This window comes from Oryx dammah, unplaced genomic scaffold, assembly GCF_014754425.2.
Source record: "Oryx dammah isolate SB20612 unplaced genomic scaffold, SCBI_Odam_1.1 HiC_scaffold_6, whole genome shotgun sequence".
In the NCBI taxonomy this organism is placed as follows: Eukaryota; Metazoa; Chordata; class Mammalia; order Artiodactyla; family Bovidae; genus Oryx; species Oryx dammah.
Window position 1 is genome coordinate 14,760,634 of NW_024070190.1, and position 50,870 is coordinate 14,811,503.

The 50,870-nt window shown below is 43.3% G+C and overlaps 2 protein-coding genes across 6 annotated transcripts; one reads left to right on the forward strand and one right to left on the reverse strand.

Annotated features, from left to right (window-relative positions):
* The first annotated feature begins 8,550 nt into the window (after nt 1-8,550).
* TFAM (transcription factor A, mitochondrial) lies at nt 8,551-24,082 on the forward strand. Its single transcript, XM_040242796.1, has 7 exons — nt 8,551-8,811; nt 9,338-9,456; nt 10,938-11,008; nt 11,417-11,566; nt 15,737-15,832; nt 20,228-20,284; nt 20,767-24,082. Exons 1-7 carry the CDS (start codon nt 8,711-8,713, stop codon nt 20,911-20,913), a joined length of 741 nt encoding a protein of 246 aa, XP_040098730.1. The 5' UTR covers nt 8,551-8,710; the 3' UTR covers nt 20,914-24,082.
* Nucleotides 24,083-30,452: 6,370 nt separating this feature from the next.
* Nucleotides 30,453-48,637, reverse strand: ZNF239 (zinc finger protein 239). Of its 5 annotated transcripts, none has more exons than XM_040242800.1 (4): nt 47,910-48,637; nt 43,659-43,784; nt 38,535-38,670; nt 30,453-36,291 (listed from the first exon to the last, which is right to left on the reverse strand). In XM_040242800.1, exon 4 carries the CDS (start codon nt 36,023-36,025, stop codon nt 34,811-34,813), a length of 1,215 nt encoding a protein of 404 aa, XP_040098734.1. In that variant the 5' UTR covers nt 36,026-36,291; nt 38,535-38,670; nt 43,659-43,784; nt 47,910-48,637; the 3' UTR covers nt 30,453-34,810. The 5 variants fall into 5 exon arrangements, with proteins under 5 accessions (XP_040098734.1, XP_040098731.1, XP_040098732.1 ...); XM_040242797.1 differs by lacking the exon at nt 47,910-48,637 and adding an exon at nt 44,159-44,302; XM_040242798.1 differs by lacking the exon at nt 43,659-43,784 and having other exon boundaries at nt 47,910-48,284.
* Nucleotides 48,638-50,870: the final 2,233 nt, after the last annotated feature.

Consider the following 50,870-nt stretch of genomic DNA (forward strand, 5'->3'; position numbering starts at 1 on the left):
GGGCGGAGGAGCCTGGTGGGCTTCAGTCCATGGACAGAGGAGCCTGGCGGGCTGCGGGCCACGGGGCTGCAAAGAGTTGGACACGACTGAGCAACTTTCACTCAGTCACTCAAGGACTTCATTATTTTTTTCTGTTGTCGGCTGTGTGTGTGTGTGTGTGCGTGTACACGCACGCACACACATCTACATGCCATGCTGTGCTGGTTCAGGCGTAAGTTGCTTCTGATTGTGTAGTGTTTTCCTAAGTCTGATGAGGCTGTCACAGAAAGGGTAGGCCTTTCTTCTGAGAAATTCCAGTAGCTTCCTCTCTGCCTACCTGGTCTCCCTGCCACCCCTTGCTCAGCCCCCTTAGAGGGCTCAGGATTATCCTGGAACGAGGCCCAGGCTCCCGCACAGTCCCTGTCCTCCGTGCAGCCTCCCTCGATCCCAGAGGGCCCTGCACCCTGAGCTCCTCCACATGGTCGGACTCTCCCAGGCCTCCCTGCCTGCTCCCGTTGGCATCTTCCATCCATCTGAGAGGCCCTCCTCTGCTCAGGGAATGTGGGCTTTTGCTCAGGGGCCTGGCCCACGAAGCCTTCTACGTTGCCCAGGAACTGCTGGCTGTCCTACTTCAGCATTTATGCTATTTTGATGTAATGACCTGCCTGTGTCCCTTCTTGGCACTCAAGTTTTCTGAGAGGCAGGCCCTCGTTTATTCTACCCACTATGCTCTGAGCTTCCAACATTATCTGGCATCTTCTAAACAATGAGAGCAGCCGACAGTTGCTATGTCCAAGGCCACCTCTATTGTTTCAGGGTCACCTCACTTAATCCCAAACAGTCCTAAAATTTGGGATTATTATTATCCCCATTCTACCACAGGAGAAGCTAGAGTCTGGTGGTTAATGGCACACAGCCAGTACCTGACTGAACCAAGCGCCTACCCAGGTGCTGCCCCAGAGCACTGGCCACTGGTGTGACTGGAGTGCCGGGTCCAGCAGGGGACCCAACCTTCAGCCTACATGGCCATCTCCTGGCTTCACGTGTCCCTCTGGGGCCTACAGCTCGCCATCTCTTTGCCAGAGTTGAAGTTTCTCCAAGATAAGAGAAAGACGTTCGCAGGCTAGGCTGGAGAGCGTCTTTGTCCCCTCCTGGAATGAGGGCCAGAGACTCTGGGGCTCAGGCTCTGCTTGCATCTCTCCTGAGCACTGACGCCTGCGGCGCGGCAGCAAGTGCCTGGCCACCCGCTGGGAGCCTGGGCGCGCTCCGCCAGCACCACCTTCTTGTCGAGCACAGCTGTGCTTGGGGGTGGGGAGTGGTGCCCGCGAGAACCAGAACCAGGAAGCTCGGGGGCACCAGAGGGGCCGGGTGGCCACTTCGCCCGCCGGAGAGCCCGGGGCAAGAAAGCACTCGGCGGGACCTGGACCTTGACTGGGGTGAGACGGGGGTCACCCAGCGGTGGGCGGCTGCACCCGGCCTCGTGGGGAGGGCTGTGCATCTGAGTGAGGAGGGGCTCCCTCAGGGAACACAGCCGGGTGCGGCCCGCCGAGGGCCTGCGGCCTGGCAGCCACGCCTCTGCCTGGTGGGGCTCGCTCTGCGGCGCCCCCAGCCCATGCCCCCTCTGCCTCCACTGCCCTGGGCACGCGTCTGGGGTCAGCACAGGTTCTCCGGCCTTGTTGGAAATGTGGTTTTCCCGTTTTAAATTAAGAACTTTATAGAAAAATGTCTTTTTGCCTGAGCCCCTAATGTGAGTGCGAGGTGAGCCTCACGGGCCCTGGAAACAAGCATCCCTGGACGCCCGGCCCCACGTCTCCTCGGAGAGCCGCCTGCTGGTGCCCCAGGCTGGCCCCTCCTCAGGCCCCCAAGCTGTGCTCTGGGCTCACCTCAGGTCTGTGGAGACCCTCTGATCTTCCATCACAGAGGGTAACCCTCGTCCTCAAGGCTCCAGACAGCATTTCTCACAAACCAACACAGCCCTAGGCCCCACAGACATAAGCAGGACTCCCAGGCATAAGCGCCACACACCAGGGCAGACGGGCGGGCACACGCGCCCCACGAGGCTGCACGCACTGCACGTTCAGCAGAGGAGGCAGCCATACATGCCAGTGATGACACACGGACAGCACACGCTCCTCACGGCGCCCCTGCACACACAGGTGCAGGGGACCCTGCGGCCGGCACAGGGACGCACGGACTTACAGCCACACTGGGCCGGCACAGGCACCAGGCGCAGGTGAGTGTCTGGCCAGTTTATACCTGAGGGCTCATCTGCACTGGCTGGATGAGAATTTCTGAGTTTTCTCTTTTTGCATTTTTCTCTATTAATCCACAGTTTGAGACAATTTGATAAAATTCTCCTGGACAAAAAAAAGAAAAAAACAATTGAAAGACAGGAGTTAGGAGGCAAAGGCAGCTTAAGACACAGTTGATGCAGCTGACTGGGGGGCAAGCCAGCAGAAGGCAGGGAGGGGAGAGGCCCAGCAGCTGGCCCGGGCTGGGCAGGTGTCTGCCAACCTCCAGACTCCATCCCACAGGTACTGCTACTTGTTCGTGCCCTCTGAGAGGGGCTGGGAGTCATGCGGCAAGGTTACAGGAGCTCCTTGGGTGAGAACACAGCCTGGAGAAGTTAGACGGCCTGTCAGAGTCCTCTGCTGATCGGGGTGGACTTCTGGGAGCACTCTCACAGTCCTGGTTTGCAGCTTCTCACACACAAACGCCCTTGGAAGCTGAGGTCAAGGGAGACCGAGCCTGGAAGGGGGGGCGATCTTCATGGCAGGGCAGGGTGCAGGCACGGGGAGATGCCTCTCACTTGAAGTCACCTTCCTGCCGGCATCTAACACCAAGATTCCCAAGGCAACTCGGAAAGAAGCAAGACTTTCTAGGATGTCAGTCAACTTTCTGCCAGGCCTGGGTTTGTGGCGCATCAACAGCACAGGGCTCTTCAGAAAGTCCCCTGGCTGGGTTTGCTGGGATATTCTGAAAACTAAGAAACCCCTGGGCTGGCACATCCTGGAGGCTGCAAAGAGAGCCCCATCATTCTACATTTTAGCCTGGGAACTCCTCCTTCCTTCACAGGAATCACTACCTTCCTCTGGCCCTTCAGGACACAGACCAGGAGAGAGGCAGGTCCCAGGAAGGTTGTAGACAACCGTTCAGGACAAAGGGATTCCCCAGGCTTCCACCTAGTGGGGGTGGCTATGTCCAGCCCTGGTGTCTGGAAATAGGTGACGACGGTCCCTACCTCACCCTGCATTTGAAACCAGTTAGAATGATAGTGTGACCGCCATGTGCATAGATGAAGCAAGATAATTCCACAAAAATATCTACTTCTGCTTCATTGACTATGCTAAAGCCTTTGACTGCGTGGATCACGACAAACTGGGAAATTCTTAAAGAGATAGGAATACCAGACCACCTTATGTGCCTCCTAAGAAATCTGAATGCAGGTCAAGAAGCGACAGTTAGAACTGGACATGGAGCAACAGACTGTATAAATATATAAATTTGCATACAATTACACCTGTCCTTTTTACTTGTCCTTCCTCCTGCTGAGTAACAGAATCAGCTTTAAAATAGAAAAGCTATATTTATTTTGCATAATACTGCTACAGCAATGGCTAAAAATAACTCTGATATGCTGTTAATAATCAAGGCTGAATACCTTGTTCTAATTGAGGAGTAATTCATAAGCTAATTTGGATATCTGGGAACCAGTAACATGCAATAGATCCTTTCTTATTTTTCTCTCCCTTTCATCCTTTTGTATACTGTTTTAAAAGGCAAAACCCTGTAAAGTGATAACAGACCCTAAGTAAATGAAAATGGTTTGAAGAAAAAATTACACATGTAGCTTTCCTCATATATAATTCATTAAAATCTTGATTTACAGGAAAGCTAAGCTAGGAGATATTCAGACTATAATTTCTTTCTTACAGTGCTCAATTGTTATACTTCTATAATTTGTGTGTATTTAGGAGTCCAGAATTACATCTATTCCTTGTGCTAAACCTATCTGATGATTGCTCCTGTTGTAGCTGTATTATTTATCCAGTATAATTAGAAAAGCAACACTGCTTTCTCTTAGGAATATTTTTTTCTCCAGGTGATATTGTTACTCACCAGGGAATTAGCCTGGTCTCGGACTGCTGTTTATCGGTGCTGCCTTCAGCTTTACCACTGTGCAAGTATCAGTAAACCATGATCCCTGCATGAGGACCATCATATCTATGTTCTCAAATTTTACATGGTTCTCATGTAACTGTCCCTTCTACACATAACTGTCCCTTCTATTGGCAAATGACATTTTAACAGGTAGTTGATTTTTCCTATGGGGTCAAATTTGCATATAAATAATTTGTGCAGAACTAATCTTTTCACATTTTTTGTCTCCTTCTTTTTCTCCCTCCCTCCATCTGTCCATCAGTCATGTTCAGTGTTTCAGTACTATGCTAAATACCATAGGGACAGAAGGAAGCATAAGGCTCAATCTTGTCCTCAAGTATAGTTCACCATCGGGACTTCCTTGGTGGTGCAGTGGTCAGGACTCCACGCTCGCAATGCAGCGGTCCCAGGTTCCACCTCTCTTTAGGGAACTAGACCCTGCGTGGCACAACTGAAAGAAAAAAACAAACAAAACCCCTATATTCTGCAACTAAAAAGATCCTACATGCTGCAACTAAGCTCTGCAGCCAAAACGAATAAACAATTTTTAAAAGTATGGCTTACCATCTATTGAGGGAAAAAATGCGTATGTGCACATAAAAGATCAACAACCACAATGCTGTATGATATATCACGAGTAACAGCACAAATGCACGGAGTCTGGAAGATCCAAGGAAGGTACCTGGGGCTGGATGATGCGGTGTGCTGACTGAGTCTGAGGACTGGTCTGATGTAAGGGGAGAAGCACAGGCGCTGAATTGGAAGACCAGGGGTTCACTTCCACCCCTGACCACTGGGACCTGGACCTGACTTCCCTCATCTGTAAGTTGGGAACCATGATTACAATAATATTTCTCTTCTATTTCAATTTGTGAATCATACAATCATAAAATCAAATGCGGTTATATAAAGATGTTCTGAAAACGTTAAAAAAATTCCAACCTAAGGGTGTGTTGTTTTAATTTTTCATCACACACCATAGTGTGTATGTTCAAACATCACTAATAATGAAGAAATGTTAAAAGTTCAATAGGAAGAGGGGAGCACTACTGATATATATGTTATTTAATCGGGAGAGAAAATGACAAAATAAAAGACAGGGCTGTGATACAAATATGACTTTTTCAGGTACAACCCATACTCTATTCTACCTCTACTTAATTAAAAGGTAATAACTGTTATGAATAATGTGGGGATAATGATAGGCAATACTTACTGAAATGTGCTAAGAACTTTTTATGTATTGTCTAATTTAATCTTCATAACAATCCTAAGAATCTATCATCATTGATCCCATTTCAGAGGGGGAAACCCTGGGTCAGAGATATTTTCATTTGGCAAAGTCACACAGCTAGTAACAAGCACAGGGTTTGAATCTATCTGCCCAACGTCTAAGCCTCTATTTGTTTTATTTATTTATTGTTGGCTGTGCTGGGTCTTTCTTGCTGCACGGGCTTCTCTCTAGCTGTGGCTGGGGTGTCTCTTGTTGCTCGAGGGTGCGGGTTCACCGGCTGCAGAAGGTGGGCACAGGAGCTGCAGCTCCCTGGCTCTACAGCACAGGCTCAGCAGCTCCGTGGAACGGGGGATCTCCCTAGACCAGGGCCTGAACCCGGGACTCCTGCGTTGGCAGGCAGATTCTGTATCACTGAGCCACCGAGGAAGCCCTTGGCCTGTATTCTTATTCAGTAATTTCCATAACTTTGGCATGTCACACAAAAGGCAGTGATGTATTTATTAAACCAGTTAAGAAATGGATATTTAAATAATAAGTTATTACAAACAAAGGTGAAGTGAGGAATGAAGCTTTAGAAGGAAGAGAAAGGCCAGTGCATAGATGACCTAACTTGCCATGTATGACAATTTACATTTGATTCTGTGGGTAATAAGGAGCCACAGAAGGTTTTAAGTACAGAAATGTGATCACTGCCTGCCTGGCATAGTGTTGGTGCTCCATACACACTTCATGAACAAGTGAATGAATGGGATTTGCCTTTTAGAAAGACTGACCTCATGACATTGTGAAATGTGGTTTGGAGGGAACTGAGACTGAAAGTAGAAAAGCTCCTGTAAAAGCTTGGGGAAAGACAGCAGAGCTGTACTGGAGCTGGCCAGCACTGATTTGAAGAGGCAATCATGTATACTTCTTCCCAACTTCAGGTTCAGTGACATTCAGTGGATGGTTTGAAACCAGCCCTGGTGGGGTTATCTACACACAGATCTCAGCAAACACTACAAATCAGGGCTCTCTTTGGGGAGAGCAGATTTACCAACACACTACTGGCCTGAACAAAAGCTACAGCAATGGGACAGAAGAGGAAAAAATACTTACTAGAAGGGTTAATGAAGTAGAATCAGCAATACTTATCATTAGTTGGTTGATGGGTGAGGAGGGTCAGTGAGAGAGATTACACAATGGTTTATCAGGTTATTGGGTTGCATGATTCCAATAGGATACCGGTGCATCTTACCAAGAAGAGGAGTTCAAGATAGGCAAAAGATGGTGAATTCTATTCAGGAAAAACTGAGGTATTTGTGAAACATGATGGTAAAGATGTCCAGAAGACAGTGGCTACATAGACGTGAGAGTAAAGGGAGCGGCATGGATTCAACATGAAATAGGGGAGCCACGAGGATGTACCTGGTCGAGGAAGTCAGTTGGGACTGAAACACTGGGAGGAGATGAACTTTTAAAGCAAAATAAAGGGACAGAGCCCTGAAAACACTGTGGCAAGTCTTCAAGTTTTATAGAGTAAATATACATAAGGCCACATGCTCTTTTGTACAAAGACAGTTTGGGTAAGTAGGTAGAATTATATTTTCTGTGTAAATACTGAATTTGGAATAAAATGATCACAGTAATGTATATGAGTCTTAAAGAATATTCACATCTGATGAAAACAGATTTATAGATTTATAAGAACTTTATAGCAAGATTTATCAAAATATCACTTTAAAACAACAAAAAGACTAAATATTCAAAAAAGTTTAACTTTATATCTATCAGAATAAAAACACTCTAGAAAAATGTAAAGTTGTTGCAGAAATCAACTAAAATGTAATTATAAGGAATTCTATCCTATACTTTTAGCTTGACATTGTAATGTTAACTGTTCATTTCTTGGCCTCTCCCATTACAGTTCACTGGCGGTGAGAAGGCTGTGTTTTTTTATCTAAGTTTGTGGCCTTGTACATAATGTGTACTCAGAAAAGAAACAAACAAACAAAATCCAACCCTGTTTCTTCCATGACAGAATAAGAGATTTGAACAGATGACCTAAAAGGTCCCTTTCAATCCTGAGAATTTTTGAAAAGGAAGTGGTGGTAGTTGCTTACCACTTAAAAGTGGGCTTGGTGGTAGCACCGAAGGGTCAGTGCAAGACTCTCAGCTCAATATGACACGAGTAAGCATTTTCCTACAAAACTATCCAACGGAGAAAAAGCTGTTTCAGGAAGTGGCTCTTTGAAATGAATGGAACCTGAGAGCTAGAAGCGTCCTTAGATAGCTTCAGATTAGGTTTCCCCATCTTTTTTCATGCCATTGTTCGCATGGAAAATGGCGGCACTGCACAGCCATCAATATCTCAAGGCATAATTGTCACACGTTCTCAGAGCTCTGGTTGGGAAGACTGATCTGGCCCAACATCCTCGTCTGCAGAGAGGGAAATTAAATCTTACAGCGGGGAAGTGACATTCCCAGATCAAGACGTTAACGTAAACGATGGGGCCAGGACTCTGGCCTCCGGACAGGTAACCAGTCTCCTCCCCACAAAGCAAGCAGGGTTAATTAGGTCAGCAATAGTCGCAGGGGATGGGGCCGTGGTCTGGAGCGGTGTTGCTTTAAATGTGGTCCCATAACCCCTGGCATCAGAGCTTGTTAACCCTTGAGGAACCTGTTTAAAAAGCTGAGACATGGGGCCCGCACACTGAATCAGGCCCTGCGGCAAGGCCCGGGAACCTGCATTTGAAGCTTAGAGACCGTGGTCCACCCCGCCTCCTCTACGGTAATTTTGGACTAGGCGCTCCTGCTCGGGCTGAGACCTCTGCGGGGCGCGTACCCCTGACCGCAGAGCGGCGTGGGCACAGCTGCCTGCGTCCTGGCGGTTAGCCGTCTGTTGCGTCCTAGCCCTTCGCGTCGTCACAGACCAGCCGGTGCCCCACCCGCGGGAGGCCCCGCCGCGCGTCCACCAGCCTCCGGCCGGGCTGCTGAGCAGGCTGCGCGGGGCTCGGGGGGGAGGGTGGGGTTGGGACAGAGGCGGCTCAGCTTCGCCCCCTGGAGGCCAGGTCCCTCCGCAGGCTAGCCGGCTCGGGGCTCCCCTCCTCCGCCGCGCGCTCCTACTTCCTCGTAGTCCCGCCCCCCCCGGAAGCCACTACGGCGCCTGCGCCCTCTACCTGGCCCCGCCTCCCAGCGCGAGCGGAAGCTGGCCGATCTCCCATAGTGCCTCGCGAGTGCGGGCATGACAGAGACCTGGGTAGGCTCCCTCGCGGCTTTACGTCGGCTTTGTTGCGGGTTCTCTCGCGCCAGGGCGCTGTAGGGAACCGGGGCCTGGTCAGTGCTTTGTCTGCGGATGCGATGGCGCTTCTCCGGGGCGTTTGGGGCGTGCTGAATGCACTGGGAAAGTCAGGAGCGGATCTCTGCGCGGGCTGTGGCAGTCGACTGCGCTCTCCCTTTAGGTAAGCCTGCTTGCCTGCACTTTCGGAGGCTGAAGGGGCTGTTCTCCGCTTTCTGTCCCCCCTAAAATGGTCAAAACTGACGTGGCCCTGTGATTCCGACCTCGACCTTGCCAAGGGGATGATAGCTCTGAGACCAGGCCTTACTGCATCAGTACCCCTTGCCTTCCTTCCGGCCTCTTTTCCCCTCCTCCCGTCCCTCCTCACTCTCCTACCTTGGAGCACCGGGTTCGGCGTCCCCTGCGAAGTCGCCCCAAGAGTCCTGCCTTCATCTAGCCATCGAGGCAAGGCCCAGGAGCTGGAGATACATGCTTTCCCTCACTCTCTGCCCTTGCTGGGAGACTTCAGTTTTGCACACTCTTTCCCCTGGGTAGGACAGGATTTTAAATATCATTACTGTTCTTGCCGAAGGTGTTAGGTGTCAGATATATAGCATCTTGATATCTTGCTTGGCATCTATGTTCACATAATTATGAATACGGGTACTTAAATGTTTAACACTGGTTATTTTCGTTTTATTTACATGTAGTTTTGCGTATGTTCCAAAATGGTTTTCATCCAGCTTGAGTGGTTATCCAAAGAAACCTATGACTTCGTACGTTCGATTTTCTAAAGAACAGCTGCCCATATTTAAAGCTCAAAACCCAGGTAAGGAGTTTGGGTTATATACTCTTCTCTGATGTAGTAAAGATGCCACTAAGCAGTTAAATTGCGGACTTGATTTTCAGTATCAAGGCATCTGTTGAATGCAGAAACATAACCATTCTGTTTGATGGCCTGTAAAATAGATATACCTGGGCTTGTATGAAAGCCACCTGCCAGTGCAGGAGACATAGGAGTCGCGGGTTCAGTCCCTGGGTGGGGAAGATCCCCTGGAAAAGGGGGTGGTGACCTGCTCCTTTATTCTGGCCTGGAAAACTATGGGCAGAGGATCCTGGCAGGCCACAGTCCATGGATTTGCAGAATCAGACACAGACTGAAGCGACCTAGCAGGCGTGCGTAAGAAATCAGTGTAAGCACAGCAGGAAGGTAATTTTACGAAATAAAAATGCTGTAAATGTAATTGAGAACTGGTGAAAGGTATTTTAAAAATAGCATGTAGAATGGAAAGTACTCAGGAAAGAGGATGAAAAAGCTGAATTTGGGGCCTTGTGGCCATTGGCCTAGAGGACCATTGACGAATCATCTTAAACCTCTTAGCTCCTGCTTCTGCCACTGCGAATTATTAATAAAGTTGCAGTGAAGTAATCTATGTGGATGTGTTGCATAAATTTTAAAGCTGAATACAGGTTATTATTAATTTTAAGAGCTTTTTGACTGAAAACCAGTTCTTGAATTTCTGAAAGATTTCCAGTTAGGTTTGTTGACTCCCTAGAAAGACTGGTTCCTTATTGGGGCTGTAGTGTAAAGATAGTGACCAAATTAGTAAGTGCTGAGCTTTTCTTATAATTTCTAAAGCTTTTTCATATGCATTACATCACAGGGCACTTATGAAAATCATGTGAGCTGTAATAGTCACATAAAGAACTGGTTTAAGAGACATGCTTCAGTACTCACATCTTTTGAAATGTAGGACTTGAAATTAACAAGTGGTTTGTTAAATCATTTATACCTTGTCATTCCAGTTAAGATGGGAAGGAAATAGAGAAAAATGATTTAGTTCTAGAATAATTTAGCTTGTTTGCAAACAATATTTCTGTAATTGAAATGGTGGTGTTATATGAATCAAGACTATATTTTGTTGTTTAGTCAGGTTTTATGAACTTGGTCATTCCTGAAAGACTTGAAAAAAATGTTTTTGATTGAAATATGAAGTAGAAAACTTGTAAACACTGATTCCCCAATTGCTTTAACTTAGTTATCAATTCCTGAGGACCATTTTGGTGGTAAGTGATACTATTCCTTAATTTAATTATTAAATAGACTAACAATGTTAGATAAAATATTAAATTATTTATTGTGCTTAAATTCGTTGGTTAAAGAAAAACTAAATCATTTTAAGTTGTTTGTGGTAAAATGTCTGTAAAAATACTTAATTTTAGAGCTAATGGATTATGCTTTCCTGAAAGTCTTTAGAAATTGATCCTGAGATGTAAAATGGTGATATCAATTTTTATTTCATTTCATAGATGCAAAAAATTCAGAACTAATTAAAAAAATCGCCAAGCTATGGAGGGAACTTCCTGATTCAGAGAAAAAGGTAAGCATGTAAATTTCCAGCATTGCTGACCAGTTACTTTGCAGGTAAGGACAACTGTCGTGTCCTTTAAGGAACCAGATGACCCAGAGTTGTTTTTTTTTTAACGTTTGTTATCTCAAAGGAATGTCATACTTTTTCATCCACATAAATGATGAGAATATGGATAAATGGTAGTGGTGATGAAGGGCTGGTTTTTGAAGCGATTTGAAGTTGGAGGCCAGTTGCTAGACCTTCACCTTGGATAACATATTTGAAGAACATGCGATTTGTAAGTGGGATTTCAGAGTACGTTTTCCACCTGGTGGTTCAGCCAGTTTCCTGAAGTTATTCAGTTGTCCTTCCCTGTCAGGCGTGCTGTTTAATCAGCCAGCAATAGCTTATTAACTTATTTGGATTTTATATTTATAGATATATGAAGATGCTTACAGGGCAGACTGGCAGGTATACAAGGAAGAAATAAACAGAATTCAAGAACAACTAACTCCAAGTCAAATAGTATCTTTGGAAAAAGAAATCATGCAGAAACGTTTAAAAAAGAAAGCGTTAATAAAAAAGAGAGTGAGTATGGTTGAAATAGTCTTTTCCTTTGGCAAAAAACTGAAATTTATATATCTATAAATGCAGGGTTTTTTTTCCCCCTTATTTTGATGATATGGTAGAGAATGTACTTTAGTTAGGAAAAAATGGGATAGTTTCCTTCTGCCACTAGGACCACATGCCTTTTAGTATATTGTAAACCGTTTTTCTTCCTTTTGGATGTGTCTGAGTCCGAGATACATAATTAGGACTGGTGTGAAAGCTGTAGGAACAGAGTTAGGAAACAGGAAAATCAGGAATAGCAAAAGTCTTGCTTCTGGGTCTTTTCTAGAGTAACTTACTGATTTGAATTGTTCTATACGTGATGGTGAGTTTGATTCTGAATATTGCTGAATAGATTGAATTCATTAACTTCTCAATGTTTCAAAAGTACCCATTGTAGCTAATAAAGTGCCTTTAGGATGAAATTCGATTTTTCCTCATTAAAAATCCCACATGGTTCAAAATTAGTGGCTTCTAGTTGAAGGTATTAGTCCATATAAATTCTGTTATTTATCAGACTGCATCTTTCCATACCATTAGGTGGGAGGTGGTGAACTTGCTGATCCGGTATATATACCATAGAAAATGGTCATCAGAGCAAAAACATACTTCTCTGAAAAAGTAGACTCCAGCCTTTAATGTGAAGTGATGGGATCTCTCTTCCTGATCCCTGTGTCTTAAGCCCTCCTAGCTCTTGGGTTGAGGACTCACCTGATTTCAAGCCAGTGATAGTAATCTGACGCCGCTAATCCAATTAGTAAAAGGAAAAGAGAGCGATGGCATTTGCAGGGTAGAAAACTAGGGTTTATTCTCTCTCAGGAGCTCTCCCTTGCTCTTTAATGTACCCAACTAGCACTTTGAGTGGGGAGGACCAGAAATGAGGATTGAGCAGATAGAAGAAGTTTCTTATTCAGGTATTTCTGTTCCTTTCTCTCTTCTCTTCTATTCCAGTTCAGTTCAGTTGCTCAGTCGTGTCCGACTCTTTGGGACCCCATGGACTGCAGCACGCCACGCTTCCCTGTCCATTACCAACTCCTGGAGGTTACTCAAACTCATGTCCATTGAGTTGGTGATGCCATCCAACCATCTCATCCTCTGTCATCCCCTTCTCCTCCTACCTTCAATCAGGGTCTTTTCCGATGAGTCAATTCTTCGTATCAGATGGCCAAAGTATTAGAGTTTCAGCTTCAGCATCAGTCCTTCCAGTCAATATTCAGGACTGATTTCCTTTAGGATGGACTGGTTGGATCTCCTTGCAGTCCAAGGGACTCTCAAGAGTCTTCTCCAACGCCACAGTTCGAGACATCAATTCTTCGGTGCTCAGCTTTCTTTATAGTCCAACTCACATCCATACATGACTACTGGAAAAACCGTAGCTTTGACTAGACGGACCTTTGTTGACAAAGTGATGTCTCTGCTTTTTAATATGCTGTCTAGGTTGGTCATAACTTTCCTTCCAAGGAGCAAGCATCTTTTAATTTCATGGCTGCAGTCACCATCTGCAGTGATTTTGGAGCCCCCAAAAATAAAGTCTGACACCGTTTCCCCATCTATTTGCCATGAAGTGATGGGACCATATGCCATGGTCTTAGTTTTCTGAATGCTGAGTTTTAAGTCAACTTTTTCACTCTCCTCTTTCACTTTCATCAAGAGGCTCTTTAGTTCTTTACTTTCTGCCATAAGGGTGGTCTCATTGGCATATCTGAGGTTATCGATCTTTCTCCCGGCAGTCTTGATTTGAGCTTGTGCTGTATCCGGCCCAGCATTTCTCTTGCACGTGTGCTGTACGTATTGTGCCCCATGGTGACACAATAGTGGTCGGATATTCTTTTCTTTTTCCTCTTCAGTCTTTGTTCTCTTTACTTTGGGATTTTCGAGGATTTCTTTTCTTTTCTTTTTTTTAGCCGTGCTGTGTGGCTTTTGGGATCTTAGTCCCTTGACCAGGGATTGAATGTGTGCCCCCTGCAGTGGAAGCTTGGAGTCCTAACCACTGGACTGCCAGGGAATTCCCTTTATCTCTAGCACGTCTTTTGGGTTCTTTCTTATGATTTCCCTCTCTGCTTACAATGCCTGTTCTTGCAGGCTGTCCAGAATCCTTACCATATTAACCACGGTTGTTTTAAAATGCTGGTCTGATAATTTTGTATCCCTGCCAGTTCTGATGCTTGTTCTGTTTATGTTAGGCTTTTTGTCTTTCAGTATGCTTTGGGATTTTTTCTTGCTAGTTCGACATATGGTGTGCTGGGTAAAAGGAGCTGCTGTGTCTGGGCCTTGGTAACGTGGTGAGGCGCGGCGCAGGGGCGGCGCTCTGCAGCCTTATGGTTGGGGTGAGGCGCGGCGCAGGGGCAGCGCTCTGCAACCTTAGGGTTGGGGTGAGGTGTGGGGCAGGGGAGGCACTCTGCAGCCTTACGGTTGGTCTTGGTCCTTTCATAATGCCTTCCTCGGTGACTCGGTGGTGAAGAGCCCACCTGCCCAAGCAGAGATCAGGAGGGAAGATCCCCTGGAGAAGAAAACAGCTGCCCACTCTAGTACTCTTGCCTGGGCAATCCCATAGACAGAGGAGTCTGGTGAGCTGCAGTCCATGGGGTTGCAAAAGAGTCAAATATGAGTTAGCAATTAAAACCCAAGGAAACCTTTAATGAGCCTGTGGCTTTGCACTTAGGTGGTACAGGATGGCTAAAGTAAGCTGTAGTCTAGTATTTCCTTTGGTTGAAGTCTTTGAGGCTCTGATAGTATCACAGGAGGTTAGGGTCTTCATGTTTATGTGTTTATTTTTTATCTGACTGCACCGATCGTTAGGTGCAGCATGGGATCTAGTGCCCCCACCATAGATTGAGCCCCAGGCCCTGCACTGGGAGCGCAGTCTCAACCGGCACACCACCAGCGAAGTCCCAGCAGATTGGGTTCTGATGAACTCGTTTCCCTTGAGGGCAGGCCTTGTTAAGAAGAATAAAGGACTCTGGCATTTTGAAATGATTCCTTTACTTCCTGCTGAAAGCAAGAGGGGTTTTTTTCCTTGACATTTACTGTGAGAATCTGGTCAAGTTCCTGGAGGAAAACCTCGCCATGTTCTGAGGCTTTCCTGTGAGTGGCGGTGACTCAGAGCTGTCCGCATGGGGCTTCCTGTAGTTAGGTCTGCTGTGTTGCAGTTTCTCCACACCACTGCTCTCCATCTCTCTATCTGTTCCAGTAAGTCTCGACTCCCTGTGTTCACCTGTCTGTGTCTGTCTCTCCAATCTTGGGAGCAGCAATTTGCCCTGTGTCCCCTCTTCAGTGCATCCAAGAGAGTTGTTGATTTTGCAGTCTCATCAGCTTTATACTTAATTGGATGGGGTGGTGACTTCCAAACTCCTTACATGTAGAACCAGGAACTTGAAAGTCTGAGTGATTTTTCCCTAAGACTTCCATCTGCTCTCCCTGTTGGAATTTTTTTTCCCATTAGATTCCCAGTTCCAACTACTTAGAGTTCAGGTGAGGTGTGGGGACCAGGAAGTTGCAAGTGAAGCACCTAGAAGAAATTCCTAGTGGTTTTTCTAGAAACAAAAGGGGGCATGCAGAGTTAAATTGTAAGATGCTTCCTCTCCTGAGAGGCGCAGGGCCGAGAGAGTGACCTCTGTATGTAAACCAGAGGAGCCCTACTTGTGAATGAAAGCTGGGTTTGTTATTGACTGTAGACCAAATTGCCATTAAAATCCCCATCACTTTATACATTTCTGTCTAAGTTTAGAAACTCGGAAGGTTAGGACGACGCAGTGTCCTTCATTAGATGGTGCAACAAACGCTCGATGCTCTTGGGTCGTCAGGTGGAGGTACGCAGCGCTTTGTCCAGGGAGAAGTGAGCCTTACAAGGATAAAACCGTTTTTTTTAATGTTTAAAAAGATTTTGTACATACTGTTCATTTATTCAGTTCATGGAGACCATGAAAATAATATGTAAAGGGAATGTTTCTGTATGAAAATTAACTCAAAAAATCTATTCAAAACAGTACTATCAAAAATTCTGATCCCAAGAGGGAACAGTTGCATACTCATAACGTTCATTTTAAAGAATATTCTGTAATTCATGGTAGTGAATGAAGTTTCTCTAGGTAAAGTTAAGTATCATAGAGTTTAAAACTTTATCTCATCTTTCATTTTTTTTTTACCCAGGAGTTAACAATGCTTGGAAAGCCGAAAAGACCTCGCTCAGCTTATAATATTTTTATAGCTGAACGTTTTCAGGAAACTAGGGATGGCACATCACAGGTAAAACAGAACTCTGTATGTTTTAAAAATGTTTATTCTAATTTTTAAAATAATATAGACAGGAAACTTGAGGGGTGCAACCTGTCAAGTGGTGAAAAAAAGTGGTAAATTACTGTAAAGAAATAGTACATATAAATAAGTCCTAAAAATCCTTTTTCTTACCACATAAAATTTTGAAAATTTGAATGTGTATATATACATATTCAGCCATGTATATACATAGTCAACTTTTTAAATTAAAAAACAAAATTTTCACCTTTACAGGAGTGTTCAAGTTCTGCAGACTTTTCTTATTCAGCACTTCTGAATGGTTTCACAATCACTGGGAAAGAATGAGAGTTAGAGGTATAATGTTTCATACTGGGATTCAAGTGTAACCTGTGGCTTCATGTTACGTCCTTTAAAAATGTTTGGTTCTACCCATGGGAATGTATTAATCACACATATGAGTGGCATCTGTGACTGCAGAAAGAAGAAAAAAGCTTGTCCTCCTTGCTGTGGCTCAGTCTTTCCTTTATTTCCTTTTTAGAGGCTCCAAATTGTCAGTTGTATTATTCCTCTTATATGCCACGGTAAGAAAAGTTGTCTGCTCAGATTCCTGATTCTTGTCAATGTGAGATGAAGGTTTTTGCCAGTCTGATTCTTTGGGTTATTTAGATCTGTAGTTCATTTCACAAATCCTGTTGGACATCTGATTAAATTATTTCCATATGTAATGTATTTTTTCTGGCTGTATATGATTTCACTGATTACTTCCCTTGGGATTTTATTTTTCTTTACCATTTTATTTAGTGTTGGATATATAGTAGGTTACTTCTGAAAAACAAGGGATCTTCTCGTATGAGGGATTGAGCCCACGTCTCCTGCATTGGCAGGTGGGTTCCCTGAGCCTCCAGGGAAGCCCTGGAGTTTAAACTTCGTTTCCATGGCCCTACATTACTACAGCAGCAAGCCTGTTTATTTTTTAGTTGGGTTTTGCTCAGTGACTAGCTTAGCTTGGATTTAGTTTTGTCAGTATAGGAAGGCTTTGTGTTAGAGAGTCCTTCCGAATCAGTAGTCTCAACTCTGACCGCATCTTGGAACCACCTCAGACGCTTCATGGCTGGCCTTCATCTCTGAAAATTAAAATTAATTTAATCGTATCATTTTTATCCATGTAAAAAAGTATATACTCATAGTTTTAAAGAATCAAAATACATTGACATGAATCCACCACGGGTGTACACGCGTTCCCAAACGTGGATGCCCCTCCCACCCCCGTCCCCACAACATCTCTCTGGGTCATCCCCGTGTACCAGCCCCAAGTATGCCGTATCCTGCATCGGACATAGACTGGTGATTCGATTCTTACATGATATTATTCATGTTTCAATGCCATTCTCCCAAATCATCTCACCCTCTCCCTCTCCCTCTGAGTCCAAAAGTCCGCTATACACATCTGTGTCTTTTTTGCTGTCCTGCATACAGGGTCATCTTTGCCATCTTTCTAAATTCCATATATATGTGTTAGTATACTGTATTGGTGTTTTTCTTTCTGGCTTACTTCACTCTGTATAATCGGCTCCAGTTTCATCCATCTCATCAGAACTGATTGAAATGTATTCTTTTTAACGGCTGAGTAATACTCCATTGTGTATATGTACCACGGCTTTCTTATCCATTCATCTGCTGATGGACATCTAGGTTGTTTCCATGTCCTGGCTATTATAAACAGTGCTGCGATGAACATTGGGGTACATGTGTCTCTCAATTCTGGTTTCCTCAGTGTGTATGCCCAGCAGTGGGATTGCTGGGTCATAAGGCATGTTTGGGAACGCATGTGCACCCGTAGTGGATTCATGTCAATGTATGGCAAAACCAATACAGAATTGTAAAGTAAAATAAAAAGTAAATAAATTAAAAAAAAAGAAGCAGGCTTGTTATGAAAGATACAAGTTTTACTGTGCTGCCACATCACTTACTCCAGAAGCAGGTGCATTCTATTTTAGTTGATTCTTGTGGTATTTACCTCCATATCTCTAAATAATGTTCTTACATTGTTACTTCCTGATTTTTCTAAAACTCTGAGCATCACCTATATTTCAGGCGTTATCTCTCACTGTGTACGATGAACACTTAACTCTATCCCATTCCACTGTTCACTTTTCTATCAACCTACCTCCCAATATAGTTACCATAATTTTGGTTAGATCGGTGTTGAGTGCTTAGTACTATTATGTGTGCATGCTAATTTGCTTCAGTCATGTCCGACTCTTTGTGACCCTATGGACTGTAGCCTTCCAGGCTCCTCTGTCCATGGGATTCTCCAGGCAAGAATACTGTAGTGGGTTGCCATGCCCTCCTCCAGGGGATCTTCCCGACCCAGGGATCAAACCAGTGTCTCTCAAATTTCCTGCATTGGCAGGCGGATTCTTTACCGCTAGCGCCACCTGGGAAGCTCAGTGGCTCAGCCGGTAAAGAATCTGCCTGGAGAGGGGAGCCAGGTTTGATCCCTGGGTCAGGAACATTCCCCTGGGGAAAGGAATGGCTACCTACCCCAGTATTCTTGCCTGGAGAATTCCATGGACAGAGGAGCCTGGAAGGCTTATGGTCCATAGGGTTGCAGAGTTGGACACAACTGAGTGACTAACACTTTCCGCACTTAGAGCTTGGGATTAGCTCTGCTTTTCTGCTCCCCAAATGCTGTGTTGGTAGTGTTCTTTCCTATTGTTTTTGTCGCTGTGGTTTTTATGCCTTTAGAAATTTTAGTTGTTTAACTTAAAAAAATAAATCACAGAAATGAATTGCTTACAGTTCTGAAGGTTGAAAGTCCACGATCAAGGCCACACCATGGTGAGGGCCCTCTTCTGGTCCGTAGCTAGCACCTCCTCTCACTGTGTCCTCACATGGTGTGAGTGATTTAGTTATTCATTGTGATGTTAGGTAGCACCAGAAGTAAATACCTTCCCATCCCTTTGATTTTTTTTCCCATGAATTAGTTTTTTAGGTGAAAGATTATTTATGCATGCAGCTTCATAAATTATTGTTTAACACACTGAATATGAAACTTACGGATTATATATAAGCAAGAAGATACGTTATGAAAGAACTAAAAGCATGAAAGCAATTCTTTGCAAAGCTAAGAGAGCAGTTATTTAATGAGTAACTATCCCTGAATATACTAAAGGTATTTATAAAGGTAAGCTTAAAATATTCAAAACAGGCTCAGGTACTATCTGGGTACCTCACTTTTTGTTGATAGGAAAACAAAATTCGCTGAAAGTTCTGGTCAGAATAGTAAAGTTAATAGTTTTAACTCTACTTCTTAAAATCAGTGATAACGTCCTGCCTTTAATAGGCGCTTTTCATGCCCCTCTCCCTCACGTTCTCTGCCTCTGTCTCTCTCTCTTCCCGGCTCCTTATTCTCCACCCACCCGTTTTCCTCCTCAGCCTTTGCTCTCTGGTAGCAACACCGCGGGCTGTGTGAGGGGCACTCACTGTCTCTCTGCCTCTCCTCCAGCTGTGGGATTCCTCCATCCCTTTAACTTTACAGACAAAGCTCCCAAACCTAAGGGGGGTCATGGCGCTTTTTCCGGGTCACCTGGTTCAGCTCGGCTGTGTAGAAGAATCGGTGCTGCTTTGTTCCCATGATGACAACTGAAACACACTGGCACAAACATTGGCGTTAAGTGAGCATTTGACCACAGAGGAGACAGAACCGCATTTGAAGCTAGACTGACAGTAGCTTATATTTGAATATTAATGTCTTTGAATTCAAAAGGATAAATATCCGCACAAACAAAGGAACCATCAACAAAATGAAAAGTAATCCTGCCAAATGGGAGAAAATAATTTGCAAATAATTTAGAGAACTCATATGACTCATTCCTCCACCCCAGAGGAAAAAAATCTGATTAAAAAACGGGCAAAGGATCCGAATAGATATTTTCCCGAAGAAGACGTAGAGATGGCTAATAAGTATATGAAAAGGTGCTCAACATCATTATCAGGGAAATGTAAATCAAAACTACGATGAAATACTACCTCATATTTGTTAGAACGGCTATTACAAAAAAACAAGTATTACTGAAGACGCAGTAGAAAGGGAACCCTGTGCTAAAACAGTAACAAAAGAGCACGTGGACACAAATAACACGGTGATAATCGCGCAGGTTGCTGGGTCGGGTGGGAGGGCGAAGTGGGTACAGGTGGTCAAAAGGCACAGACTTCCAGTAAGCATTGCACTGTACACCTGAAAGTGTTGTTATAGGTCAGTTATATCTCGGATTTTTGAGGAGTCTTTGTCTGTGATTCTTGATATCTGAGTGTTTGTTGTTGGAATGAATAATAAAACAGCATCTTTCTTTAATCACTGAAGTCCCTATATCTGGTACTTAAATGTATATTGTTTTACAGGTAAAGCTGAAAGCTATAAATGAAAACTGGAAAAATCTCTCTAATTCTCAAAAGCAAGTAAGTAGTATGGTTTTAGTCCCAAGTGCCTAGTTAGAATATCTGTGAGAATATATTAGGGCAAGGCTTGATTCATGTGAAAACAACTTTATATTACACAGTGTTTTTAAATTATTGTCGTATTCTTGGAACCAGTTGGGCTTTTTTCTTTTGGGAGTTTTTGATTCCATATCAAACTGGTGTTTAAAACAGTGTCTCTCGTAACTTAGTGTCATCATATGCAGTGATGATCACACCCTGCCCCTGTTGCTTTTCCACACTCCAGACCCTGGAATTGTAGCAACTTCATTAATACTTAAAAATCTTTATCTCTTATCTATTTCTCATCTAATTTTTATCTCACAAGAATATTTCTTTCCAACCCCCCCCTTTAACATATAGAATAGTAAGATAATTTCTGGAATATTTTTGGAGAGCATCCCAGAAATTAACTGCAAAGATTCCTCTAAAGAAATCATTTTAACAATTACACTCTTTCTCAGGTATATATTCAGCTTGCCAAGGATGATAAAATTCGTTATTATAACGAAATGAAGTCTTGGGAGGAACAGATGATGGAAGTTGGACGAGAAGATCTTATACGTCGCTCAATTAAATACCCAGCAAAAAATGACCCTGAGAAGTTTTAAAATAGAAGATTGAGTTATGTTCATAACGGATAGACATAAGAAACCAACTAGGTCTCAATACCTGAAGCTATTGTAAAATTAGAATGGGTAAAGTTGGTGAACATTTATATTTAATTCCTTTTCTGTAGCCCATGGACTTCTGCCAGCCAATTCAATACATTTTGTATTGGTGTCTTGCTTTTGAAAACCCAAACAGAAAGAGTTCATGTGGAATTTATTTTGTGTTTAGGAACTACTGAGCATCAAAATAATACATGAAATGTAGCAGTGAATCATTTTACCTTTGATAAAGGTAAATCAGACTGTGAGGTTTTTTTATACTTGATGATTATGGAAAAAATATTCTTGTTTCCTTATATTATGGAAGCAGGAGTTTCCTATTCATAAGTGTCTCAAAGTTTGTAGAAGCCATAGCGTTCGCTGATATAACTGCATTTTTAAAAGAGCATCCAGAACTCATGCTGGTAAATTCCAAATCCTTGGTATAATTCTTATTGTAATCAGAGCTGATGGTTGTACATGTGAGGAATTTCTGGTGTCAGCTGCAGCTTTTATAAAAGGGATAGATTTATAAACCTTTTCCTCATTATCTTTTTCCTAAATTAACTAAAAAATTATGTACCAAATCTATGCATATTATTTTATATTGCATAGAATAAAAATTATGTGTTTCCTAATTATGTTTTAAGGTGAAACATTCATTTTATAGCTTTCTGGGATTTTTGTTTGTTTTTTTTAAACAAAGTAGGAGTTTTTATACTGAATTATTTTTTCTCTTATGTAAATACATTTATCCAGAAAGTAGAGAACTTGTTTGGTATAAGTTTTAAAATGAGAGATCTAAAAAAATCATATGTCTCCAAAGTCTCTCAAATTGGAACCTATAATTTTTAAACATTTGCATACCATATAAAAGCCTGTATAATAATTAATAGCCAGTTCTAGCCTGATGCCCACATCCAGCCCACTGCCTGCTTTTCATGGCCTTGTCAACTAAGAATTGTTCACAGTTTTAAATAGTTAAAAAAAAAAGCATACTTCAAGACACATGAAAATCAATATGAAATTCAGTGTCCATAAAAAAATACTCTCTTGGAACACAGCCACACTCATTGTTTATGACTGTGTTTGTACAACAGTGCAGTTGACTTAGTTGCTATAGACAGGTGCAGCCTGCAAAGACTGACCCGTGTAGTGTGGAATGAGATGCTCTTAACTTACTCGCTGTGGCTCAGTGAAATACATCTTAACAGTTTTCCAGTTAGCATTTAAACCTTACCATCTTCTAGCATTTGATTATCTTCTTAACGAGAGTCAAAGGTTTCAAAATCCACACCACCTTTTTGAGCAAAATATTCAACTGTCATCGTCAGTTCACATGAATTTATAACTCAAATTTATTTATTTACTTTGTATTTTTTTGTATACTTTTGCAAAATATGCAAAAAAAAAAAAAAAAAAAGTGTGTATTCTAGATCTCCAGAAAGAAGATTTTTGTAGTTTGTGGATAGAAAATAAGTAAAAGAATCACTAAAAAATGACTTGTTACGTACTGAATTTGGCAAAGGTCGGGACTGTAGAGAAAACTACAACTTAAGAGGACTAGCCTAAGATTTAAATATATGAAGTTGTTTGACGTTTTCAAACAACTTTCCTCTATGAATGGTAATGCAGGACAAAGTCTGCCATTATGTAAATGCCCCTTGGTCTGAGGCTGGAGTATTCTGGGGAGGAAGAGATAGGGAAGAAAAGGACATTTGCTAGTGTCTGTTGCAAGCTTTCTCAATTAGGTTTCCAGGAGGGAATTAAGCCCTAATTCCCTATGGCATGTTGAACGGTGCTGGTTTTGTACCATCCTTAGGAGAATGGAGAGAATAATCACTCAAATAATGTACTGTGTTCTGTGCTTCAGATGAGCCCAGGGAGCACACGGGAGTCAGTGTTTATAATAAATATTGTAGGGTGGGTGAGGCAGAGAAGTGAATTATAAACTCCTGTAGCACAAATGTATAAAACACAGATTCATACCTACCTTCTGAGCTCTAGGCATTTAGCTGCCTGTACTGTTTTACACCGAACACATTCAGATATCTTCCTGAATATACTGGGAAGTTCAATGTCTACTAAGTTCTCATGTATATACTTCTTAATATAGGGAGGAAAGGTATGAAACTGAGAGGAGCTATAGCAAAACCGTTTTGTTTCTAAAAGGGTGTCATTGTTAACACTTTAAGGATAATCTAATTTCACACCTTAATAAACTTCAGTTCATGGCGTACCATGTATTAAATGCCATCCAATTTAACAGTATATACAAATACTCTGTTATGAAGAATGAGAGCTTATATCAGTAACCAGTGGCTAGGTGTGTAACTGGTCGCTATTCTTAAATTGACTGAATAAGAAACTCTAAAAGCTAAAGAATTGTGACCAGGGAAAAGATGCTTAAGTGAAAACAGTGTTTATGCAGTCACAGAGATGCTTATGTTCACTAGAGTACCAATATTAGATTTTATAAAATAATTTGACAAGGGTGTGTGTGTAATTATTTTCTGATGTTTAAGGTATATGAGCAGATTCAGCCTACTGTAATAATGTAAATTTGCTGTTGCTTTTGGGTAACTCCTTTTTTAGAAATGCCATTTTTTTTTAATAAGGTATATGCTTTTTTAAATAGTTGGCCATGAATGTGTATATTTACATTTCTGAATTAAAATGGAGTTAAAGTAGCAAATTTTATTGATATTCCTGACATTTACTGTACCTAAAATTAATCACCACCAGATTGTGCTAAAGCAGCAGGAACTTCTTATATAGGTAGGTAAGTGATTTCCATTATTTCTCTTAATTTTACCAATCTTTTTACTGTAAGACTACTACAACAAAAAAAGAATACTCTCTTCCTTCCTTTTCTCTCCTCACAGCCACTATTCCTCTTTTCAAAGCACCAAGCTCTTACAGACAAATTTGAAAATGTTACAAGTGCAGATAATATGTTTTGAAATTTTAAAGCAGTAATACTCTTAAATTGAACTTTTGGGAAGAATAAGAAATGAACATATTTATTATTATTTTCAATTTGTAAAATTTTCCAAATGGTAAAACTGTACAAAGTTAGTATCATTGTTCTATCACATTGTTCACAAATAAAGTATTTTTGGTAATTAAATCATTGCTTAAAATTGACTGTAAACAAAAATTTTAAATAGGCTAAACATTTAAAAATTACCCTAATGGCAGAAAGTAAAAAAGAACTAAAGAGCCTCTTGAAGGTGAAAGAGGAGAGTGAAAAAGCTGGCTTGAAACTCAGCATTCAAAAAACTAAGGTAATTGCATCTGTTCCCATCACTTTATGGCAAATAGAAGGGGGAAAATTGGAAGCAGTGATATGTTATTTTCTTGGATTCCACAATCACTGTGGATGGTGACTACAGCCATGAAATTAAAAGACACTTACTCCTTGGAAGGAAAGCTATGACAAACCTAGACAGTGTATTAAAAAGCAGAGACATTACTTTGCTGACAAAAGTCTGTATAGTCAAGGGTGTTTTTCCAGTAGTCAGGTACAGAAGTGAGAGCTGGACCATAAAGGAGGCTGAGCACTGAAGAGTTGATGCTTTCAAACTGTGGTCCTGGAGAAGACTCTTGAGAGTCCCTTGGACTGCAAGGAGATCAAATCAGTCAATCCTAAAGGAAGTCAACCCTGAATATTCATTGGAAGGACTCATGCTGAAGCTGAAGCTCCAATACTTTGGCCACCTGATGTGAAGACCTGACTCATGGGAAAAGACCGTGATGCTGGAAAAAATTAAAAGCAAAAGGAGAAGGGGTGGTAGAGGATGAAATAGTTAGAAACCAAACTGTGTCAGATGAAATTCATCCACCTCTGAGCCCTGCAAAGGATTGCCTGTTGAGTACAGTGCTGTTGCATTTTATGGGAATATAAATTATGCAAATTTAAAATATGAATAAATATTTGAAAGTTGTGTATGATGCACGATGTTTGAAATAGTGCAATATTAAATTTTTTTTAAATGGCTGGGAGTCAGAATTTCAAAACACTTGGACAGCAAAGTGAGGGCAGTGTTTGATATTACTATATGCAGTCGCCTTTAACACAATTTAACTTTATTGTGTCAGTTTCCTGTAGTGCTTTGAAAGTTTTGTAAATGATCTGCTGACTTGTACTGCTATTTTAATATTCAGTGTTGTTATAATTCAAAAAAACTTTATAAAACAATCTGCTAACCCAAATATTCATTTAGGAGGTGATGTTAATGCTTGTGCTGTAAAACATTTCTAAAAACTGGTAACTGGAACAGAATCGTGTTTGTAATAAAATTTAATTCTGATGCACTGTTTAGTTGGATTGATAGATAATAGCTTGGGATACTTAGAACCTATAGAGCAGATTAAAGCAAAATTTCTCATCCTATTTGTAGATCTATGATTTTTTAATATAAATTTAATTGGAGGCTAATTACTTTATAATATAGTAATTGTAATAAAGTAATATTGGTTTTGCCATACATCAACGTGAATCTGCCATCGGTGTACACGTGTTCCCCATCCTGAACCCCCCTCCCCCCTCCCTCCCTGTACCATCCCTCTGGGTCATCCCAGTGCACCAGCCCCAAGCATCCTGTATCATGCATCGAACCTGGACTGGCGATTCATTTCACATATGATATTGTACATGTTTCAATGATGGACTCTGTGGGAGAGGGCGAGGGTAGATCTATAATTTTTAAGAATTCTCGCTCTTGAAGCCTTCTGGCCGTTCAGTGGTTAAGACTACAGTTCCACTGCACAGGGTGTGGGTTTGATCTTGACCTGAACTAGGCTCCTGCATTCTGCCTGGCACAGCCAAAAACAGACAACAAAGGACTACTTGCTTTGCACTTTTTTCCAATGGGAAAATTAGTACTTGATGAGTGAATCTTGTCCAGTCCACTACTGAGTATATAATACATGGGTTTGTTGAATCTTGGTTTAAAAAAGACAGCTTCAAAAACCTAACACAACCTCTGTAAGACACTCTTAGGATGAGGCACTTAGAATATGGATTTCGCATTAGATGCTTTTTATGGTTAAATTTTATAGGTGGGATAATGGTATTGTGCTTGTGTAAAAGAATGTCCTTAGAAGATACAGGATGACACATTTAGGGCTCAAGTTTCATCACAAGTAAAGACACATCTAGAAGCCATAGAAAGACACTAACATCTGTTGATTCCAGCTGGAGTATGCCTGCTCGCTGAATCCTCTAAATTTTCTGTTTGTTTGAAATTGTTGAAATATTTGTACAATTTTAAATATATTGGGAAATATATTGATCAAGAAAATGCTTATATTGCTTACTGAAATTCTTACGGCTTGGAAATCCCATTTGAGTAAAACATCACATGGTTGTGCCTGTTATCTAAGAGAGATGATACTTTTTTTCAGTTGTGCATTTTCACTCATCAAACAATTTTGTGTATTGCTAATGTCAACCGAAAAAGAATGCACAACCTAAATGTTGAGAGTTGTTTTATACAACAGACATTCTTAGGACTTCAGGCCTGGGAGGCGGCCTCTCAAGTAACCTTGGGAAAATTGCTCCAAGGTGGCGAGGGGGTTAGCTAGGATATACGGGGGTTTTGCAACAAAGGGTAGATAGTCTGAATGACACAAAATTATTGGAAATTAAAACCAAACATCTCAAGGAATTTAGCGCTTTTCTACGCATGGGAAGATAGAAGAGTCTGGGCTCGAACAAATCCTTTGATACGCACCTCGGCTATCGGCCAGTATCCTGAGCTTCCTCAGGGAGCACCATGGGGTGTGGTTGCAAATCTGAAGGCTGCCAGAAGGCAGGTACTCCTTGTTTCCTTTCTGAGTTCTCTTCAGTTCAGTTCCGTTCAGTCGCTCAGTCATGCCCGACTCTTTGCGACCCCGTGAATCGCAGCACGCCAGGCTTCCCTGTCCATCACCAACTCCCCGAGTTCACTCAAACTCACGTCCATCGAGTCGGTGGTGCCATCCAGCCATCTCATCCTCTGTCGTCACCTTTTCCTCCTGTCCCCAATCCCTCCCAGCATCAGAGTCTTTTCCAATGAGTCAACTCTTCGCATGAGGTGGCCAAAGCACTGGAGTTTCAGCTTCAGCATCATTCCTTCCAAAGAACACCCAGGACTGATCTTTTTAGAATGGATTGGTTGTATCTCCTTGCAGTCCGAGGGACTCTCAAGAGTCTTCTCCAACACCACAGTTCAAAAGCATCAATTCTTCAGCGCTCAGCTTTCTTCACAGTCCAACATCCATACATGACTACTGGAAAAACCATAGCCTTGACTAGACGGACATTTGTTGGCAAAGTAATGTCTCTGCTTTTGAATATGCTATCTAGGTTGGTCATAACTTTCCTTCCAAGGAGTAAGCGTCTTTTAATTTCATGGCTGCAGTCACCATCTGCAGTGATTTTGGAACCCCCCAAAACAAAGTCTGACACTGTTTCCACTGTTTCCCCATCTATCTGCCATGAAATGATGGGACGAGATGCCATGATCTTCATTTTCTGAATGTCGAGCTTTAAGCCAACTTTTTCCCTCTCCTCTTTCACTTTCATCAAGAGGCTCTTTAGTTCCTCTTCACTTTCTGCCATAAGGGTGGTGTCATCTGCATATCTGAGGTTATTGAGATTTCTCCCGGCAATCTTGATTCCAGCTTGTGCTTCCTCCAGTCCAGCATTTCTCATGATGTACTCTGCATAGAAGTTAAATAAGCAGGGTGACAATATACAGCCTTGACGGACTCCTTTTCCTATTTGGAACTAGTCTGTTGTTCCATGTCCTATTCTAACTGCTGCTTCCTGACCTGCATATAGATTTCTCAAGAGGCAGGTCAGGTGGTCTGGTATTCCCATCTCTCTCAGAATTTTCCACAGTTGATTGTGATGCACACAGTCAAAGGCTTTGGCATAGTCCATAAAGCAGAAATAGATGTTTTTCTGGAACTCTCTTGATTTTTCCATGATCCAGTGGATGTTGGCAATTTGATCTCTGGTTCCTCTGCCCTTTCTAAAACCAGCTTGCACCTCTGGAAGTTCACGGTTCACATATTGCTGAAGCCTGGCTTGGAGAATTTTGAGCATTACTTTACTAGTGTGTGAGATGAGTGCAATTGTGTGGCAGTCTGCGCATTCTTTGGCATTGCCTTTCTTTGGGATTGGAATGAAAACTGACCTTTTCCAGTGCTGTGGCCACTGCTGAGTTTTCCAAATTTGCTGGCATATTGAGTGCAACACTTTCACAGCATCATCTTTCAGGATTTGAAATAGCTCACCTGGAATTCCATCACCTCCACTAGCTTTGTTCGTAATGATGCTTTCTAAGGCCCACTTGACTTCACATTCATGGATGTCTGGCTGTAGGTGAGTGATCACACCATCGTGATTATCTTGGTTGTGAAGATCTTTTTTGTACGGTTCTGTATATTCTTGCCACTTCTTAATATCTTAAGTTCCTGAGTTCCCTTAGGCTCACCAATTAATGCTCAAAGGTGGCCACAACCACTGATGACTCTGACGTCCTTTCTTTACTGACATGGCAGGCGGTATTCCATTTCTCACAAGTAATTCTGAGAAGCTGGCATCATATTTTATCATGATTACTACAATTGCGAACACCACCACACTGAACTGCTGTGCCTCCTGGGAGAAGCCCTACTGTCAACAGGTTTTCAAACTGCATTCTAGGTCTCTTCTCCCATCATTTCTTCCACCTGCGTCAGGATCTCAGCCAGCGGAACAGCCACCTCATACCCCCTTCCCTACTCTGATCGCCGGTTTGGGTCTCACCGCCAGCTTGTGGTCAGGATGCCGCCGGCAGGCCGCAGGCGGAGGTGCCCTTCACGGTCGGACAGGCGTTCCGGCGCATGCGCCCCCCCGCGCGCAGCCTCAGTCGGGGGCGGCGGGACTGAAGCGCTCCTGGGGCGTGGCCGGTGCGAGGGGCAGGTCGAGGCTGCGCGAGGGCTTGCTTAGGCCTTCCCTTACTGCCGGCGGAAGCCCTGGGAGAGTGGAAGGTCCGGTCCGGGCCTTGAGGCCTTACCGGCGCCTTCGAATCCCAGGGAAAGCCGCTGCATTGCCGGCGGCCGCAGCTGAGGCCAGTGCGCAGTCCGTGAGGGCTGCAGGGAGTCCTCGCCCTTCCTCCACTCTAATAGGTCAGGAAAGACTCAGAGAGGCCAGCTAGCGCCTCAAAACCGCACCGGCAGCGGGAGACGGCGCTAGGATGCGCATCTACGTTAGTTTCCTCCCCACAAAACCGTCTGCTTAGTCTGGCGTTGCATCTGTCCCTGCACTGAGCCAGAGGACATCGCTGGCAGTATAACGTGGACTCTCACCACGGGACACTTGTATTTCTGGGTTTCTGGGTTCCTTAAGGGCTCTAGGATCACAATTCATAATGAGTTATGGGCCTGGCCTGATGTGTCCAGCCTGTGTGTTTTCAGAAGTCCCGATTTGAATTTATTGAAAGACCTACCTGAGATCTTGGGGCTCTGGAAGTTGGAATCCTCAAGTAGGTTCCAGCTGAAAGGATTTTGTCCCTTAGGTTCAGCTCCTGGTTCCCAGGAACAAAGACGATTTTGTAAGGTTAAGAGGAATCTCACCTGGAAAGTGGCTCATCTGAGTGGAGACCTCCCACCAGGACCACAGAACCCATGAGGAGCAAGGCCAAGAAAGAGCAGATCCTAGATTTGCACAACTGATAGCACAAAGTAACCCTTGTGTTCTGCAAGCCGCCCTTCAGACTGTGACAACTTGTTTGAACTGGAGAGGAGAGATGAGCTGGGCTAAGGCAAGGGGCAAATTTGCCCAGGACATTACACTTTTGAGGGTTTGAGAGAGCATAGTATGGGGGAAAGATATGCCACCTCCCACTAAGAAAATGTTATCTCAGACATTCTTAAAAGCCTTTGACTTATTTCTGATTCTCCACTCTTTCCAGTTCCTGAGGAGGCCTCACAACATGCCCCTTATCACATGGGGCACTGAGAGCTGTGTGTGCTTCCTTCATCCTCACTTCACAGACACAGGAAGTGAGTGAAGGAAAGAGCTTCCTCGAATACTTGTTTCTGCCTAGCTCAAAAGATAAAGAAAACTCAGCCCGAGGATGAATGTCCAGGTCATCCCATTCTTAGCAGCCTAGCCAGTAGTCAGATTTTCAGACACAGTTAAGTCAAACTTAGGTTCTATCAGAAGACTGAGAAACTACTGCCAAGGTAGTTAAGGACCAAAAGATGCACTACAGGAGGGCATTCCGTCCAGCTAGTGTATGGAGTGTATAGGTGAGAGAGCCAGGAAATGCAGGGCGGATCAGAACTCTTGTCATCTGTTCCTTCTCCTCCAGCCCCACTCTTGTTCTCTACAAGTAGTGTCCTTGATCCTACAGAAAATAACAGATCTCAAGTGAGTTATTCTTTCCCTCCTTCGTTTAGTGTCTTATATGAGACTGTTTAGTAAGTTAGAATGGAAAATACAGAAATAGATGAAAACCAACTTCAAGGATAATATACATCGTATTATCAGGCATCAGGAGCACATCAGTACCAGGATAAAGTAATATGCAGAAACATGCAGGTTCTACACTGTTACTATTCTCTGCTATTGTTGACCCAGTTTGTCTGCATTTTCTCATAGTCATAGCAAAAATGCAAATGTTGTTACATGATTTGTGTTGGCCCTTAAAGACATAATCATGCTGATTCCTCATGAGACGTAAGAATCCTAAAAAAAAGTTTCTTTCCTAATCTTCCTGCAGGTATTGCAGTAAATGACCTTTCGCTGACTATGGGAAATGGGTGCAACCAGCTGCCTGCAATTGCTCCCCAGGGAAGCAGCACTTTGTGTTGAAGGAGGATTCAGTCAGTTCAGGTTTCTAGGGGATGCAAGACTGTGGTCTTGCAGACCTCTTTGGCTTTGGTATGTAGGCGATGTTGGCTCCTAAAATAAGTTGGAAAGGGTTTATTCCTAGAAGAGTTCATATAGAAATGTCTTCCATAAATGTTTGGTAGAATTCACTTGTATCATCTGGCCTGTACTTTGTGTGGGAAGGTTGTTAGTTTAATAGGGTTATTCAGTTTTCTCTTTCTTCTTGAGTGAGCTTTGGTAGTTTGTACCTTTCAACAACTTTTTCTATTTCAACTAAGTTGTTGGATTTATTGGCATAATTAATAAAATTTTATGCTATTTAGCCACAGCCCACACATTGTTGTAATTCAAAATATTTTCAGATTTTCATTGTTATTTTCTCTTTATCCCATGGCTTATTTAGGAGTCATTGATTTAAATGTTTGGTGACTCTATGTCTTTCTGTTAGCAATTTCTCATTAAATTCTATTCTGGTCAGAGTGTACCTTGTATGATTTCCATTCTTTTAAGTTGTTTGCAACTTTTTTTGCCCATAACATGTGCACTTGGAAAGAATGTGTATTATGCTGTTGTTGGAGTATTCTATAAATGTTAGTCAACTTGGTTGATAATCTTATATATCCTAACTGATTTTCTGTCCATTTGTGCTATCAACTACCCAAGTGTTGAGATTGGTAATTTGCCTACAGCTGTTTCAATTTCGTTTTTATTTCATGCATTCTGAAGCTCTGTTATAATGTATTGGAGCTAGAAGACAACTGTTTTTCTGTTGGACTCACAAAAGTAGAATGCAGGTCTGTCCCTAAGGGCCATTTGATTTCTACAGAGAAGAAATTTCTCATCTTTTGCTGGAGGGCAGGTCCCTGGTTGACAGTGCACATGGGTTAGAGGAGGAGGATGTGCTTCTCCCTGGCTGTGCTTGGTCTCTGTTGCTGCACAGTCTTTCTCTAGCTGCAGCGCACGGGCTTCTCATCATGGTGGCTTTTCTTGCTGCAGGGCATAGGCTTGAGAGAGAGTGGACTTCAGTAGTTGCGGTATACGTGCTTAACTGCCCCTCAGCATGTGGAATCTTCCCAGACCAGGGATCAAACCCTGTCCCTGCATTGGTGGGCAGATTCTTAACCACTGGATCACCAGGGAAGTCCCCCATTTCTTTTTATCCCCTAACTCTGGCTGTCAGTGGTTTAAAAGATTATAATTTAGAAGTGTAACTGCAAGTAGTGATCATATATTCACCAGTATTTTGACCTTAACATCTTAATCCATATAGAAAGTAAACAGCACCTACTGAGTAGGTAAGAATTTTAAGAATTTAATCTGTAACCTAGATTCCTTGCCAAATTTGTGATGGAATTATCGATTGAATACAATTATTGAGATTTTCCAAAGGTCTTTGTTCAGGTACCAGTAAAGGATCAATCTTAGGACAACACTTGAATTCTGAAAAAGAACCATTTTGCAACATATCTTTTTTTTTTTTTCATTTTCACATGTCTGAAGTTGGGATGTCTTAAAAATTAGCAAAGTGTTTTCTCTTTGTCACTCTATGGCATCTTTGGGACTTCATGGAATGTGAGACAGGCCCTGCTCTTCCTGCGTTTCCTTTTTTAAATAACTGCGTTTATTTTCGGCTGTGCTGGGTCTTCGTTGCTGTGTGGGCTTTCCTCTAGTTGCAGTGAGTAGAGGCCACTCTTTAGTTGTAGTTCGAAGGTTTCTCATTTGCTGTGGCTTCTCTTGTGGCAAAACACAGGCAATAGCGTATGCAGGCTTCAGCAGCTGGGGCTCCTGGGCTCTAGAGCACAGGCTCAGTTGGTTCAAGTCATGTGGTATGTTTTCAGATCAGGGATTGAATTTATGTCTCCTGCACTGGCAGGCAGATTCTCTATCAATGAGCATCAGGAAGGCTCCCTTTCCTGCATTTTCATGCACAAGTTCCTTTTTCTGACTTTCCCTCCAAACTTCCTTACCACAATCAGCAAAATGCTTCCCATGGACTCTGACCACATTTCAATTGTATTAAGAAAACTAATGCTTAAAAGAGAACAATAAAAGCCAAACAGAGTTTAAAACATTGCTAAATTAAGGTATGTATAAAAGGAGACTTGGAAAACAGGCTAGTTTATAAACATTTGAGACTTGGACTTTAGATCTACTCTCTGGACTCACTGCACATGGATTCTCATGATATTTGGCTCTAAGTCCCAAACAGATTATACATACCAGCCAATTAGAAGACATATGTGACAAACAAGAGTCAAATCCAGAAGAGATGTTTACATGTAATCTTATGAGGCCAGGAGGAACTGGGAGGGATTCATAATTCTAGCGCTCACCAAAGCAGAATCACATCAGTTGTGATACCATCTTATGGTATCCAAACTAGTGAGGGTATTATGCAATGCCAAAGTGCAGACGCTCAGTCACTAGCCTAATCATTCCATGTGGGCGCCTCTGAGTTGGAGTCAAATATTCTGGGATTGCCTCTTGAAGGGAAGTAAGTATCAATCTGTCACCTTCCTCCATTTCCTATTAGACATTGGATACATTTCCTCTAAATTTAACATGTCACTTTCCTGTTATCCATGTCCAGTTAACTGCTTCAGGTTACCTTTGATCAGGATGTACCAGTTATAACCCCACCTCCTCAAGGTAATAAATATTGCATCTATATTTCCCCCACCATTTTTTCATGTATGGATACTAGTCACTGGTGAATAACTAAGCTATAGATGACTAGGGAGCCTCTTAAGAACCACTTGGGGAATCAGTCACTGTTTAGAAAATCAGGGTTGCAATTAGTTCATTGTATATAACTTCTGCTTTACTTATGTACTCACTAAAAACAATTTTCTCTCAAGTGTTTTACAAGCTTCTTGTTTTAACTTCTAGGAGATGATCCTTAATCCTCTGAGGTGTCCCAGCGCCACACCCCAATTGAATTATGTTGTGACAGAGTGCATATTTTAAGCCTTGTCATCTCAAAACATACTCTGCAAGCCTTCCTCCAGTTCCAGAGTGTAAATTTAATCAGAGAAGAGAGAAAATGTGGAAAGAAAGGAAAAAAGCCAAGCAAAACAAAACAATAATTGTTTAGCCATTAAGTGAAGCAAGGACCTGTAATTCCTCTAGAATACAGATAATATTCTGAGCCATGTCCTTTGAGCTGTTTTGCAGATACTGAAACTGCCACCAGATGCAAGAAGTTAATTGTTTGCTGCCCATAAGCAAGCAGACCCCAGATGGGTTAGAAACTGAAGGTTGATGATACTGACTCCTAATTGCCTCACCATCAACGAGAAGAATGTCCGTGAGCCGATCATGCACCCCACAGTCCCCTGTTCCTCACCTTATGTTTCTCTGAAAGCCATCAGTGTGGGTCTGATGAGCACCAACTGCTTGGACTCCTTTGGTGCCCTGCAATAAACGGTGCACTTCCTTTACAACCCAGTGTCAGTAGATTGGCTTTACTCTGCTCGGCCAAGAAGGCCCAAGTGTGGCTCAATAACAATGTTGCAAAAGCAAATGACTTTTGGGGGTTATAGCAAATATTAAAACATATTGTGCAATCATAATTTAAAGAGGGCTACTCAGGGCTGGAAGGAAATATGAAAAACACAAGGCACATGATTTGAAGAGAAAGCCAAAGTCCCAGATTCTCAGTGAGTGTGAACAAAGGACACGCATTCTGCTTAGACAAATATAAGGTTCTTGCAGTTAGAAATGCCGGGTAGGATGTGTGGCTCTAGTAACACTGGCTGAATGGCAAAGCACAGACGTTTCCACTCTACCCATCTGAGCAACAAGAACAATCAATTAATTCACTGTGTAGCATAACAAAGTGCCTGATACTCAAATCCCTTGGGTGAATGACTTTCAGTGAGGGAACGTATCTGACTAACTCTTACTATATCCTGAGAATGTGAAAGTAAGAGTGATGTTAGAAATATTGAAGTCTTTGGAGTAAGAGCATGTGATTGAAGACCTCATTTAATGGGGATCCTTCCTGTGGACCCGCTGGTGGATGTGGAGGTTGGAGCTCTGGCTGAAGCCCTTCCCACATTTGTTGCACTCATAGGGCTTCTCTCCAGTGTGGACTCTCTGGTGGATGAGGAGTTTGGAGCTCTGGCTGAAGCCCTTCCCACACTTGCCACAGTGATAGGGCTTCTCCCCAGTGTGGACTCTCAGGTGGATGCGGAGGTCTGAGCTCTGGCTGAAGCCCTTCCCGCACTCGTAGCACTGGTAAGGCTTCTCCCCCGTGTGTGAACACCGGTGGATGTGAAGGTTTGAACTCTGGCTGAAGCCCTTCCCGCACTCCCCACACTTGTAGGGCCTCTCACCCGTGTGCACGCGCTGGTGGATGTGCAGGTTGGAGCGCTGACTGAAGCTCATCCCGCACTCCCCACACTCGTAGGGCTTCTCACCCGTGTGCACTCGCTGGTGGATGTGCAGCTTGGAGCTCTGAGTAAAGCCCTTCCCGCACTTGTCGCATTTATAAGGCTTCTCACCTGTGTGGACTGAGTGATGGATGAGCAGACTTGAGCTCCTGGTGAAGCCCTTCCCACACTTATCGCACTTATAAGGCTTCTCATCTGCGTGGACTTCACGGTGGATGAGGAGACTCGAGCTCCTTGTGAAGCCCTTCCCGCATTGATCACATCTGTAGGGCTTTTCTTCAGTGTGCTCCCTCTGATGAAGGACTAGCTCTGAGCGCTCACTGAAGTCCCTACCACACTGACTACATCTGTATACCTTCTCTGAAGGGCGGATTTTCTCAGCAGGGTGGCCACTTGGGCTGGCGGTACATGTTTTCCCACAGTCTTGATGGCTACAGGGCTTCTCCTCTGTATGAGCTCTCTGATGACGATGACTGGCCACCCGGGATTTCCAACCACAAACGTGTTTGTGGTTATGGTCAAAGGGCTCCAAGGATTCTTTCAACTGGCCAATATGGCAGACTGTCTCCCCTTTGAACAATGGCAAGACCACTGCTTTTACATCAGCCACAAGTTCATCTTGAAGGTTCTCGGAACAATGCTCAATGGGAGGACTTCTTCCCCCTGTCAGTTTCCTCTCAGTGCTTTCTTCAGTTACAAACAGACTTTTGCTTTCCTGAGGATCCTGGGGCTCATTCTTACAGAATGAGGAGTCCTGGGTGGCCATCTGGATTGGAACTTTCAAAGATGAATATTCTTCACTCTCCATGTTTTTTTAAATTATCACTCTGAAGAGTCACCACACTGCTTGTGGTTCCTGGAAATATGAGAAGATACTTTTCTCCACTTCTGACAAGTAGAAACATCCAGTTCAGGGTTACTTACACCTCCCTGTGAATATTCACAATTTAATTCTGACTCCTCATTACTGTACTAAGCCACCTCTTCCAAAATTTGCCAGCAGGAAAGCTCTTGAGGTAATAGATAACGTAAGTACTTTATCTTCATTTTCCACAAAATTTTCATTCAAGTCTCCTAGGAAACAAAGGGAATTCAGTGATAACAAACAAAATTTCAAGATTTCAGAGCTGCCTAAGGTAACTAGCAAAAAGTTCAGTCTTGTCCTTATACTCATGTCCTTTGGGTTAATGTCAGGAAGGGAGAGGGCTTGGGTACACAAGACAGAAATCCTGTCTCTGCTTTTAAGTACTGCCAATAACAGCATTTGTACCCTAGCCTTGTAGAAGGCTATGAATCCCACATTCTTGTTATCCCACAATTAACATTTCATTCCATTTTACCAGTTAGATGTCAACTGAAATAAAATGAAGTACTCGACTTTAATAAGTGCTTGGGATACAAAAAGGAAATACAAATCCTTTTGCTTGATAAACTAGAATCTACTGGGAAGAAAGGCAAATAGGTCAACAATAATGGCATGTAAGTGCTACTATTCAGATACATGCACAGCTAGTCATGGGAGCACAGAGGGAGGGGCAGCTGACTCAAACCTTGGGGAAGATTTCTGGGAGCAAATGTAAGGGAAAAAGAGTGGAATGTGGAGAGAAAATATGACATGTTCTGGAAAAGATAAGTAGTTTCTTGTGAAGGAAATAAAACAGGTAACAGTGGTAAAGACGATGCCTGGAGAGGAAGACAAGAGCCAGAACAAAGGGCTCAGCATGTCGTTAGAGATCCCCTCAGAGATGTAAAGCTATTAAGGGCTGCAGTTGTGAGTGAAATGACTGACTCTGTGATTGTAAATACCATCACAAATGAGCATGACTTTAAGGCAGAGCAAGAGCTGCTACAGCAAATCAGAAGAGTGATGAGGAGGATGAGGAAGATTTGTTCTGAATCACATGATGACTGACTAAACTCAAAAGGGAAAGAAGGCCCCAAGCATGACTCTCAAGTCCCTTGAATGAGTGACTGGGTTACTATATCATAAGACAGGAGATCTTAATCTCCAAGGCTAGAGTAGGGAAGGGGACAGAAAACAAACTTGGAATCTGACTCTTTGTGGTGCTGGTGGAATATTCTGTTCATTAAGTGAAACATGTGGGTCTGGAGCTCCTGGGAGAGAACTGTGCTAGGAATATAGATTTTAGACTTACTATAGATGGTCCCTGACTTACGATGGCTTCACTTACAAATTTTTGCCTTTATGGTGGTGTGACAGTGATTTGGTCTTTTCCTGGGCTAGCAAGATGCTGGACAAACCTCCCTCATGATGCTGGGCAACGGCAGCAGCTGCAGCTCAAAACAGTGTGCTTACAACCCTTGTCTCCCACTTTCAGTACAGTGCGCAGTGAACTGCATGAGATATTCAACCCTAGTATAAAACGGGCTTTGTGTTAGATGGTTTTCCCCAACTGCAGGCCAGTGTAAGTGTTTTGAGCATAATTAAGGCAGGTTAGGCTAAGCTATGATGTTCAGTAGATCAGGCGTATTAAAGGCATTTTTGACTTAAAAGTATTTTTCAATTTACAATGAGTGTATGGGGATATAACCCAACTATAAGTTAAGGAAGATCTGTAGTATGTACGTTAGTGAAAACAATTAGGGTAAATATCCTTATATTACACTGAAATGACCAAAATACGAAAATCCACAATGGTCTTGGAAAAAAAGAAAGACTGCCATTACTAGAATAAAATTGCTAGGGAACTTCTTGTGATAAAGTGCAGATGGATGAGGTCTAATAGGGAAACAAACAAAAAACAAATGCACAGCTCAAATTATGTACAGAAAAAGGCTCCTGAAGAAGTAGGAGAACATCCGAGGAAGTCCGAGAAATTAAATTCCAAGCTCAGAATCAACTGTTCTGAAGTAAGAGAGGTTTACTCTGGAAATAGGTTCATTCTATCACGTCGGGCATTTCTAATGTCTTGACTAGTTGTTGCCATTAGCAGCGCCACTGTCCCAACTACCCTCTTCCCCACAAAAAAATGAAAAACTAGGAGGTTAAGGGGAGTGGCCCCATATAAAGCTTCAAAAACAAACTGTTTGCAAAGAAGAACTCCTAATAGTATGATTTGGGCTGAAGACAGCAGCATAAATTGAGGTAATGCCAAACCTGCACAATGACAGGGCTGAGGTACAGAGAGAAGCAACCAACGCCGCATGTGCCCAGGATAAAGCCGCAAGCTAATCTGCGAGGTGGAATTTCTGACAAGAAGGACATCCCAGAGCTGGAAACTGAAGCAGGGCATGTCCCAGATAACATACTGGCCTTAAGAGGCAATCTCAAAAAAAGGGTCTACATCGTAACTCACCATTTGGATTCTTATTAGATTCATGGCAAGCCCAGTCAGCAGAGGTGTCCCCTGTAAGCTGAATATACACGCACCAAGGAAGGGCTGAGCATCAGCTGAGGGCGGTGCACTCCAGTGTCATGCTGTGAACAGAAGACTTTTGGAAAAAAAGAGACAAGAAACATAAGGAAACAAACAAGACAGACAGAAACTCACGTCAATAAAGAGAGGCACAAACTCAGGAAACAGTAAACAGAGGTAACAGAATTTAAAAGGTTCATAATGAAAATTCCAGAGAAATCTGAGGGGATATCACATCTAAAAAAACGATCTAGTAATAAAACATAAACACATTGCTGTTAAGTATAATTAGAATTTTTCTAAATTAATAAAAAGATTGAAAACAATGATAATCATAATATTTGAGACTTGTTCAGACACCGAGTTGTGTCTGTCTCTTTACAACCCAAGGACTGCAGCACGCCAGGCTTCCCTGTCCTTCACTATCTCCCGGAGTTTGCTTAAGCTCATGTCCATTGAGTTGGTGATGCCATCCTACATTTAACATTTACTGTCCTCATCTGGAGCACTCAGAAAGCAGATGCATGATCCTACGTTAGAAAAACTATTAGGACACTCATTCTACACTGGAAGAACCAAAGCTAGAGTGATCAAGTAATTTGTGTCATAGGTACTGCCAGGCAGTCTGACTTTAAGGTCTGCAATCTAGATGGGTTGGATAGCTAAATGAATATCCACCTAAAATGAAGACTGAGGGGTACTCAAGGAATGCAGAGTAAAGGCAGACAGATGGAATGATAAAAGCCTATCTTGTGTGAGTTCGATGAATACAGTGGAGGTAGAATGAAGAGAAAGAAATGATCAAAGAATTAACAGGGGAAAAAAATTCTTAGAATTCAGGAGTCAGGGCTCACTAAATGTTAAAAATTGTGAAACCTCAGGACTTCAACGAAACAAACAAACAAACAAAAAAAACTCAGAAAATGCTAAAAGCATCTAGACAGAAAAGCCAAGTTATGTGCAAATACAAATGAGAATTATATTGATACTGAACCACAGAACAGCAGTATTGTATACCTGAAGATAAATGAGCAATATTTTCTAATTTAGGAAGTAAACTGACTGTAAAATTAGCCTTCTATCTCATACCCAAGTCAATCAGTAGACTGGCTAGACACTTTTTCAGGTTAGAAAAGATTTTAAAAATTACTGAAACAATTATTCAGCAGTGTACTGTAGTAAAAATTTTTACATTAAGAAACAGCTTGGACTTCGGTCACGCTCTTGGTCTCCTAGGCATCCGCAAGAGCCCCCCGGGAGCTGTCCCGTGAGGAATCACTACTGCTTTTCTTAAGCGATTCTTGGCTCCTTCATGTCTCGAGTCTCACTCCTTCCCTCCAGCCATTCCTGCTCCTGCTGCTTTGACCCCTTCAGAAAACTTTAGAATTACCAGTCTTGAGTGGTGCGTGTGGTTAAGTTGGAAACCTTTCTTACAACCTTGATTGGTGTTGGGGGGTGTGCTTTTTCAAAAAGTTTCCATCTCTGCACTGAAATCCCACACAAATGTTTGGGTTTATAATGTGGCCTAGACCAGTGTTGGGTGGGGGGGCTTGGTTCTTTTTATTTTTCAGCATTCCTTGCGAGAATGAATGATAATGGAGAACAATTTAACAAGGTTCTTGCTTCTCTTGCAACACAATAGCTTTACTTGCCCACTTTTATGTGCACCTTGGTACTGTCAGCTCAATAGATGGTGTCCTTATGGGCAGTACTGGTACCCACAGAGAAAAGACACCTTGGTCTCTTTTTGCAAACTTGTTTCCCATCAGTCCTAGGTTAGACCCTGTCCCACCTTGCAGCGTGTTGGTTTGTGAGTGCTGCAGCAGTGCGCGTGATGAGTCACTTACCCACTGGACATAAAGGACATACCAAGTGAGGCACCTCTAAGTACTTGGCTTGGAGTGGCTAGAAGCTAGGAAGCGGCTTTTAGAGACGCCCAAGGTTGAGAGGGTATTTTTTTAAACCATTTGCTATAGATGTTGAAAAGGTAGGGTTTGCCCTCTAAATGTCTACTCCTTCCAAATAGATGTATACAAAAAAGCTGGCTTTTTTCCCCTGTTCCTCTACTCTGCCACCCTGTTAGAACAAAAGGGATTCATGACCCGCTCCTCATTACATGTAAAATTTGTACAAAAATATCTTCTATGAAAATGATTTGTAATCTGTAGACTTAATACCTGGGAGATGTCTTGAGATGTAAAATCCCATCCTTTGGGTTTTGGGGTTTTTTTGTTTTCTCCAAATAAATCTGATCTTTAAAGTTCAAAAAAAAGAAAAAGATGACATGTAAGAAATAGCAGTGAGCATTAAGCAATCAGTAAAGCAGACAAGCTGAATCAACTGCTGATATGTAACAGAAAACAGTAATTAACCAAACCAACCAAAACGCTCTAGAAACAGAGTGGAGAGGGAAAAACCTCAAATTAAATATATTTTGAAAAGCAAAAACTAGTTCTAGGAAAGGGAAAAAACAAAAAAAAAAGGAACTGTAATCTATGTATACTATTTGACTCTGCAGGAACAAGAGTTATGAAATCAAAGCAATGAAAGTATTAACCACTGATGTGACTCTGACATAAACTCTCGGGATGATGGGTATGTTAGGGGAAATAATGAAGTCAATAAAAAATATCAAATATTGATAAACTGAAAAAATAGCAGTAGATCATAATATAATAAATTAAAATTAAAACTACCTGTTAACACTGGTTAAAAACCCAAAGCCTGCTGACACATGTTGCTTGTGAATGTAAATTGGTATCACCCCTCGAGAAGGACATTTTAACAATTATGTCTCAAAATCACAAATGTATGCACTCAGCAGTCCAGCTCGGGGGTTTTATTCTTCAGATTTCTTGGCACAGTTGTGAATGCTACTTGCACAAGATTTATTCACTGCAGACAGCTTGTGACAGCAAATGATCAGAATTCTAAGTATAGATCCTACCTTTACTTTTGCCTCTCTGCAAACCAGTCTCTATCAAGCAGTCCCAGTGATACTGGGTAAGTCAGTTCATACCATTTTATTGTCCCAGTGGCTTCCCACTGAACTCAACACAAATTCACATTTTTTTTTACCAATCCCTTCAATGCCATGCATGAACCAACCCCTGCTCTGTTCTTCCCAGATGCTTCCTGTATGCTAGCCACACTCCTCCCTTTAGGTGTCTGGGTCTTCTCGTGAACTTCTCTCTTGCCTGGAATAGTCTTCCCCTACCCAGTCACCTGTTTAATGCCCATTAATGCTTTAGGTCTCAGTTTAAACATCACTTCAGAGGCTTTCCTTGAACCTCTCAACAATACATTTATCACTCTCATCCCATCCCATGTCCTCATTCTCTCAGATTGAGAGACCTGGGTTCTTTCCCTGGGCTGGGAAGATCCCCTGGAGAAGGGAATGGCAACCTACTCCACTATTCTTGCCTGGAGAAGTCCATGGGCAGAGGAGCCTGGAGGGCTATAGTGCACGGGGCTGCAAGAGTCGGACATGGCTGGGCGACTCACACACACACATGTACATAAAGCAGTGGAGTATGAGACACATTGCTTTCCCTCCAGAAACCAAAGAAAATAAATCAGACTTGCAGATCTAATGGTTAAAATAAAAGTATGCAAAAAAAAAAAATGTAATCAGGTATGAGCCTGTGTGAAGAGTTGACTTATTGGAAAAGACTCTGACGCTCGGAGGGACTGGGGGCAGGAGGAGAACGGGACGACAGAGGATGAGATGGCTGGATGGCATCACCAACTCGATGGACATGAGTTTGCGTGAACTCCGGGAGTTGGTGATGGACAGGGAAGCCTGGCGTGCTGCAATTCATGGGGTCGCAAAGAGTCAGACACGACTGAGTGACTGAACTGAACTGAACTGATGAGCCTGTGAGATATAAATTGAAAGTTCCGAGAAAAGAAGGAGGTTGAAGACTTCGCTGTTTGGTACAGTGGATATGAGTCTGCCTCCCAATGCAGGTGGATACAGGTTTGATCCCTGGTCCAGGAAGATTCCACATGCCACGGAGCAACTAAGCCATGCACCACAACTAATGAGCCCACGTGCCTCAAGCAATGAAGGCCATGTGCTCTGGGGCCTGTGCTCCACAACAAGAGACACCACGGCAATGGCAAGCCTACTGACCACAACGAAGAGTAGTCCCTGCTCTCTGCAACTAGAGGAAAGCTGACACACAGCAATGAAGGCTAGCACAGCCAAAGAGAGACACGATCAACAAAACAAGAAAAGGGAGACGGGAAGGAGACTGAATGGGGGGTGGCCAAAGATCTCACACAGGTAAATTACTCCAAATAAAATCTTAACAGACAGAATTCACAAGAAACCAGAGCATGGCAATCAAGGGCCCCAGAGCAAGGAAGCATGGAGGACCTCAGGAAAACAGGCTTAGCTGGAAAGAAGGGTGACCGTGAGGCAGCAGAGAATAATGCTCTGTAGTAAAGGTAGAGCTTGAAAGGCTCTGAAAGCGAGGGGGGAGTTTAGAGGCTCTACACCAGCAACTAAAGGTAATGGGCATGGAGAGTTCTCCATTATACTATAATCCTCAGCTTGCTCCAACTGAGACAGCACATCTGAGACACACAGGTGTGGGTGACTGTGTGAAAAAAGAAAGCAGTCTCAAACTCTGGCTCATAAAGGATGGACCACGTACAGTTTCTCGGATAATTCTCCAAGTAAGGCTACCATTCTCCAGTTCTCACCAAGTAAAGTTCTTTAGGGCTTTCCAGGTGGCGCAGTGGTGAAGAACTCACCTGCCAGGGCAGGAGATGCCAAAGACATGGGTTTGACCCCTGGGTCAGAAGATCCCCTGGGGCAGGAAATGGCAACCCACTCCAGTATTCTTGCCTGGAAAATCCCACGGACAGAGGAGCCTGGCGAGCTACAGTCCATGGGGTCACAAAAAGCTGGATATGACTGAGCATACACACACAAAGTTCTTTAGCTGCTTAGAATAACCAAAAACATCCTTTTCTGCCAAAAAGGAATTAAGAAAGTGATTCCTCAACTATAGGTCCTGGGGCTCCCGGCACAGGTGCTCAAGTTCATGTTCTTACCCACTAAAGCCAAGTAGCTGTAGTTCTCCAGCATCACAGCTCTGTGTGGCTTCCTCTCAACAGAGTCTAACAACCCCACTCTTTCTTGGTGAAGTCCACAGAGGCGTCCTTGAATGCTACTGGTTCCTAAAACATTAAGCACATTCCTCCTCAACTGACAACCATCTGAACAAATGCCCCGGAAGGAAGGTGAGGTTGGGAGCACCGGAAGAGGGGAGAAGGATACAGGGGAAGTATGCAGTTCAGGCTGATCTCAGTCTCGTTTGGATGGAGCCTTTCCTTTCTCATTTCCTTGCTGAGCTGTCCTTTTGCCCCATTCCTACTATTATCCTGATAACCTTAACACTTAGGAGAACGATTTACCCAACATGCTAACCTCACATTTCTTAATCTCTTTAATGCCAATGATCTTTGCCTCATTTCAAACTCAGGAACCACAATTAGGGCCATTTCACTATTTGGGTCACTCTGTTTTTGAAATATTATCTCAAAATTCACACCTTAAAAACATCTTCCTATTTTTCTTCTCTTCTTCCTCCCTCAAATCTATTTTACCAAGATCATCATCCTTTCAGTTCAGTTCAGTTCAGTCGCTCAGTCGTGTCCGACTCTTTGCGACCCCATGAATCGCAGCACGCCAGGCCTCCCTGTCCATCACCAACTCCCGGAGTTCACTCAGACTCACGTCCATCGAGTCAGTGATGCCATCCAGCCATCTCATCCTCGGTCGTCCCCTTCTTCTCCTGCCCCCAATCCCTCCCAGCATCAAAGTCTTTTCCAATGAGTCAACTCTTTGCATGAGGTGGCCAAAGTACTGGAGTTTCAGCTTTAGCATCATTCCTTCCAAAGAAATCCCAGGGCTGATCTCCTTCAGAATGGACTGGTTGGATCTCCCTGCAGTCCAAGGGACTCTCAAGAGTCTTCTTCAACACCACAGTTCAAAAGCATCAATTCTTCAGTGCTCAGCCTTCTTCACAGTCCAACTCTCACGTCCATACATGACCACAGGAAAAACCATAGCCTTGACTAGACGGACCTTAGTTGGCAAAGTAATGTCTCTGCTTTTGAATATGCTATCTAGGTTGGTCATAACTTTTCTTCCAAGGAGTAAGCGTCTTTTAATTTCATGGCTGCAGTCACCATCTGCAGTGATTCTGGAGCCCCCAAAAATAAAGTCTGACCCTGTTTCCACTGTTTCTCCATCTATTTCCCATGGAGTGATGGGACCGGATGCCATGATCTTCGTTTTCTGAATGTTGAGCTTTAAGCCAACTTTTTCCCTCTCCTCTTTTAGTTTCATCAAGAGGCTTTTGAGTTCCTCTTTACTTTCTGCCAAAAGGGTGGTGTCATCTGCATATCTGAGGTTATTGATATTTCTCCCGGCAATCTTGATTCCAGCTTGTTTTAATCCTTCCTTTTTCCTCTCAGCCAAAGTATACTTCTGATATCAATTTCTCCCCTAATCATTTAAATCATATGTCCTTTCTTGTTCTAAACTAAGTAGTTGAACATTCCTAGAAAAAATAAAATAGCACATTTACCCACAACCATAAAACACTCTCTTTAGGTATTCCCAAACATTTATCTGTAGTCCTAACCTTTCTTCTCAATTCCAGGCTCCAACTTCCCACCTACATCTACACTTGGATGTCTAAAAGGCACTTAAAACCTATCAAGCCCCCAAAGAATTTTTTTTTTTAATCTTTTGGCTGTGCCACATAGCATGTGGGATCTTAGTTCCCTGACATGGGACCAAACCCATGCCCCTGCTTTGGCAGTTTAGAGTCTTAACCACTGGACCACCAGGTAAGTCACCCCACCAGAATTATTGCTCCCACGATCTCCATCAGTATCTGCTCTTCCCTTGTTGTCCCCCAAGTGCCACACAACCTACGAAACTGCTCAAGCCCAAATCCCAGAAGTCCTTTTGATTTTCTTCTCACTTCCTCACATTTTATTCATCACCAAGTCATCTCAACTCTGCCTTTAAAACATATCTGAAGCCACCCACTGCTTTCCAGCTTGCACTGTTATAAGTCCCAGCTGTCATTAACTTTCCACCTACACCAACCTCCTAAATTTGTCTTCCCCCACATGATGAATCTTCCACACAGCAGAGAAGGTGATCTTTTAAAACACGTACCACGCCAGGCATGAAACTCTCCAAAGGCTTTTCCATGCACATGGAATAAAATCGAGACTCTTCATTCTGGCCTGCAAGGCTTTACAGACTAGGGTCCTGTCAACTCTTCAAGCTCAGCCTGCATCCTTGCCCCCTTACATTTCACCTGGCTTCTGTGACCACACTCAACTAATCTTTAAATCCTCAGCAAACAGCACACCTGACTCAAAATCTAAATGACGAATATTTATTTATAAATTCACAATTTAAAATCATGAAATGATACAAGTAAAAGAGAAATCTCGAGATCATCCAACTCCGCACTCAATTTACAGATGAGAAAACTACGGTTCATAACTGCAAAGTGACTCATTCAAAGTCACAGAGGAAGAGAAGGGTTAAATGGGACTCCTACGTTTCAGCAGACTCAAGGACAATGTCTGGTATACAGAAAACAGTAAGCACTGATGGAATGAAGTCCTTTCTTTAAATTCAAAAAATGATTAACATATGCCAGGATCTCAAAATGTCACTGTTCTAGCAATCCCCAACTTCATCACAGTGCATAATCATTAGGGAAGAGATAGAAGAAAAAAAAAAAAAAAGAGCACAGGTTCTTACTTATGTCAATCTTTGCTGAAGTTCTCAGTTATATTCAAGGCACAAAGATATCACGTTTCAATACTTTGAGGCAGCTTACTGTCCTCTAAACAAACTGATTTTTATAAGAACTCATGGTACCTTTCTATGGATGTGGATGTGAGGATGGTTTTTGCCAACCAAAAAGATGGTCTTGCTGGTGGTGCTCTTAAGAATTAGTCTGTTTTTTTTTTCCCCCTTAAAATCCAGCCTGTATGTCTGAAACACTGTAAATCAACTATACTTATTTTTTTTAAATCATCTAATTAAAAAAAAAAAAAAAAACAGCCTGGTATTTTATTCAAATAAGTCCTGGTGTGGTGACCTGTTTAGTTACAGAGAAGAAACAGCATGAAGTTAGAAACATGGGGCTGACCTCTGACTTTGCTGTTCTCTGCAATAAAACACATGGTACTTCCGTTCTGCTCCCTCAGAATTAGAGCTCTCCTCTGTAAGATGACGGCAGCAAGGCAGAGAGTTAAGAGGGCTACCCTGGTGGCTGGCTAATCCCTTCCTTTTCAAACATTCTGTGCACTAAGTGTCAGTCTTGAGGTAGCTTTCTAGAAGTGGTTTTGTGCAGACAAATGACAAGTTTTTTTTTTAAAGCCTACATGGTAATTCAACAATTCATTGTACCAATTAAAATGCAGATACGTTGATAAAGGGAACAAAACAAGCAGAACACAAAAGATGAGCAACCCATTCTGTCTACCTTAGTGATGCTCACATCAAGTATGCTGAGAAACACTTCACAATAAATGCAATAAATCTTTGGGTTGTAAAAGATCAAAGAGGAAAAAAGGAGTGAAATTCTCCTTTCAGGCTGTCTAGGGGAATGTTGCTTAGGAACCTTTAACTCTTAAAGAACACCCCGGATTTCTGGCAGTGACATGGGACTTACTGAGCTGTTAGGTAACACATTTTCTCATGTCTTTAACTCAAGTTTAATAAATGATTATTGCTAATGTGCACACTTTTTCCCACACACATCACATGCTCATGAAGAAAAGCACCGCAGTTTATAATTCTATTTGCTTTCCCCAGACCACTTAGCAGTAGACTGAGCATGTAATAGCTGTGGATGACTTGCACTGTGAGTGAAATGTCTGGCAGGAAAAGGCATGCTTCCAGAGACTGGACCAAACATGCTGTGTGAAGCCTTCCAATAAAAGAGCATAGCCCAGTCCTCTGAGGAGTGAGTCACACTCAAGGGGGCAGGGTAGTTCAGTGAAAACAGGGGTAGAATTTAAAGTCAGCAAACTGTGCAGACCCTGGTGACGTCATTTGATAGCTATCTGCTCTTAGTATCTTAATGTTCCTATACTCACATTTATAAACACTATATGTCTCACGTTGAAGTCTGACAAAGTGAAAAAAACAACAACAGAACCAGGACAGGACCTGACACCAGATACACACTCAGGGAGTGCTGATGTCCTCCCCCCAAGAAAGGATATTTCCGTTCTCAGAGAAGAGAAACCCCAACTCACCTGGAACTTGGTAATTTTCTCCTTTCAGGAAGGACAGATTCCTGGAACAGTGGAGTTAAGGGAAGCGAAAAAGCCGTGAAAATCAGGTCCACTTTGCTGGACACAGACTAGCCAGTCCAGCAAGACTGCCGGGGGGGAAACCGTTTTCAGGTCTGCCACCTTTACACGCCCTCTCCTGGGATGCTCCTGCTGCTGTCTCTTCACGCTGCGCCTCCCTCCCCTCTCCACGGGGCTTTGGATCAACTAGGCCAAGCCTCCCTCGCAAACCCATGAAAGCAAGAAAATCCCACTGCCCCCAGCGGCTCTAAGATGTGCCTATTTGCCCAGCCTTGGCCCTAAAGTTCTAGATAGAGCGCTAGCACTCCGGATGAACGCGCCGCCCGCCCGAGACGCCTGACAGTGCCTCTGTCGGGGATGCAGGGGCTCTGACGCAATCTCTTTCCAGCGAGGACAGGACTGTGGGGACGGGAGGGCTGGTGCCTCACAGGAGCCCCTCTCGGCCCCCTAACGTCCGCCAAAAACCTCCTTCGAATAAGGCCGGTCATCGGCGTGTAACAGGCCGGTGTGGTCAACTGCGAAGCTCCCAGGCCGGCCAAGGCCGAGGCTCAGGCAGTAGAGAGGAGGACCCCTCGGAGCCCCTGCCGGCTCCGCGCGGGGGTCCGCCTGCTCTCGGCGGCCCGCCGCCAGGCCTGGGGAACGCAGCGCCGGCCGCGGCGCGCGGACACACGTGCGGCCCTCGATCGCACCTCCGAAGGACGCGCGCCCTCCCACGGCCGCCCGCCAGGCTTCCGGGCCCCCGCAGCCCGGCGCCTCCCCCGGCGCCACTCCCACGTCTCGAGCGCCAGACGCCTCCCGGCCGGTGCGCACGCTGCGCGGCTTGCCAGGCCTTTCTCACCTCTCACGTGGGATCCGACACCTGGAAGCGCAGGACTGGAGATACCAACCCGCGCCAGCGTCTAGGGCCCCGAACTACGAGTCCCAGAAAGCCGCGCGAGGGCCACGCCCACTTCCGGCGCCGTTCCCGGGGCTCTGCCAGAAGCCGCGCCAGAGGGTACGGTGCGGTGCCCTGCGAAGTGCTCTTCGAAATTCGCAACTAGTTCCTTCACGTTATCCTCACATGTGGTATTGTTTTTAAACTTCTTTCTTCTGTTTATTTTAGGAATACCCATGAACATGCTTTTCAATTTGTTAAAGTGCTACTGGGGGGAAAGAACGGAAATATCACCCGTACTTTCTCTTTAAAAACATTCTGAAATGAGTATCCCCTTCTCACCTCTGAAGTTCGTTCATTTACCAAACATTTGAGGTCCTGCTATGTTCCAGGAACTGTCCAAGACGCTTACGCAAAAAAAAAAAAAAAAAAAAAAAAAATCACCGTGGATGTTAAATTCTAGTGAGATCTCCCACTAGAGCAGTGTACGATTTTGATAAAAGGTATCAGTTCAGTTCAGTTCAGTTCAGTTCAGTCGCTCAGTCGTGTCCGACTCTTTGCGACCCTATGAATCGCAGCACGCCAGGCATCCCTGTCCATCACCAACTCCTGGAGTTCACCCAAACTCATGACCATCGAGTCGGTGATGCCATCCAGCCATCTCATCCTCTGTCGTCCCCTTCTCCTCCTGCCCCCAATCCCTCCCAGCATCAGAGTCTTTTCCAATGAGTCAACTCTTTGCATGAGGTGGCCAAAGTACTGGAGTTTTGGTTTTATCATCATTCCTTCCAAAGAAATCCCAGGGCTGATCTCCTTCAGAATGGACTGGTTGGATCTTCTTGCAGTCCAAGGGACTCTCAAGAGTCTTCTTCAACACCACAGTTCAAAAGCATCAATTCTTCAGCACTCAGCCTTCTTCACAGTCCAACTCTCACATCCATACATGAACACTGGAAAAACCATAGCCTTGACTAGATGGACCTTAGTCGGCAAAGTAATGTCTCTGCTTTTGAATATGCTATCTAGGTTGGTCATAACTTTTCTTCCAAGGAGTAAGCAGTCACCATCTGCAGTGATTCTGGAGCCCCCAAAAATAAAGTCTGCCACTGTTTCCACTGTTTCCCCATCTATTTCCCATGAAGTGATGGGACCGGATGCCATGATCTTCGTTTTCTGAATGTTGAGCTTTAAGCCAACTTTTTCCCTCTCCTCTTTCACTTTCATCACGAGGCTTTTGAGTTCCTCTTCACTTTCTGCCATAAGGGTGGTGTCATCTCCATATCTGAGGTTATTGATATTTCTCCTGGCAATCTTGATTCCAGCTTGTGTTTCTTCCAGTCCAGCATTTCTCATGATGTACTCTACATAGAAGTTAAATAAGCAGGGTGACAACATACAGCCTTGATGTACTCCTTTTCCTATTTGGAACCAGTCTGTTGTTCCATGTCCTATTCTAAATGTTGCTTCCTGACCTGCATACAGATTTCTCAAGAGGCAGGTCAGGAGGTCTGGTATTCCCATCTCTCTCAGAATTTTCCACAGTTTATTGTGATCCACATAGTCAAAGGCTTTGGCATAGTCAATAAAGCAGAAATAGATGTTTCTCTGGAACTCTCTTGATTTTCCATGATCCAGCGGATATTGGCAATTTGATCTCTGGTTCCTCTGCCTTTTCTAAAACCAGCTTGAACATCAGAAAGTTCATGGTTCACGCATTGCTGAAGCCTGGCTTGGAGAATTTTGAGCATTACTTGACTAGCATGTGAGATGAGTGCAATTGTGTGGTAGTTTGAGCATTCTTTGGCATTGCCTTTCTTTGGGATTGGAATGAAAACTGACCTTTTCCAGTCCTGTGGCCACTGCTGAGTTTTCCAAATTTGCTGGCATATTGAGTGCAACACTTTCCCAGCATCATCTTTCAGGATTTGAAATAGCTCACCTGGAATTCCATCACCTCCACTTGCTTTGTTCATAGTGGTGCTTTCTAAGGCCCACTTGACTTCACATTCCAGGATGTCTGGCTCTAGATG

Excerpts from the sequence above, each read along its gene's own strand:
- TFAM (XM_040242796.1), top strand. The coding sequence starts at position 8,711 with ATGGCGCTTCTCCGGGGCGTTTGGGGCGTGCTGAATGCACTGGGAAAG. Across the intron at positions 9,457-10,937 it reads ATTTAAAGCTCAAAACCCAG|ATGCAAAAAATTCAGAACTA; the intron begins GTAAGGAGTTTG and ends TTCATTTCATAG. Across the intron at positions 11,009-11,416 it reads TTCCTGATTCAGAGAAAAAG|ATATATGAAGATGCTTACAG; the intron begins GTAAGCATGTAA and ends TTATATTTATAG.
- ZNF239 (XM_040242801.1), bottom strand. The coding sequence starts at position 36,025 with ATGGAGAGTGAAGAATATTCATCTTTGAAAGTTCCAATCCAGATGGCC.